At 30.3% G+C, this 71,214-nt stretch overlaps 7 protein-coding genes across 11 annotated transcripts; 3 read left to right on the top strand and 4 right to left on the bottom strand.

The window, feature by feature from the left end:
- Window positions 1-7,659: 7,659 nt before the first annotated feature.
- Window positions 7,660-8,574, bottom strand: LOC100170732 (peroxisomal small heat shock protein). The gene is made up of 2 exons (NM_001251515.1): window positions 8,433-8,574; window positions 7,660-7,952 (listed from the first exon to the last, which is right to left on the bottom strand). The coding sequence occupies exons 1-2, from the start codon at window positions 8,572-8,574 to the stop codon at window positions 7,660-7,662; spliced, it is 435 nt and encodes a 144-aa protein (NP_001238444.1).
- A 1,822-nt stretch (window positions 8,575-10,396) lies between these two features.
- LOC100800560 (plasmodesmata-located protein 7) lies at window positions 10,397-12,625 on the bottom strand. Its single transcript, XM_006575421.4, has 3 exons — window positions 11,732-12,625; window positions 10,867-10,980; window positions 10,397-10,727 (listed from the first exon to the last, which is right to left on the bottom strand). The coding sequence occupies exons 1-3, from the start codon at window positions 12,459-12,461 to the stop codon at window positions 10,720-10,722; spliced, it is 852 nt and encodes a 283-aa protein (XP_006575484.1). The 5' UTR covers window positions 12,462-12,625; the 3' UTR covers window positions 10,397-10,719.
- A 5,870-nt stretch (window positions 12,626-18,495) lies between these two features.
- On the bottom strand, window positions 18,496-20,366 carry LOC100305863 (nudix hydrolase 17-like). The gene is made up of 5 exons (NM_001250911.2): window positions 20,161-20,366; window positions 19,880-19,991; window positions 19,680-19,763; window positions 19,187-19,315; window positions 18,496-19,023 (listed from the first exon to the last, which is right to left on the bottom strand). The coding sequence occupies exons 1-5, from the start codon at window positions 20,256-20,258 to the stop codon at window positions 18,874-18,876; spliced, it is 573 nt and encodes a 190-aa protein (NP_001237840.2). The 5' UTR covers window positions 20,259-20,366; the 3' UTR covers window positions 18,496-18,873.
- An 18,173-nt stretch (window positions 20,367-38,539) lies between these two features.
- GS1GAMMA2 (glutamine synthetase cytosolic isozyme 2) lies at window positions 38,540-43,017 on the top strand. Of its 2 annotated transcripts, NM_001317458.2 has the most exons (12): window positions 38,708-38,878; window positions 39,317-39,356; window positions 39,950-40,053; window positions 40,242-40,290; window positions 40,401-40,507; window positions 40,615-40,702; window positions 40,986-41,114; window positions 41,271-41,345; window positions 41,464-41,517; window positions 41,757-41,794; window positions 41,890-42,049; window positions 42,569-43,017. In NM_001317458.2, the coding sequence occupies exons 1-12, from the start codon at window positions 38,805-38,807 to the stop codon at window positions 42,719-42,721; spliced, it is 1,071 nt and encodes a 356-aa protein (NP_001304387.2). In that variant the 5' UTR covers window positions 38,708-38,804; the 3' UTR covers window positions 42,722-43,017. The 2 variants fall into 2 exon arrangements, with proteins under 2 accessions (XP_025980149.1, NP_001304387.2); XM_026124364.2 differs by lacking the exon at window positions 41,890-42,049 and having other exon boundaries at window positions 38,540-38,878; window positions 42,629-42,689.
- A 2,403-nt stretch (window positions 43,018-45,420) lies between these two features.
- Window positions 45,421-48,866, top strand: LOC100800031 (glutamine synthetase nodule isozyme). Of its 2 annotated transcripts, XR_005888154.1 has the most exons (8): window positions 45,421-45,658; window positions 46,718-46,757; window positions 46,987-47,090; window positions 47,287-47,335; window positions 47,453-47,559; window positions 47,678-47,749; window positions 48,073-48,464; window positions 48,563-48,866. XR_005888154.1 is itself a non-coding variant. In XM_041008725.1 (7 exons), exons 1-7 carry the CDS (start codon window positions 45,585-45,587, stop codon window positions 48,188-48,190), a joined length of 564 nt encoding a protein of 187 aa, XP_040864659.1. In that variant the 5' UTR covers window positions 45,421-45,584; the 3' UTR covers window positions 48,191-48,866. The 2 variants fall into 2 exon arrangements, 1 of the variants encoding a protein (XP_040864659.1); XM_041008725.1 differs by having other exon boundaries at window positions 48,073-48,866.
- A 6,651-nt stretch (window positions 48,867-55,517) lies between these two features.
- Window positions 55,518-59,388, bottom strand: LOC100527920 (nucleolar protein dao-5). Of its 2 annotated transcripts, none has more exons than XM_006575418.4 (6): window positions 59,141-59,388; window positions 58,328-58,421; window positions 57,906-58,125; window positions 57,103-57,224; window positions 56,812-56,967; window positions 55,518-56,735 (listed from the first exon to the last, which is right to left on the bottom strand). In XM_006575418.4, the coding sequence occupies exons 1-6, from the start codon at window positions 59,227-59,229 to the stop codon at window positions 55,584-55,586; spliced, it is 1,833 nt and encodes a 610-aa protein (XP_006575481.1). In that variant the 5' UTR covers window positions 59,230-59,388; the 3' UTR covers window positions 55,518-55,583. The 2 variants fall into 2 exon arrangements, with proteins under 2 accessions (XP_006575481.1, XP_006575483.1); XM_006575420.4 differs by having other exon boundaries at window positions 56,836-56,967.
- A 106-nt stretch (window positions 59,389-59,494) lies between these two features.
- Window positions 59,495-67,069, top strand: LOC100798982 (tRNA threonylcarbamoyladenosine dehydratase). Of its 2 annotated transcripts, none has more exons than XM_014769560.3 (11): window positions 59,495-59,642; window positions 59,795-60,015; window positions 60,766-60,859; window positions 61,547-61,694; window positions 62,321-62,533; window positions 62,933-63,067; window positions 64,163-64,297; window positions 64,636-64,851; window positions 65,529-65,653; window positions 66,107-66,164; window positions 66,819-67,069. In XM_014769560.3, exons 2-11 carry the CDS (start codon window positions 59,946-59,948, stop codon window positions 66,927-66,929), a joined length of 1,305 nt encoding a protein of 434 aa, XP_014625046.1. In that variant the 5' UTR covers window positions 59,495-59,642; window positions 59,795-59,945; the 3' UTR covers window positions 66,930-67,069. The 2 variants fall into 2 exon arrangements, with proteins under 2 accessions (XP_014625046.1, XP_006575480.3); XM_006575417.4 differs by having other exon boundaries at window positions 59,512-59,642; window positions 59,969-60,015.
- The last annotated feature ends 4,145 nt before the right edge of the window (window positions 67,070-71,214 follow it).

Below are 71,214 nucleotides of genomic sequence, written 5' to 3'. Positions count from 1 at the left end.
TTGTCTTTAAGGATGCTCCAAATGCATATCAAGTAAGAGGTAAGTTATTTCTTTGAAAAGAATTAATAATAATGAGATAATATTTGACTATTCCCAAAAGCAACAAAAAAAGATGGCCAGAAATGGTCATGAAGGATATAAATAGACAGAGACTAAACTTTTTTTTCCTCTCAATCAAATCCCCCTATTCATGCAACTGTTGTCCAAGTCAGAAGACTTATAAATAGTTTAATAGGCTTATGTAACTCACAAAAAAAAAAATTATTATTAAATAGCAGATACTTCGTATTCTTATATATAAGAATCTATTACTCAATTTATTAAGATTTAAAAAAATAATTAATTTAATTGATAATAATAAATTTTTCTTTTTTAAATTATTCTTGTAATTAATGTTTTTTTTTAATTTTTTGTCAATATGTTATCTTTATCTTTATTTTTTAAATTAGAGATATTTTTAATATAAAAATTATTAATACAAAATTTTTATAAATTAAGTCTTATAAAAAATATCATTTTAAATTTGAGTCTTATAAATAATAAAAAAAATAATTCAGTTTTAGTTTAGTATTTAATATTTACATACAACAGTGATAATCCATACATTATCAAAAATTAAAAATAACAACAATTTCAATTGGTCAAATACTTATAATATCATGATGACAACACTTTTTTCCGGAGTAGGGTCGTATCAAGCCGGTGTGGTGTTAGGCGTTAGCAGTTAGCCACTAGCCGAAACTGGTTGCTATTGAGTGGGAAAATAGTTCGTCTTCCTAATTAGTGTTAGGAAAATTTAAAAAATTAACAGACAAAAAGTTTTATTAAAAATATACTAATGACAGTTATAATATTAAAAAAATTTAATTTTAATTTTAATAAGTGATTAATTTTGCAAAAAAGTTTTATATGTTAAGTATGTACCGAACCGAACTCATTAGTTATTACTATTATTAATATAAGTTATTTTTTGAGTCAGTACATAATATTTATATTTATTAATTTTATCAACGATCATCTTAAATGGATTTTCTTTCCTTAAAATTTAAATTTAAGACTTTACTTAAAATAGATATGAGTAAGTTTTACTTATTGTTTAATTTACTTCAAATAAAATTAAAAATCTCATTACATTTAATTAGCATAATTAATATCCACAACCAATCCTTTTATAATACATAAAAAAAAATTCACTGTTATGTGAACTTGTTTAACTTCATTTTTATTTGAAATAGATTAGACAACTCCTTTCAATATAATATGACTTCCTACTTTTTCGGTGCGACGGACCAATTAGGCATAATGCCTGTTACAAGTGATTGGGTGGTGAATTTGGAATTTGGAGAATAACACGTGTTGATAAAACATTGGTTAAGGCAAATAACAAAAAGGTAACATGTTGGCTCCATGTTCCTGTCGTTTTAACAACAGCCAACTGGGGCCATTTCATAGCATATCAGTGTTAGTACATAAGCCTTTCCCTAACTTAAACGTTATAACTTATAATACCTCTCCTCCTGCCAACACGTAAAAGTTTTTTTTTTTTTTTTTATGGATAAATTATCAAATTTATCTCCGGAGGCAGCACTATATGTATTTGAGGATGAGTAAATGTATTTTCTTATTTTAATAAAATTACATGTATTTATTTTTAAATTTTGTATTACTATTTTGCATCTCCTAATTTTATGGTCGAATCTCCTTAATTATTTTTTAGAAACGAGGATAAAAAATGTATGTCTTTATTTTAATAAAATTAGAAATATTAATCTTAAAAATTTATATTTACACCTCCTATTTTTATGTGTTTGAACTTATTATTTCTTTTTTCTCACTCTTTTATATTATTAGATTTTTTTTTATAAATAAATTGTCTCATTAGTCCCGAGTTTAAAATCTTTCATTGTTTATCTTTGAAAATATGATGTAGTAACAAATTAGTTTATAAAAAAAAATATAAATTTAATTTCTGAATATAAAAAAATATAATAAATTAATCCTACAAATAATTTAATAACAAATTAATCTTTAAATTTTACAACTTATCATCGAATTAATTCTTATCATTATAACTTAATGATAAAATAATTTTATAAATTTAACGATAAAACTAATTTAACATATTTTTTATATATTAAAAAATTAAATTTATATTTTTCATCTTTCAAGAATCAATTGATTACTATACATTTTTGGAGAAAAAATTAGATATTCACCCTTTTCTATTTTATCAATTATCATGTTGTACATAATATTTTTATATTAAACAATTATTATGAAAGTCAATAATTGTATCATAAAAAATAATATAATCAATTAATAATAATAAAAATTTTATATTATAAGACTTTATTTTAATTAAGTCTACAATGTTACTACCTCCTTACACAAATATATCTTGACTTTGCCTCGGTGGAGCCCACGAGGGACCTTTTAGTTGGATAGGAAAGGACATGCGCATTGAATTGCAAGGTTAATCTGCAATTCTGCACCCTGTTGGACGTTTATTTTATTGTTGGAGGAAAAGAATTGAATATGAAAGAGAAAGAAAATTAATTTCTTCTTTGGTTACAGAAATAAACTAATTTTGCTCATGTCTATTAATTAATACTTTTTGACATATGTGGATGCTGATTAGTGCTTTCTGTTTGTTCTTCATTTTGGACATTACATAAACATAACCCTTTATTTCTGTTTCCGTGTAAGCATTGCCTTGTCCTCTTATAAGCATGTACATGTTATAATCACAAGGTATAATGAAGAAAAATATAATGTATATGAACCACCCCATTCTTAATCACAATCTTTTGATTTTTGGCCTTTACATATACCGATTCTTATGGACCAAGAAATCTTAATTAGTTGTTTGATTTGATGAAGTTACTTCAAACAATATATAGTATATACTACTATTTCATTACACGCTTTATTTATTAACTCCGGGGAATAACTCTTTCCACATCGTTCCTTTTTATTCAGCCTGATACCCACTGCATGCATTGATTAGTTTTCTTAACCAGGTAATGACACCTTTAATATTGGCTAGAAATTACTCACCAGGACTCTACCATTAGGATTTCTTACATTCACAGATTCAGCTAATAAAAATTGTTGGCTGAATCAAATTAAACGGTTCATATATTTCATCTCAGCAATTTTAACTTAATTACTAATATATATTTGAAGTATATGAACTCTTTGATTTTCATCCAACAAATTTGATTTATGAATGCGTAAATATAGAAAATCTATTTTAACTGGATATATGGATTGTGGAGTTGGGTTACTATAGGAAAATCATTGTGATCGAGGAGACCAAACCATTTTCTGCAGTAGTTAACATAAAATAGAGATAAGAGTTAGTTTGCATAAACAACTTAATTAAGTATTTATTGAATAAGTATATTTATCATATACTTATCTATAAATTGTTTTCTCGTGTTGAAAAGAAAAAGTAGATTAAAACCATTTAATGTCATATAAGTTGTAGGCTTTGCATGTCAAATGATTATCCAATTTGGAATCAAAGGCAATAACCTTCAATTAGTATTTAATGGACATGACAACATGTATATATGTAGAATCACAACAATGATATAATCTCTTTATCCATACATAAATTTAAATCACGTTATCATTTAATTGATGATATTGATTCAACAAAATTTTTAATATTGAAATATAAAACAATAAAAATTTATTAAAGGCCTATAACAAAATTTAGTTATTTATAAGAAATCTTAAACAAATTTAAGTCATAAAACAACCAAAAGATATAAATACTATTTTCTCTTTGTCCATTTTTTTATTTGGATTAAGTAAATATTTAGGGTGAATTTTAACCAATTTGAAATCCTATTATTTGAATATTTTATTAGAATTTTTTGCATAAAAATTGCCCAAAAAATTATACAAGGAAGAAAAAATAGAGAAATATAAAATATGAAAAAATAAAAAACAATAATAGTGCTGAAAAAAGTGTTGAATGAAGAAAAATGTTAATAATACATATTAATATTTTATAATGCACTTTTATTATAACATTTTAAAAAAGTATTTATCAAACATGGATGATTCGAGTCACATAGGATTTTGGTGACATGGGTCAACTCTTCTCTACTTGACGTCACTCTACAAAATGTCACTAGTTTAGGTGACTTAGTGATTTGGTGGTATCACCCTATATGGCTTCACCTAGTCAAACATGTTTCTTTTTAAGATAGCACAACCTTTCTGAATTGGTGACACCACCCTACATAGTTTCACATAGGTGATGCTTGGCTTCATGTAGTTCTTATTTAATAATATTTCTATTAAATATTATTATAAAATTATTTTACCTATTAAATTTTTTAATTAAAACCATTTTCCCTACAAAACTAAAAAATGCCCAAAATAGTTTTCTATTAAACTTTATTCATCAACTATACTATTTTCTATTAAATTATTAAATAAAACATTTTTTATACAACATTAAATTTATATACTACTATATTTTTTTCTACAAATCACAACATTAAAATTGTATATAAATATATTTTTTCTACATAGTCCAAAAATGCCCAAAATATATTTCTATTAAACTTGTGTGAAGCCATGCAGGGTAACACCTCCAAGTTAGAAAGACTATACTATTTTGAAAAAATATGTCTGACTGGATGAAGCCACCTGAACAGGTAACACTTTGCAAAGTGACACCACCCATGTGTAACTAGGGTTATCGAAATCCTATGTAGCTTGAATCACCCACTCTATAAATACTACCTCATGTCCTATATATAAGCAACAAATTAACTTTTTCTTTGGTCCTAATTATAAGAAACACTAACTAGTTTTCAAACTTATCAAGGGTTAAATTTCTTTTATACCCTTAATTCATTGTTAACTCTATTTATTAGGCATTCACTCATTGGATTATGAGTATTAACATTAAATGAGATCATCACTTACAATATTTAAACTTAATGACACTTTTAGAACAAAATTTAAATTTATGATAGTATTAAATGTAACTACCACTTTTCTTAGTCTTGATGATTTGCCCTATGTTTCTTGTATATAGAACGAAAGGTAGTACATTAGAGACCAACTTAAAATGATATTTAGTTAGCAAAAATGACCCATTATGATAAAAAAAAAACCCACTAAAATTTATTAAACTTGAGCCTAGTTTCAAAGCAAATTTATTCTTGTAAAATTGAGTTGGATTTGGCTCTCTATTTGTTTTTTAGCCTTATGCTCTATTTGGTTGAACAAATAAAAAATACAAACAGAAATATTATTTATCAATAATGATTGACATAAGTGGTAGCAACTTGGATCTTTTAATCGAGTGATTCAAGATTTGAATCTTGATTGATCCCTTAGTATGAAATAAATCATATTGGAAAAGAAATATTCACCTAATATGTGCTTATAGTCCCCAACAAAAATTAATTATCACTTTTCACAAAATTATTTCGTATTAATATCATGATGAGGAAAAAATAAAACACAAATGTTGTCTCAAAATTTGGTGTGGATGATTTTATGCAGAAATAAGTTACTAGTTTGTAGGTGCAGAAAACATTAGGAGGTGTTTGGTTTGATTGTTTTCTGTTTTCATTTTCACTGAAATAGAAAATGGTGATGAAAATGCGTTTAGTTGGATTTTTGAAAACATTTTCAGTGAAAATATTTTCCCAAATGAATCAAAAACTGAAAACAATAAAATCTCATTTTCAGTATTTTCAGTTAAAATTAGAAACCTCATTTTGGGTAAAATGAAAATCCGGTGGCAAGGAATGCAATTTTAAGCAAATTTAAAAATACATTTTCTTTTGAAAACACATTTTTAGTGTTTTTAGTTCTTGAAAACAGAAAACAAGAAGTCAAACCAAATATGTTTTTAGAATTCATATTTTTTAAAAATGAAAACAGTTTTCAGAAAATAAAAATACAAACTAAACACACCCTGAAATTTTTTATTTTATCCATACAAAGTAACTTTACAAAAAAAAAAATTCTATTCTATTCACAAAAAAATTATTTCTATTCTATTTCTCACATATTTATTTTAAATCAAACAATAAACATATTACTTTATTTATATTCTATTTCTCTTTTTTCAAATTATTTCTTTTGTTTTCATTTATTATATTTCTCTTTTCTAAATCAAAGTCAGCTTTAAAGAAATCCACTAAATAAAAGATATCTCAAAAGACTATTAGTAACAATGTGACAAAAGCATGTAGGTGGCAACAGTGACATGCAATGATTAGAGGATGTTAATAACACTGATTGGAAGATGCTAGTGATAAGCCATCTTAGATACTTTTTCGTTTCACCGCAAACAATATTCATATTCATTTAATAAAAAGAATGTGGCCCATCGTCCATTTTAAAAAACCCAGCCAGAACAAGGCCCAAGGCGATTGATTGGGGTGATCATCTTGCTAATGGCATAGGTAACAACTCTATTTAATTATTTCTGCAACTCATTTTAGTTCAATAACTATACAATGTGAGTCCACTTTTTTCACTTAATAAGTCAGGAGGATTATATTTTTTTTAAAATCATAAATCATAGATGTTCAATCCACTCGTCTAAAGACTAATCTTATTTTTTATACTACTGTTTGTTCAAGAAAATTTTACATAATAAAAATTAAAGTTTTCTAACTAAATAAATCATTCTCACTTATATGAATATAAAATATAAAAAGAGTTATATAAAAAATTGTTGCTTACATATAAATTCCTAATAATAAATAATTTCTATTGATACAATTTGTTAAGGTATCGTTGTTTGACAGTAAAATAGTTTTTGTAATTGCCTTTAAAGTTACTCTTATAGGCAGTAACAAAAATGGCTTAACAGCTCTAAAATATGATCGATCGAAGCAATTGTATGTAAAAATAAAATGATCAATAAATATAAGATTTTTGAAAGTTCTAGAGTCTAAAATTAAGAAGTCAGAATAATATAACATAATTTTTAGTTTTGGTGCTACTTATGCTTGCAAATAGAAATTGATAAAAGATTTTTTAAAGGCCCAAATCAGTACTCCCCAGTCCCCCACAGTATCAGCTCAACTGATAATCAAATCTATAGGCCAGAGACTTAGTGCATGCTTGAATAATCAAAACATTCACAACCTTCCTTTTGCGTTCAATTTGTGATGGACTATTGAATTTTGATTCGAAATTTGTACACTACAAGTTGGACTGAAAATCAAACAGGCTCTTAAAACTAATTTTCTATCTACTATTATTCACACACCTCACGTTCCTCTGAAATCTAGTTGGTAACTTGCTACCAATTACACAGCTCCAATATAATATTCACACTATTGATGACTGATTAGATGGATAGTTGGATAGAGTATGCCTCATTTCTAATATCTGGTTTTTTTCCATACCAAATTATGTTTCCAGACGGATCAAGGTGGGAGGAATCGGATCTTTTAGACTAGTGCAAGCTCTTGGTTTATTTAGCAAGGTTTCAACAAAGTAACATGAAATTTACACAAGGTTCATATCAATCAAAGAGGGGACACTATACACACACACACATACAAAAGAACCGATATTGTCTTATTCCTTAGTACATCATTAACACATTTTTTTTTTCTTGTTCTCAATTATTATTCATAGAAACATATTCTAGATTTCAAAACCTTAAAGCCTGCTAGTGATGTTAATGTTTCTCACTTTAGGCGTTTTGGGTGTTGCATCTTTAGGCACAACTATAGTGAGGACTCCATTCTCCACCTGTGCCTTAATCTGATCCACCTTCACATTCTCTGGCAATTCAATTTCCCTTGAGAACCCTCCCTTCCCAGTGCCTCTCTCAGCCACATGCCAAACAGTATCCTTCTCCTTTGCTTGAGGCTCCTCTCTCCAAACTTCCCCTTTGATGTGAAGAATATTCCCATCCTCAATCTGCACCTTTATGTCTTCCTTGCTGAATCCTATCCACACAAATACCCATCATCCAAAACTCAATTATAATCATTCAACCACTCCACTAATCAAGTCAAACCCACAAAAAGATTTCATTTTCACCATCATACACAGAATCACCACTCAACATTCTAACGGGTCATCAAAAGTGAAGAAAGGGTGAAAGAGTGTGATAAATAAAGGACACATTTTAGATGTAATTCTAGGCAAAATTTTACTATTATTCTCCTTATTAGAATTGGAGTTTCACTTCTATAACATGTGTAACAAAAATTTACATTAAATATTAACATAGATTATCAAATCAAAGTAATTAAAACTTTGAAAAAAAAAATTCATAATTGAAGACCGGTACCAGATGATTTACAACAACAACTAATACTCTTTGTTCAATCAAATGAGCTACATCTTCTCTCAGATTAAAAAATAACATCAAAAGCACATAAATAACTCTTCAGTTCTTTTTTATACAAATATTAACATGTTACCTGGAACGTTAATTTTTAAGATGTGGGCAGTGGGTGATTCGAGCCAATCTAAGAGGGCTGTTGAGCCGGACCATTCTTTGAAAATTGGTGGGTGACCCCAGATGAAGTGTCTGAAAGGGTATCCAAAGATAGTGCCAGCCATTGATTAATGATATTACACTAGCTAGAGAAAAGAGATCTCTAGTAGAAAAACACGTTGTCTAATGATATGGTGCTTTCAATTTTTGTGATGAACAATGAAATTATAATATGTATTTTGTGTTAGTGGTCGCGGACACTCCAGAATGTTCTTTGATTGATCCTATGTTCGTCATCAATTAACAATTATCTGCTGTTATGGTTTTGGGTTCTTTTACTAAAAAGCGAAATAGGAAGTACGCTGCAACTGGGTTTTCCAATTGGAGCCCAATTATTTGGGCTTAGTAATGTAGTAAGAAGTTGCTACTGGCCCCATTCAAATTGCTTTTGGCCCCTGATCCCTTTTTTATTCCAAAAATGTCTTTTCCCCCAAATCATAATTCGTTGAATAAAATGTATAACAGAATCAAGATTCTATTGTTCAACCATTTCTCTCCCACCCCTCAAACATAACGAAATCACAAGTATATTTTTTATGTCAGCACAAACGTAACAATGAAATCACATTCCATTGTTATTTTTTTTAGCACTCCTTTAATACAATGAAATCATGATTCAGTTATTATATGTTTCCACAATACAATGAAATCACAATTTTTTTGAGTTAAAAAAAATTAAACAATAAAATTGTGATTCCGTTGTGATATTAAAAAAAACAAAATTGTGATTCCGTTGAATAAAAAAACTATAAAAAAAATATAACAAAACAAAGGGGAAGGTAAGGGTTCATTTGGGTTGGACTTGGGTAAGGAGAAGCAGAACTAGAAGGAGAAGGAAGAAAGGGGAAGGAGGAAGGATAAAGGATAAAGGAGAAGGGGAAGGGGTGCCAGGGACAGGGAGGGGGTAAAGAATTTGAAATGGGGACAGAAGGAACTTTTCAAGCTGGTGTAGGGGTCAATAACAAAACTTGAAAGGGCCAATAGGAACTCTCTGTGATATATGACTTAGAGTCTGGCGCTGGAAATATAGGACAAGTTATTGGGCTTGCAATTCGTAAAAAAGAAACACAAATACAAAAAAAAAATGGTTTTATTATTATACAGTATATATAAGATAAAATAATGTGGTTCATAATTCAAGTCTCCTTTTAATTTTCATTTTGACAATCACTTTTCAGTTCTTGACTGTGTTTTAGACTTTTAGTATATGCTTAACTTTCAGTTTCAAATCTTTTAAATATTAGATAAAAGCTAGATTATTCCATGTAACTTTAATCTAAATTATGATATGAAGATTTTCAATCCAAAACCGAAACACGGTATCCATGAAATAATATATAGCTCTTTCAAGTTATGGGAAGTTTCCATAATTCCATTCCCCATGTTACACTTTTGTTCCTTTCATTCACGGATAACAAACACAGGTACATTATTGATAGAGACAGTGTTCCGATATCTCAAAGTGAGGTACATGAGCTAATTGTGACTTGTGAGTTTTAAAAAAGAATATTGTCATTTTTTAAAAAAATTCTTAGGACTGGAATCATTTAAGATAGAGAGCTTTGCTGCAGTATATGAGGTCATTGACAAGCTAAACAAACACTAAAGATCTGCAAAATGATCCTTGGTTTGACTAGTATTGTAGTATTATTTTAGGTCAAAGAGGTAGAGTATAAACTTCTTCGTGGTAGAGTAAGTTTTCCTTAACTTAGTTGTGGTTCAAGTGTGTTTGTACAATAATCAAATCTTGTTAAATCATTCATGCAATGTTTTAATGTACCATTAAACCGATTAGTTAATCTTGTACAAATTTTAAGTAACCGTCCAAAAAGTTCGTGGGCGCACATAAGGTTGAAAAGCAAAGCAAAAATATTATACAACTTTAAAGAAACAAAAGAATAATATATTCACTTTTTTTCTTTACAAGAATGAGACATTAGACAGCACAAACTTTTATTCAAAATTTCAAATACAAATGTTCATTGTACATTCTTTTTTTTCATATGGTATCCTCCTCAAGGTTCAAAGTTCTCTTTCGAATTGAATTTTAAATTTGAAACAAAAAAAGAGTAAGTAAAATAAAGAAAGAAAAATAAAAGAAAAAAGTAAAAGAGGCACAAAAGCAAACCAATACAGGAGATTGGGAGGGCAACTAGTGAAAACTGATCGACATGTGCTCATGCCACTTTGAATCTCAAGCTTAATTTAATTTATTTACCTGCATGGGAAAGATACAATAAAAAAGAAGGAATCATGTTAGAATATTTGTTGAATCATTTTCTTTTCTTTTCTCAATACAATAAACCAAATTAAAATATATGAAAAACGGAAAAAAAAAGTACATATATACTACTTACCCTGTCGCCCACAAATCTTGCTCATGAAAGCAAAGAAAATAATAAGTATGGCCACTCCCGCTAATGATCCAATAATTATAGAAAATGTCTTTACACCTCCATGATTCGATTTGTCTGCAACACACGAGCCACCATTACAGAAAATTAAAACAAGTTATTTTCTTTCTTTTTGTAACAAAAATATATGTTTTCAAGTGACCCAAACAGCCAAACTCAAAGCAAAAGCAACGAACCATAGTCTTGTTTATACATGAAGGTCGACTACTATAAGTAAATAAACAAAGCTCTCAATTTACTTATCCAAAAGAAAACAACTTTTAAAAGTTTAATTACTCATTTATTTTCTATATTTGCACAATTTTTATATTTTAATCCTTACACCAAAAATTTATAATTTTAGTCTTTATGTATACATTATTTAATTTATTTTAGTTCCCATCATATAAAATTGAAAGGACTAAAATGAATTAAAGTATTATGTAAGAAAACTAAAATTAGTTAAAGTGATTATGTGAGAATTAAAATATAGAAGTAATTCATAGTTTTAAATTACAGTGCGCAAGATTAAATTATTTTGACACTCTACAATTACATGTTTTTTTTTTATTACATTAGTTGTATTCTTTCGTAATTGACTATAATGTGTGAAGATTTTTTTCTCACCGCAACCAAATTAAAATCATGAAGCAATTAAACCTTTATTAAAGCTTTAATTCTTACAATTTCACAAAGAAAATTACAATTTCCATTTTTTTACATCCTTTCCAATCTACAAGCTTATTATTGTTTGGAGTTTAAAACCTGAAACCCATGAGAGGTAGTAAGAGAAGAGGAAGCATGCGATGATCATGATGATGGGCCTTACCGTGGGCCTTGGACTCATCGTGGGCCCCACCAACGGAGTACCTCGCGTAACACTTCCCGAGAAACATGTCACCGTAATCCGCTGTGCCGCAATCGCTCTTCAGGCGCGAGATCGCCTCCGCCACGCAGTCCTGGCACTCCCCGTAGCTCAGGTCGCCGGTGCACTGCGCCACGCCGTGTACCCCACCGGACCCACCGACGCGAAAGTTCCCACCGGCGGCGGCGAGTCCGGCGAGCACGGCGTCGCGGCTCCCCATGGCGTCGGGGTTGTACCCGACCGACGGCCCGCACTTCTTCAGCACCACCGTCTTGTCCGCCGCGCCGAGGAACGTGGCGTTGTCGTACTTCACGAAGCAGCCGTCGAGCTGCACCGCGCCGCCGCACGTGCCGCGGCAGATGTCGCCGGCGCGCGTGACGGCTCGGGCCACGCAGGCGGCGCAGTCCGGCATGGCGAGGTCGCCGCGGCACTGGTAGAGCCCGTACACCGCGTCCTGCTGAGTGGACCCCACGACCGTGAAGTTGTTATAAGCAGAGTACGTCGCCGAGTTCACCAGCGAGGTGAGTAACGAGTTGATATTCCACTCGTAGGGCGAGTTGGGAGTGTACCGTTGCTGCGTGCACCCGCTGTAGAGGAACGTGCTTATGCTCGAACACTCCGAAAACCCAACCACGCACAAAAAAACATACATACTACTCAATAGTGTGTGTGAGATATTGCTCCTTTTCGCCATTTTTATTTTTCCCAGATGTTGACGTACGTAGGGTTTTGAGTGTCTAGGGCAGCACTTTTATATGCATGTGAAATTGTGAGTGTTTTTTTTTTTGGGTGCTATTATTTGCTTGAATTGAACGAAGGTTTTGAACTATGGAACGAGATCCACCACATTGAGTTGCTTTAAATAAGCAAAATCTACATAATAACGAAAAAAAAAAGCTTCTCTTCGATTATTTTAGAGTCGGTGTGAACTCTTTTTTTTAGCTTAGTTTGGTTGCTTTTCTTTTTGGTTGATATAATTCAAACAAAGTAGCAACTTTAGTTTCTTTCTTTAAAAAAATGAATTTAAAATTCTTGCAATTATAAACCACTGAGAAATTTATTGTTGATTATATTCTAATTTTAAATGTTGGAGAAGTTAACTTAATCGAAGGAATTGAAGATTGTTAGATCTTATCAGAGAGGGAAAAATTGCACGGTAAGCACTGAATATCTGATTAAGTTGGAGAGAGCGACAGTCTAAGCTACTCGTTAGTCAGTAATACACACTTGAAATGGTACAAAAGTATAAGAAATTTCTCTCTAATTGAATTGAGTTGTTTGAAACCTCTTCGAATTTGGAATCATACGTTAATTAACATCAATTCATATAGGTGCAAATAAATTTAGCACTGGTTTGAAGCACTGATTTTCAAATAAATTTTGCAGAAATATATATATTCTACTACTTTGTGGCAGCTCAATCGTGCAATCATTTAGCAACAGATCAATTCTTTGCATTTTATTTCGGGAATGGACTAGCTACTTTAAAGTGATCACTTTCCACGTAATAAAACAAGCCCATTTGTTTTTGAGATGGCATGACTCGTTCTAAGTTAAAACTTTAAACTATCTTAAAATGATGTTTAAATTTATTTTTATTGTTTCATATATATATATATATATATATATATATATATATATACACACTTGCTTCTATCATCTTCCTAAAGCATATATAGTCTATGCATGATGCATGTGTGGAAAGGCAACATTGGCCAAAGCCCACGGACTTAATTGTGTAATATTGGCGTTAGATATATATGTGCTCATTATCAAACTTGGTGAAAGTATACCAATGATTTCTGAATATATTATTATTCTATGCCTCTATGGATTAATTGCTAAGTAAAGTTCACGCTGATAAAGGAAAGGACTACGACACTTTCCTTTGACACACACACACACAACACCATCTCAAATTTTTCGATTGAAGACACTCAAGGACAACTGTGACATCGCACAACCGCCCTCAATTCTCATCCTAACTTTAGCAAAGCCTAGAATTAATAGTTCATCAATTACATGAATTATGTTGCATCGGTTAATAATATATCGTCTTTAATAGGTGTACAAGGATTATTAATATAGCTAGCAGAAAGTATGTATTTCACCATAGGATAGTAGTGGCGGAAAATTTTACAGTTCTGAGACTAAATCACAAGAGAATTTGACTATTTTTTTCGTCATGTTGCACTCTATAAATTACAATATTGCAAGTGGTGATCAACTATTTATCAAAGACAAATATAAATTAATAGGTACCCTACTCGAAGTATACTATATATCAAAGACAAATATATTATATATAATGTTGATCAGCTATTAATTAATTTGGTGTAATTTCAAAGACAAACAAAATTAATTATAAGAATCATAATAATTTGAATTTGAAGTTAATGCATGCAATTGATCTGTGGCTCTTGCTTTAACTAAAGAACAAAACCTATACTGATATTGACTTTATTTCCTTAATTTCTTTCTATTATATATATATGGTTTTTTATGCCAGCATTAGGAGTGAGGAGAGAGGAGCAAGGTGGGTGCTAACCCCAATTCTGGCACGCCGAAAGAGATGGGTTTCTAAATTAATGCATGTTATTATTAGTTTTGTCTTGGTTTATAATTCTAATCCCTACTTGCTATATATAGTCATCAGTCATGACCAGCCATATTATCTTTTAATTATTTTTAATGAAATTTTGATTTTTTTGGGAAAAAAACATGTCATTCTGACCCGAGCTTCAAAAGTTTAAAATTAACAGTTTTAGAAGAAGAAATTATGAAAATTAATGATAAAAGCTAAGAAAATAAAAAATATATATTTTTCAAGAATAAATCAACTTAAAAAAAGAAGATAATTACTTGAATTAATTAGAGATATTATTTGTTTGTAATTTTTTGTGATTATCTCCTTAATTAAACTTAACTACAATTATATAAATAGGAGACTAGACATTCAATGTAACAATATTGAAGTCCTAAACAATTCTTAAAATTATATTTTAGATCTCTACCTATTAAACGCCTACATTATTCTATTAGACACTTTAAGTTTTATTGTATTATTTTATGAGTACAATTCCTTCCACCTAGGAGATGAAAGGATAAACCTTGTTTTGTTTTAATTCTCAATTCAATACTTCATCTTGAGTTCTTTATTTGTTTTCATACTTAATGCTTTTATTTGATGGATCATCTTATAGATGAATTAAAAAATTGACTTGGGCTTTGGTGAGCTTTGTTGGAACTCGAATATGAGTCAAGTATTTAATTGTAATAATTTCAAGGAATAGAAAAATCTTGGTTAAGTCTCACTAATTCACGACCATTAATGTTAATTGCTTGTATCAGTATATCCAAGGAATTGGATATTGGAAAAGTAAGTTAGAATCTGTGACCAAGTGAGAGCTAAAGTAGAATACATCAGTGAATTGAGGATGAGCAGATAATTGTGAAGTTATAGTGGATCAAGCGAATTTAAAGTCTAAACCTAAACATTCATTCATCAAGATTGACATCAACATATAAATCTAGTATTTCTATCTTTACTTAATTATTTTATTATCATTTAATTTTTATTATAATTTTTTGCTATTTATTTCATGACAATCACAAAACAAAAATACAAAACCTAGTTCTTAGTTAAATAATCATATGAAATTCCTCCTTTATTCCTTTGAGAGACGATCTGGATGATAGTTTAGTTACTACATATGATTGGATTACACTTGACTTATAAGTTAAATCTAATATGAAATAAAATCCTAACACTGACCCCTTTAGTCTCAAAAATTTTCTTTGAAAAAGCCTTGAATTGAATCCCAATCGGAGCTCTCTTCTTTCTTCATTTATTTTTACAATAAAATAAACTAAAATTAGATGAAAAATCAAACCTTTAAACTATTCTAAAGCTATTCTAATTTATTCAAAACTTAATTATAAACAAGGTCAAACAAACTTAAATATAATGAAATATTGACATAATTCTCCACAAAGTGGTGATTAAAATAACGTTTTTAAGGATAATTATCAAATTTTAAAATTGAAACATAATAGGTGAAAGTAAAATAAAGAAAAAAAGGAGGGAAAAAGGAAGCAAGAGAGATAGAAAAGCAAACCAAACACGAGATTAGGAAGGCAACAAGTGAGAATTGTTAAGTGCTATTGGCCTATTGCCGTTCTGAGTTTCAAATCTAATTTAATTTATTTACCTGCACGAGAAAGATATAATAAAAAGGAGTTATGTTAGTATATTGCTATGAATCCATGTTTTCTTTTCTCAATATAATAAATCAAATTAAAATAGATAGGAACACAAATAGAAAAAATTGTACATATATAGTATACAACTTACCATGTCACCCACAAATCTTGCTCATGAAAGCAAGACAAATAATAAGTATAGCCACTCCAGCTAATGATCCAACAATTATAGCAAATGTCTTTACTCTTTACACCTCCATGACTCGATTTGCCTGCATCAAACGAACCACTATCGTAACAAAATACGTTTTTGTCTTTTCTTTTTCCAAAAAAAAATAAAAATAAAATGTTTTGACTATAAGATTTTACAAGTGACCCAAACTCAAAGAAAAAAAAAAAAACCCATAGTATTTGGTTTACCCATGAAAATAAATTTTAAGTAAATAAATAAAATCTTCAATTTACTTATAAAAAAAACTCGTGAAAAGTAAAAACACTTCTTAAAAAGTTTAATTATTCATTTGACCTTTTTATTTTTAAGTTCTTATACTTTTTTTTTATAATAATTGCACAAGATTCACACCTATGATCTCATATATATTATTACATTTTTTAGTCCATACACTTAGAAATTTGTTTGTTTTAATCTTCCTAGGTGCATTGTTCAAATCTAATTTAGTCTTCATTGTCTAAAATTATAAGGACTAAAATAAATTAAAATAGTATGTATAAGGACTAAAACGTGTTCCTTGTAAAAAACAAAAAAAAGGACTAAAACCTGTTAAAAGGTATATGTTAAAAGGTATATGCATAGGGACTAATTAACATGAGCAATTTCAAGAAATAAGAAATAAATTGTAAAGATTTTGCAAGTATAGAAACTAAAGGAGTAATTAAATTCTTTTTTTTTTAATAAAAAATCCTTCTTAAAACTTTGATTCTTACAATTTAGCAAAGAAAATTCCATTTTTCATTTTTTTACATCCAACCCGATCTGGGTACACGGGTTCTCTTGCGAGTTTAAAATTTGAAACCCGAAAGATAGTAAAACTAACTATAACCCATGAGTGGAAATAAGACATTCTAAGTTAGACTTCATTTTATGTAATTCTAATTGATTCCACTATAAGAAAATCAACTAGTGTGGAAGGAAGATTTTTAACGGGCATGTAGTTGCTGGTATAATTTGTTTGTTTCGACCACTAAAACAATTGATTTTTTTTATTTTCTATTTATTTAAATATAATTTATTTTATTTACTTTAACATAACATATATAATCTAAAGAAGTTTTTCATGATTATAATATATAATTATTATAAAACTTAAAAGAACAATTACCAACGACTTGGATATTGGTAAAGATCATTTTTAAAAAAAGTTTCAATCATTACTAACAATAGAGAGTGTTGGAAATAAATGTTGTGCGTCTGTTGCATTCAAAGCCCAATATGGTACTTTGACCAGTTTTCATATTTGAGAGGCTGCTCTGTTGTTTTCAGGTTAGGAACTTTCTCTGAAGCCCACACTTTGCTGGGTCCTTCTTTAATAAAATTACTATATAATTTCTCTCGTTAAAGACCATAATAAATAAATAAAGTTTCTTTTGTTGACCAAAAAATTGAAATAAAATTCTTCATCAACTTTTCAGTTCTCAATTTCGCCCAAGGAATTCTACGGTTGATGATAAGGACTTAGTCAACCAATTCCACACGTATTCCTCTATTCACCAATGGAGTATTTGTTCATACCTCAAAGTGATTGGAGTACCAAAAATACTACTTTTAATCTTAGCTTCAAGTTGATTGTACAAAAGAATATACATAAAAATATAAAAAAAGGAAGATGCTTATCTTCACTTTGCTCTTGATTAAAAGGTTTAAATTGTTATTAATCATTAATTAGAACAAAAAAGTCACATTTATAGGAGGCATCAGATGCAGAGCAAACTACTTTTCAAATGGTGATCGTTAGAACCCATTGGATCAATTCTTCAACTTTTCTTGGATTCAAGTGCTTCAGTATTATTCATGCTAGACAAAATGTCCTTTTTCCTTGAAAGGGCATTGAACATCAAACTTTTTGGTGGGCAGAGGCAAAACACGTTAAGCATATGATACAGTAACTAGTTGCAACATTGCACAGTCTCTGCTTAAAAAAGCTTTATCCCTACTTACCAACTATAGGCACATATATACAGAAATTGCTAGTGCAGTAATTTAATATAGATTTATATTATTCATACTTTTTTTTTTGTACAATATTTTTAATAATTCATTTTTTTTATTTCCTTCCATCAATCATTCACCGTAGGTTATATTTTTTTCCTTTTTTATTTTTGAGATATTTCCTTTCTTCTTCTAATCTCTCTCTTTTGTATAATAAGAAAAGTTAATATAAATTGAAAGTACACATATAATGTAGTTTAAATTCTATCCACTATCATCAAATAAAAAATCATCATTAATATAACTATAATTATTATGAAATCAACATACTTAATTATCATATGATAATTTATAATTATGTTAATAACATATGAACTTTATAATATTTACTCAATATTTTTTTTCATTAACATGGTAGTTCTCCCAAATTCTTCAGATGTTATCAACTGTTGCATACAAACAAAATCAAATATTTTATTGAACAATGGATTTTCAGAAGTCTCACTCTACACAGATGCAGTGAATTCTCACATCCATGTTCCATAATGTGGCCCAATCAGATATGAAGTACTGTATCTTAATGGGGGGAATTGACAACTTCTATGTAATTTACCATTCCTATTAATTTTTCTTTTTTCTTTTTCTAATTCAATCACTTGTTTGGACTGTACTATACTATTATATATTCCTGAGTTCATTCCGTCCAAGAAAAGCTAATTAAAAGGGGTAGAGCTGTTTACAAGTCAGAATTGCCATCTCCTATGCAATGTATAGAACCTACTATTTCTATTTGTCTCACACGACCAAGTTTCCGGTTTACTAGTCTCTCTAGAGCTTCCTTCATCCACCAGTGTTGACAAACTTCCCTTGCTTCAGAAATGCTCATCTACAATCTCAAAAATGAAATTTTCAAACACTATCTTAGTGATCATTAGAAGAATGAAAGAAAAAGAATAATTCAAACACTATCAAAGTGGCCATTTGGAAGAAGTAACAAAAAGAAAAATTCAAAGACTATGTTCAGTATTCCATGGTTTTTAGTTACCTACCCATATTCTTTGACGAACATTCTGTTCGGGCCACAACTCCAATTGCTCTTGAACAAGTAGAGGGAACATGTAGCCTTCATAAAATGTATCATGTGTCTTGCTCTTGAAACTCCACTTGCCCAATTTACCCTGCACCCACCAAATTTAATAAATATTCATGAACATTTCATTTCAACTTAAACAAGTTTTAGTGGCCAATGATTTATTATTATTTTTTTATCTATGATATTAGTGCGAAGTATTCAACTTCGCTGATTATTAGAAAATCTAATTAATCCCTTTAAGATTTTTCTTTCTTAACGAGACATTATTTATTAGTTAATAGTTTTGCTGATATTTATTCTTTGAATAAATAATATTAACACTAATAATTATTATTTATAATTGATTATTGACTTTTAAAAAAAGATCTTAATTAAAACTCATATAAAAAATAATTTCTTATTACTTAGTTAGTAATATGAAACATTTTATATAAATCAAGTGGCCTCACCTCAACAGTGCCTCGCACCCCTGCTTCCTCTATGGTTTCTCGCAAAGCTGCCTCCTTTTTGGATTCGTCCAATTCCCACCCTCCCTGTTGTTTGGTCAAACGGATAACACAAATGGGGTGAATAAAAATGTAAATAAATCAAAATAATATGTCATTTGGGGTGTTGAATTTCATTGACTAATGTTTTGGTGTGCGGTTACCTTAGGAAATAGCATCCCTTTGCCTTTCTGAGAAGTGATAACCAAAACTTCTAATTCTTCTTGTGCGTCCAAGGAAGTTTGATCACCAATTTTATATCTGTATGGTATGCATCTACACGTGTGTCCACCAAAAAAAAAAAGAAAACGTTCAGTCGCCATTGAAATGAAACTAAATAGAAGAACAAATTTAAAGGAATCAAACATGGTTTTAAAAATTTGAGAAAAATAAAAGAAAATACTATCGGCAATGATAGGAATAGGATTAAGAATAAGAGACAAACCCCACGACTTGGCGACGACCCTTTCTATAGCGTTGCAACTCCCTACCCGTACGAGAAACCAATGCAACAACGTTTTCTTGAGAAACCAAAGCCACCATGTTTTTGTGAGAATTTGAAAGAGGGAGAGAGAAGAAGAAAATATTAGAAATTGAGAGAGGAAGACAACATCCGTGAAAGCAAGTTGTGTTGTGTTTTTATTAGTGGATAGGATAACAAAGGGAGGGTCGACCTATTAATAATGGAATGGTAACGTTAGAGGCTAGAGAATGACAAGGGCAATGCCATTGGCTTTTTCCACAAAGTGGAAATTGCTTTATTTTTTGAAATAATAAAGAGGTGTGCCAAATTGAAAAAAATAAACGTACGAACGTTTATCTTTAAACTAAATTAAAGAATTGTACCGAAAGTTATATTAAAGTTATTCACATATTTTTAAAAATTAAAATGATATATTTTATTTTTAGTAACTTATTTATAATCTATAACAATAATAGAGGATATATCCTTATGCGGTCCACTCTTTTTTTAAGACTTTTTAATCCTTTAACAACAATTGCAAATTATTCTGCTGTTATATATCAATCTCCCACATTAGTTACATTAATAAAAAAATTACACCAATTATATATACAATAAATTTAATTTCAAAAATAAAAAAAAATGTAGACACGTAGACGCAATTCAGTAAAAAATATATTATTAAGACAAAATGAATGTACCTTTTTCGTTTTATTATTTTACACGGAATGATTTTAAACATTTTCATGATTTCTATTACATGCCAGGAAGTGACGTGGTGGGAGCACATTTGGTGGATTGGTGAGAACACAAGCGCTATCACATATGCGTGGGAATCATGTTATTTGTTTTGCTGCGGAGTGAGTTTAGATTGGTCTTTTGAAATTGAGGTTGTATTAGTTGAGTCAAATAAATTTGTTGTTAATTCAAATAAATTCAGGTTGTATTAGTCGAGTCATTGAGCTGTATACGTACAATATTTATATTAATATTTTTTAAAATATTACATGGAATTGTATATATTTTTAGTCCTCATACATTTGTGATAAGTGATTTTCCATTTACAAATATTTTGACATCACAATTTCGTAGATGTCAAAATTAAAAAAAAAAAAGAGAATAGAATTAAGCTTTTAATTAAGAGCATAAATTAAAGACTTCTGCCCATGTCTGTGTATTTAGTTACAATTACAAAGTAGTGAGTTAATATTAAAGATTTCAATGTATCAATATGACAAAAGATCGTGGAAAAATAGTGCTACCAGCCTACCACTCATGCGAGAAAAAGAATAGAAAATAGTATTATTTTTGGCTTTTTTTTATAAGATACAAATTTTAGTGAATTTTATACTAAAATTTTTTTCTTAACAATGATCGGGTGAAGTGATATATTTTCACAAATTAATTATGAGCAATTAATGTTTTAGCACTTAGGTCAACAAAAGTTATTTTTTTCCACATTGTTTCTTTCTCAACGTACGAACAGATTCCACTCTATTAATTGGTGAAGTGTTTGACGTGGGCTTCTGCCACCCATAACCTAACATCGGATCTATGATATGATTCATCATATTCAAGTGCCAAAACATTAGTAGAGTACTTTTCTATGCTTAACATCATACAGCACTTTATGCAATCCAACAAATAATCGCTGGTTTCAATATTGGTCTTTTTATATTTATTTTTCCTAAATCCTTAACATTTAGAAGTCATTTTAAATTTCAACTAATTTCAGTTCAGTTGAGTAGAATAGAGCCACTTGGAAATATAACTAGTTATTTAATTAAGATTCATTGGTCCTTGTTTTTAAATTTTTGTCCACCATAAAAGATTTTTTTTTTTAAACAGAGTTGACATGAGTAACACTTTATATTAAGGTTTGAACCCGATCTCACACTCTTGTAATCTTGCTAAACATCTTACAATTGTACGAATTACTTAGTTGGGGTGTCTCAAGGGACTTCAACTGTTTTTTTTTTTTTTTAATGCGGGAGAAGTTGCATCAAGAAATTTAACAGGAAAACTCAAAATAGATGCATTGCAAAGAAAGTACTATAAATGCAGTATAATATTTGAACTATAAATGGTATAGCCTATATAGATCAATCTTTTCACTCTATATATTAAGTGAACTTTTTTTTTTGGCTTGTTGTCTCAAGGTGTCAATTAACTCGGCCGATAAAGAGCTTTGCAGTTGATTATAATTAATTACTTAATAGTGATCACATAGCATTTTTATGTAGTTTATAAATGCTAGATGAAATTTGTGTTGTTAGATGAACTCAAGAAAAACAAGTGCTTTGAGTTCCGTATAAATCGTCCATTCCCTCAGCACCAAACTTTTACTGTTATAGCACTCCTTATGACTGAGATTTCGTGCATAAGTTGCAATTCGTACTGTTATAAGTCAGCCAATACTTATTTGCTTAATCATATATATCGGTGTTTTGTACGTAGATGGCTAGAGAAAATGTCATTGTCCATATATTTCATGATTCATTTATTCATTTAAATTATCATAACTAAGTTGAAGTCATTGGTCTACTTTGCTCATGAAATTGAACATATATTATAGCAAGCTAGCAACAACAGTCCTTTTTCTAGCTATAATACCAATACATAAATAAATCAAATAATTCTGACAGTTATGTCAAGGTACGAAATTTCGTTCATGCCATTATTTGAAGGTAACATAAATTTCTAACTTACACGCAAAGGATACTTTCATAATTAGTCATATCGCATCCCTTCTTCATATCCCTATATAATCGCTTAGTGGTTGGTTTCTTGTCTGCAACCTTTAGTTGCGGTTTTTGTTTAAATGATGATGTGACTGAACTCAACTTCGTATCATCTATTTTGTTTTATTGAATTTGTTAACGTGAAAACGAAAGGGCATAGCTGGGGAGATGACAACGATTTCAAGGCTAATTGCATTTAAAAAGACTGTGCTAGGTCAGTGCCCGTGTCCAAAATCAAACAATTTCATGATAATGTTTATTAAAAGACTAGACTTAAATGAGGTTGTACATGAGGACAACAAATTGTTTGAAAATGGAATTCGGGCCCTATAACTTGCATGATGTGTCCTCAAAGAAATTGGTGAGGCCGATGCTTTCCTCATTTTGGCGTTTGGATATTTTGTTGTGCTCTCAATGACATCCACCACTAACGAACTTTAGAGACAAAGTCTTTTGAGGATTAGTTGGCCAACTTCTACAACCTTGGAAAGGAATCTAAACTATTTGAGATTGTTCTCCTTTTCCCTTTTTGAGTGCTCAGGGACTATTTTCTGTTCCTGTGTTAATGAATTGTAGGAGGGGGTTGCACTATCTTGATTTAGTTATCAAAAGAAATTATTAAGTGGGATCAAGACTGTCACGGTTCTCCTTAATTTCTACATGATTAATGATACAAAATTAAGAGTTCTTTCTCATGAATTTAAAACTTGAATATACATGGAAAATAGATATGTCTAGACCATATATTTGTATTGATGCAAAACTATCAATTTCTTAGTTATGTGCAAATATTCTTGCTTCTCATGCTTCTTCTCTTTCTAATTTCTGCTGGTGGGATCATTCAACTTTTTTTGTTGCAGCGGAAATGAATAAAAATATAATAGATTTACCTAGCTATGGTTTCACATAGCTTCCTTCAGCATGAGTTTTGGTTCTTGTCCCCCAATCTGCTCTTATTTTTTGGATTCCTTTTGGATTAATTATTGTATCTATTTTTTTGGTCAGTGTCTTGGGATCAATTCTGGTGTCAATCTAGTTGAGATCTCTTGTGTTGTTGTGAAGTCACCATCAAGGTTTCTATTTTGTAAAAAATCAATTTCTTAGTCATTAGCTCATTGTTCTATTATAACAATTGACAAATAATAAAAATCACTCGTCATTATTTTTTCTCTCTCTCAATAAAAATGACATGTTGAAAAACTTCTGTTTTCAAAAGTAACATTCCATCTCTATCTTATTTTTTTTACTGACGTATTTATTTTCCTATTATGTGACAAGAATGGAAACACATAAAAAAGATAGGTGATTTATGTCCAACATTGATGACATTATTATATGGGACCGCAGAAGCAGATATATCATAGAGCATTCGGGTGCATCAATTCGGTCCTTTCACCAACGAGCTTGCATAAAATTAGAATTTTGGGTGCTAGTGGGGGTAGAAATGTTTCATACCTGGGTTCTATAAGCTGAACTAGTTCCATACTCTAGTTGGTTTTGGAATCATATATATGTCATAAGCAAATTATGCTTGCAAGGGACCTATATCTGTAAACTTTAGACAATAAAAACCTCCATCATTTTACCGATTGATACATTCACGACTTAAACACAAAAAAGGTAGCAAAACACTTTCTATATATGTTATCCATAACAAGAAAGGGTGTTAGAATTCAACCTAATTTGAAGCCAAGCAGTTCTCATAGCTAGTCAAACATTTTTTTTATTCTGCTCCACTTTAGAGCAATTCATATGTAAGCTTAAACTTTCCTTTCTTTCGTTTGGCTCTTACAAAGATTATCCACCTAAAACCATAACGGTTGTTTATTATTATTAGAATTAGAATTAGAATCTATCCGCAGATTATGTCTGAAAGTATAGAGGATTGAGTCAGTGGACTTTCAGTTTAAGTGACACTAATACTCCCAAACACTCTCTCAAGTCCAACTAGCTTAACTTAGGTGTGACCTGTCTTTAATCTTTAGCTTGAACCTTAGGGCTAAGTCGTAGCTAGGTTTTTGTTTTTATTTCTTGTTAAGACTTGTGTTTCTTCTCTTGAGTTTTAGAGTTCACAGGTTTATTTTCATTAACTAACCCTTTTGTTTTGTCTTTCTTTTTTTGTTTTTTTGGGTCTTTTATTCTTTTTATATATTTTTTTAAATATTTTATTCTTTAAAATATTTTAGATAATTCTCAACAATGAAAAAAATGTTTTTTAAAACACGTACGAACGAAAAATAAAATAAATTATAAAAACTAAAAAAATATTTTTAAAAAATTTATCAGCAAAGAAAAACTTCTATAGACAGAAGATATAGGATAAAAGGGTTCCCATACGCCCCTTAATAAGTTATAATTCGAGATATGCTTGCTCCAACAAGTAACTCCCTAGATAACATAAGAAATATATCCTCTCACCCATCAATTGCAATAACAACCCAGAATGAAGTAACCCACAAGTATGCCTCTCCATCTATACCTACCTAACTAACTCAGAGCAACTAAAAGCCAAAAAACTAAAAGACCAAAACTATATACATACCCTTGTAAAAAGCAAAATGAGATCATATGGCAACGTTAGTATATATACTACCCTTTATTGCCACACATCTTCAGACGATCAGTATAGCCAAGAGAAACAAAAACGAGTTAATATATCAGAAAATGCCACCGAATCGTATTCATATCTCTCATCTCCGATAGTACCCTTATCCCATGAGTCATGCCAAGGAGTAGATGCATACTCTCGGATTAGATACCCATGAATAGTTAAAAATATATAGGCATTCTGTTTTTCAACCCAAACCACACCATTAAAATAACCTCATCCAACAACTTCCTATTGACATAACTCCCTTCTCCAAAACAATGTTGTTCCTGCAGTTCCAAATGCACCATACTATTGAACACCATACAACCTTACATACTTCTGATCAACCTTACATAAAGGACACAAATAATTGTTATTATCCACTTGGATATTTCTCCTTTTTAAAATTTTTCCTAGCTAGCTAGTTGCTACTCTATCAATGCAGACCCTCCATAGAAAACCACTAACCTTTGGAGGGATCCTAAGTCTCCACAGTTGGAGAAGCAAATCACTTTCCTGGCTCCCACTTTCAGTTTATTTTAAATCTCCTTAATATTTGAATTGGAAGAAACTATGTTCTATTATAGTTTTAGAACTTTTTAATTATTGTTATAATCATTTAAACATAGATTTATTTTTCTCTTACTATCTCTTGACTTAAACTAATTTAACGGATATTTTTCTTTTATCTAATCAAATTTTAATTTTCTCTTATGTTTAATTAAATAATTAAATGACATACACCAAAATTTAATTCAAGAATTTGTTTCAATTTTTTTGCATAATATTTAAGATCTAAAAATTATAGATAAATCATTATTCTTTTCTTATTAAAGAATAAAGAAACTAAGTCGACACAATTATCTTCTCTGTGAAATCCTAAATGAAATCCTAAAGTATAGAATAACTTTTTTACTCAAATTATATATTATTTATTTTTTATTTAACATCTTTTTATTTAATTAAATTATTATTCATTTTTTATATATCATTTAAAATCATGGTCAATAACTCTATCAATGAGATTGTAGTTTTGAGATAGCAATGACATAGTCATCACTTATAGGATGGGATATGTTGGAAAGTAAACAAGGACTTTTTAAAATCTTTTATTTTTTATTGCATTTTAACATCTTAATTAATTAACAAAATTATTTCATAATTATGAGAAAAAACCTATCATTAACACTTCTTCTGAATCAATATCTTAAAGGAAACCCCACTGCCTTGTTGGTCTCGGAATATCCCTTTATGTTTTCGTTCTCGCATTCCCTCTTTCTCTCTCACTGTATGTATATGTGCCCTTTGATTCCCCTGAGTCCGTGTTGGTGTGACTGAAAAATTCTTCTCATTGTCAATCTTGTTGAACGTTGTTTTTGATAATTTATGCTGAGTTGAAATTATCCCTTGATCTGTTATGTTAAGATTCAAATGGAATGTAAAAAAAATGCAGTTTTGGAGTAGGTGAATTCGGCTGTGTTGTTGTTTCAAATTTTTGGTGAAGAATGCCTTTTTCTTATTACTTGAAGTCCATAATGTTTTTGAGTTGTCTTCCCTTCCCTTTACTTTCCATAGCGCCCAGATTTCTTACATTACCAAAACGACACCCAAAAGTATTGCGTTTCACAGCTGAAAAATCATTATTCTCCATACCGTCGATCCCAATTGCGTAGCAACACTTACCGTGCCCCCCTTCACCTCTTCTCTCACATTTCTGCTTACTCTTCAACTCAACCCCTCAACATTCCCGGTATATGTTTTTTCAACTTCAAAATCCTACCTTTTTATTTTATTTTTTTACCCAGTTTTTTTAAGTTTGACTCTCTAATCTTGACTTTCTTATTTTTAAAAGGTTAAATTAATAATTTGTTTTCTTTTAGTGTCTATAGTTTTAAAAATATTTTTTTATAATTTGTATTTTAGTTCTCTTTTAATCTAAAATGTAATTAAAATATAAAATATAAGGATTAAAAAAATCATTTTTTTAAACTATAGGGATTAAAAGAAAATTAAGATACAATTAAAAAAATTACTTTTAAAATGTAAATTATAAAGATTAAAAAAACCAGTTTTAAACTATAAGGATAAAAAAGATAAAAATAAGTGAAGGGACCAAATGATTATTTAAACTTATTAAAACAAGTTCCACATTTCCAATTTATTTGAGTTTTTGGTACACTAATTTCAAAAAGGTACTTTTTTTCGTCAAAATAAATTCTTTAAATTTTTTAAGTTCACATTTGGATTAGTAATTCAAGTTTGAAGGTTTTTAAGATTGTGTTGTGATTATGGATCAATCTGTTGGTAGTTTCAATTCAATTGTGCTCTTCTGATATTTTTTTTTTAAAAAAAGTTGTTTCAATTTTTGGTAAATTGAAATCAAAAGGGCACCTTTTTTTTTTTAAGTTTCCATTTGGGTTAGGAATTAGAGTTTAAGATCAGGTTTTTGGTTATGGTTCTATTTGCCGTTAGTTTCAATTCAATGTGTTCTTCTCATATTTATTTACCACTCTTAAAAAAAATGCTATTTTTCCCCGTTTGGCTGTGGTAGAATGGATCAAGAAAACCAGGAAAAGGAGCCTAAGTGCTCTGAAGTTGTTGATTCTGATTTTTTGGATCCCAAGGGTCCTATACGCCAGAAGGATATACATGAGGTCCAGGAAACCATTGAAGGGGGTTGGAGTCAAGGATATGGATTTTACTTCCAACAAAATGGTCCTAGATGATATAGAACATATGATGGGAATAGAGGACATGTTTACCCAAGCAAATGGTTTTGATAAGGAGCAGAAGCTAATGAATGAGTTCGAGCAGGTTATGAAAGGAACTGAGGATCTTATTTGTGATAGTGAATTAATCCCCTTGAACTTGGGATTGGATAAGGCACATAGTGATGGCGGTGAAGTTGGGTTGATGGATTAACAAGCAGAAATGGAAGAAGGAGAAATTTCTGGAGACCTGGGAATAGTAACAATTCATTTGATGTGCTTCTGCAGATGCTTTAATATTACAACAGATGGAAGTTGATGAGGTTCAGAAGCCTGAAAATGTAACTGGAAACATGATATATCTTTCTAAGATTGAGAATCAAGAAAAGGAAAAAGGCTACGACTCTAAATCCTCTATGGTAAATGCACTTCAAGATGCCAATAATAGTGAAAAAGTGGAGCCTAGAACTAGTGGCAAGAAAGGGATTGTATGCGGAGTTGAAGTAGCAATGTCTAAAGAAACTATTGAATGTCAGAAGGAAGATAAAACGAAGGTATTCTTCTAATGTTATTGTTAATTTTTTTTCTTGATGTTGTATTATTGTTCTTAACTTGTGAATTGTGATCACGTTAAGCTTCATTTTATTTTCATTACTTTCAATTTTCTTAGTATGTACCACCAATGATGAATTAAAGATTTTGATCCAATGATGATCCTTTTGATATATTTAGTTTAGTAAGTTCAAATATTTTAGGCTAGCATTGCAATGTTTTACACAGTTACCCACCCTTTCCCGTAACCAATAAAAAAAAGTGTGATCACATTGTTGTACTTGTGTATGTCTATATCCAAAGTCTTTATATGGACACCTTAATTATGTGGAGTTCCATATTGTGGAGTGACTGTGTAATGATTTTAAGACTAGTTACATTGGTTCTTTTGCTAAATTTTGATCATCTGCTGCAGTTGGATAATGCCAGTAAAAAGAATAAGTGTGGTGGGAATAAAGGAAAAAAGAAGGTATTCTTCTGATATTGTTTTGATTTTCTTTCTTGATGTTATATTACTGTTAACTTTTGATATGGATTTTGAAGCTTGTTAAGTCAACCTCTTTTGAAGCCATTTCAACATCAGTTAAATGATATTCTGTTATTTGTGAAGAATAATTTATAAATCTGTATGTGTAGAGCAGAGTTGTCTCCACTTCTGTCCGGAAATGCAAATTCCAGCACACACCACTTAACAACAATCATGTCTCTAGTTCTGTCAAGCAAAACCACTTGACTAAGTCTGCAGGAATTCATTCTTGCACCAGTGTTGAACATAAGGTGACAAACACTGTACAGAAACAGCCTATACCACCTAAAGGAATTAGTTTCATCAATCTTGCAAAATTATCACCCAGCTTTAGTTCACTGAAACAAGACACAGTAACAACCAAGGAAAGTCCTGTACAAATTGGGACCCGTGAAGATCAAAGTGCATTTCACAAAACTCAAAATAAGGTGGACATTCCTAAGAAATTACCGGCTGTGACACCTAAGGAATAAATTTTCTTTCTTTTGGCAAAGGCTCTGTCTGCAGTTTTAAAAGTGTGAATAGGGAAAATGGTATCAAGTTGCCTCAGATATTCAATTTTGGTTTTCCTGAGCAGGCAAAATCCTCTCAAAATAAAGTTGATTACAACAAAGCTAGTGGCAGAACAAACAAAATGCACCACAGACTGATATATTCATAACTGAGATTTTAAGAAAAAATCAATCTGCGGCAGAAGAAATGAAATCAATCTGTGTTAAAAATGCTTTAAAATTTACTCCATATGCTAACATTTTTTTTAAATAATATTTTTGTTCGTGAAAGTTTGTTGCGGTAGCAAATTTGTCCCTAAAAGATTAAAAAATAAAATTTAGTCTTAAAAAATATAAAAAGTAGGATAAAATTGTCCCACCATTAACTTTCATCCGTTAATGTTAGACAACTCGCCTAAGTTACATGCAAAGACAAAAATGTTACAAAATTAATGTTCACGTGGACATAAAAATTAAAGTTATTGATAAATACATCCTTAAATTTAACAACTTATTAATATTTTTGTCCTTAAAAAATATAAATTTCTAACACATATATTAACAAAATATATAAATCTAATAAGTTAACATCAATAACAAGATATATACACCAACAATACATTAGACATAAAAGTTTTTGATTTTGTTATTATAAATATTTATTATAATATATTATAATTATAATTATAATGTCAAATTATTAGAAAGAAATCAAAACTCAAGAAAAAAACAAAACAAAAGTAAGTTCTCAAATAAAAAATTAAATTATCAAATCTTAAATGCATCATCAGGCTATATTATTTTCTTTTGTAGTCCTAATAGCATTGCTCACTCGACCTTTTTAAATTTTGGGCTCGTTTATATTCCTTATTGAATATCTTATCAAACATATGCTTGGGCTGAGATTGTATTGCAACCTGAAAAATCATGGACCATGGAAGCTGAAATGTCTTCTAACATTTGTTGTTAGTCTAAATATTATGGGGCTTCTATTTGCACCCACCCTTTTGTATGCCCACTATTTTATTTTTGTGTAGAAAAATACCTTTTTTGTAGTTCGATCATAGTGAGGAAATGAAAGAAGTTTTACCTCTTCTCTAAGACTCTGACAGTCAGGTACATTTTTTTTTTAAATAACAAATAAGATAATGACTATTCGGTGTTTGATAGTATGATCAAAGAATGTGTGATCATGAAGATGCATGGTACGCTCGTGAATAGTTGAGGAACTACTTTAGGGTATGGAAGTATGTGTTTTGGGGTAAGAAGTTGAATACGAGATCTTCTTATGGGCAAGGCAAAGAATCGTATTTTCAAGCACCCATGAGGTATGTGTATAGGAGTAGTGACGTGAAAGTTTTATGAGTTATCGAGAGAAATAAAGGTTAGAACATCATGTGGAACTCATTGAGAACCACACAGATATATAGGCACTAATTAAAGTGGGTTATATACATATGAGAGGAAGAGGAAGAGGAAGACTAGCACATGATCTTTCTGTTTTTTCATTGTATTCTATTTTAGTTGTATCATATCCAACTATGTTGACTTAATATTCACTGATTAAATGGTCAGAATCGATTTAGAAAAAAAATCGATTTAATTTTAGAAAATATTCATAATTGCATCAAATGAACTAATATTCATATTGACATCAAAGAACTAATTCAATTAAATTTAGATTATCAATAAATTTTTTGACCTTATATTTAAATTTCATTAAAAAGTCACCCTTCATAAATAATATTCATTCACTCATTATTGATTATTAATTATATAAAAAAATAGGTGGTGCCAAAACTATAGAAGAGCACTGCTAGAGATATGAAAACTTTTTCTGTAAAGTATTCATCAATGCACGTTTAAATACTTTATTGGATAACCAATTAGTGTAGCCGAACGAAATTATGACACATAGTTTCCGTAAGTAAATTGGAGTAACCAATTCTTAACAAACATCGAATTTTATCATATAAAATAAAGGTAGGATAGAGAGCCATGCATCCTTGATCCTATTCTCTTTTTTCTTCAATAATACATTTACCATAGTGATATATATCGTCGCTATATATTCCCTTTATTAAAGGTAAAAAGATATTTTATGCTAAATACTGGAAAAAAAAATTTATCCTTCATAACGATTCTACTCGAATAAAATTATCTTCAATAAAATTTATTTGTAAATTATAAAAAAAGTCAAAAAGATATTTGCCCTGCATTGCATGCTCATAAAATAAAAAAGGAAAGTATCATAACAGGGGGAAAAAGTTGAACGTACACATTTCTCCGTAAATATGAACATCAAAAAGCGATCTCAATCTAGGAGAATTTATAATGGTGGTTAAGATGAACTTAACTCGAAAACGAAAAAAAAATAAAAAAAAATCAATGGTCCAGGATCTGGACATAGACAGTAGGAACATTTTCAGCAGGAGAATAAGTTCCATATTTTTACAACATCAGTACATTAGGGGAAAACATGACAGCGTTTGTAAACCGTTCAATGAAGAAAATTCGGTGAATTATGAAATAGTAACCATCAAGTTACATCCATTGTAACAACTGTAGATAAAGACTAGGAACTAAAGCCTGCCATTATTGGCATGCACTAGCCAGATGCCACATATTATGGGCCTCTTAATGGAGGAGCTAGAGATGCTACTAGGAAACATGTGTCATGTGTTCAATTTTTGCTCTCTTCATTGCCTCTAATTTTGGCATCGGCAAGGCTGAAAAGTGCAAAGTTGTTTGTTGCTTTCAATAAATTCTATGAGATAAGTGCCAGAGATATATATGTGTTGAACATTGCTATTCGACTCATCCTAGCACCATGTATGTATCTAAATCATGAAATCAAGCTTGGTGTTTCTTTTTCGTCCACCAAAAAAGTTGGTTTGGATGTTTATTATAAGTGGTCAATTAATGAGTAGACAAGTGATACTGAACAATGGCCATGCTGCTTCTATGTATATGTTCTTGGATTTATACTGTTTGTGTTGACTTTAAAACCAAGAGCTGATCGAAACAAACAATTAAAAGATTAGACATTTACACATGTGAGAATCAACCAAATCCCACAATTCACCACGCTATTCTTCTGTACAAAATGGGAAACTAATTAGTATGAAGGGTCATTTTCGAGAGAAAAATGTAAGAAGCCAAATATATATATATATATATATATATATATATATATATATATGTATGTATGTATATGTAAGGTATTTGTTTGGATAGAAAACTAATTACCATTTGGGATACTATGGAAGCATTTCATTTTAGACTAAAATATGTTTTTAATTTCTGTATTTTCGTAAAAATTGGTATTAATTTCCATACCTAGCTTAATGCTGATAAAATAATCCTAAACTTTTGAAAAAATAATTTGGTTCCTCATCACAGATTTTTACTTTGAGAAAAGACGAAAATCATTATTTTTTTTCTAAAATTTCATGATTAAATTGAAGTATGAAAACTAAAATTAAGCTTTACTGAAAATTTTAAAATTAAAAATATATTTTATCCTTTATTTTATAATGAGAAGGGTCAAGGGTAGTTTATTTTACTGATACTTTTGGTTTGGAGAAGAAAGGAAAGAATGAGATAATTCTATAAGTTGTTTGAAAAAAAGAAAGCTAAAAACTTTGCAAAAGGACATTACTATTATTATTAACATCGATAAAAAACATATAATGTTGTTTGGAAATCAATTAATTAATTTTATAGATAAAATGGTAAAATAACTAAAAGAAAGAATAAAAATGACAGATTTTCCATATAAACAAAAGCAAATCAATATATGACTCGACAATGAATGAGCAAAACAACAGATTCCCTTGAAGGCAGCCAAATGACACTAGACATGGAAACAGCACGGTGCGGGACGGGTATAAAATTCCCTCATTCATGTACTTGCTTTCCAAAATCCAGTTTTTTATTTGGTGGGTATGAATTGTTTTCCTCTATCCCCGTTGGGTACAGGATATATTCATCCCAGTCCAATAATTTTTTTAAATAAATTGAAAGAAAAAACATAAAAAATTATTTTTAAAAAAATCAACAATGAGACAATCAATTTATCATAATTAAATATAAAATTCTATTTCAGTCAAAATTTTCCTATAAAAATCATATCCTCTTAACCTAAAAACTAATCCTAAGACTTGAGATTTGAGAGAGAGCATAATCTTTTATAACTTATATTTGTCCTTAGAGATTTAGTTTCAATCTTCAAAATAATAAAAAGAATAGAAAATAAATAGTAAGTATAAAAATTTAACAAAAGTAGTTAAGTAATATACATAACATAAAATATGAATAATTTAGTAATTATATATGTCACATAGGTATGGATGATAAGTATATATATATATATATATATATATATTCTTTTCATTTAAAAAAAAATAGATATTATCCATACTTATATCCATCCCTAGTCAAAATAAGTTAAAGTTAAAGTTGAAATGTGTACACGCTGACACGAATTTGTTTACCATGTTTAAATCGAATTTCATGAAAGAAGCCTTAAATTTTATCTTTATAAAGAAGATTTAATTTTGAATAATATTATTTGTAAACTAAAAGATAAAAATAATGTTAAAAACTTGAAAGATAAAATTTAAAAAATAAGTTGAAAGTACTGTTTTCACCTTTTATTACGTTATAGCATTTGCCTTTTGATATTAAACAAAGTTATATACATTAAAAAATATAAAAAGAATTTCTGCAACAAAGGCATATATATTGACCAGCATGTATTTTGTATATTGCATGAACGTTTTTAAAATTAGGTAAATATAAAATGTTTAACAAATTAAATATATGAAATTATATATATATATATATATATATATATATATATAAGTGAACCCCATTCAAAATAAATCTAACAATAGGTTGAAAATATTTAATTTTAAAACAATATGTATTAGTAATTTGAAATAATTTTAACATTAATTTGAAAAGGGATATTAATTGCGAGTTGTGTTATTCTTTAAGAGAATAAACTTTCAATGTATACAAATGAATCGTAATAATGAATAATAAATCATTTATTATTTTTACCTATATTTAGGTTCGAGACAGATAAAAGTATTGAAGATGACAAAGCTTTCTCAATTTATATTTACAAATAATAATAAAATTATTTATATATTTAAAATTTCTCACTTCTCCTTCACTTCCTTTTTATTTAGGGGACAAATAAGTTGGCAATATAAGACGAGCTTAATAATTTATTCTCCATATGATATAAATTTTCATTTTATTCTTCACAAAAAAATTGTTACGTTTTTATTTTTGTATGAAAGAAATTTATAAAATCAGTTTCTACCGTTTGTTAAAGTTAGTATAATGTTGGATTTTAACGAATTATCCTTTATGTAAGGATCAAAACGTGGAATTATTTTTTATATAAAGACCAAAATGAAGTATACATATTATAATGTCAGATTTTAATGAATTGTCTTTTATGTAAGGATAAAATTATAGAGTTATTTTTTATATAAAAGACCAAAATGAAGTCTACACTTTTTTTTGTATGTGTATGAACTAAAAACAACAAGAATATCAAATAGACGATTTTTTTTTTAATTTAACATAATCGGCTCAGTAAATACTAAATACTAACATTGTTGTAATTTTGTCAAACGATATGGGATGATTCATAAACATTTTTTCATATAAGAATTAATATGTAGAGATTAAAAATAAAAAAGTAAGGACTAAAACATTAATTTAACTTAAAAAAATTATGGAAAGAATATATTGAAAAACGAATACGATCCTTTATTATGATGGGATGTAAATGAGGTATAAGATTATATGATTGTTTATTGGATGGAGCAAAATATCTGAAATTTAGAGGGCAGAATCGGGTAGCCACATAAAATAACTTTTTCAATCTACTAGTTTTCTTTTAAAATGACCTTTGGGAACTTGAGATTGATAAAAAAAAAAAAAGTATTAAATCGTATATGAAAATGGAAATTGCGTCTATGTAAGATTGAAAATGGAATGTGTTTGTTAGTCTCTTATGTACATATCTTTTTTATATATTTAAATAATACTTCAGGGTAAGTGATGTTGCATTTATTTCTTCTGCTGGAGCTTCGTCATCAATTGTTCTTAATGAGCTCTTTTACATTAGTTGCTCATTGCATTTGATTTTTTCTTCTCCCCAATAAGTATATGCTCTGTTAGCAGTATGACGTGTCTCAAAATAAGCTATACACATCATAAATTTATGCAGTTTAGTGAATTTTGAGCAAAGTTGACAAAAGACTATTTTCCACACACATTTTATTATTAATTAAAATTTATATGAAACTTACTTGGTGAATTTACATAAATTTTGTGAATCTGACATGATTTTTAGTCAATAACAAAAAATGTACTATCTGAGAAAACATTGATAATATTTTTTTTCTTTCAAAATCTTAAATAGAATAACGTGAGTAATCAATTTTGTATATTAAAAAAATATGGGAATCAAATGTTTTAGTTCCAAAAAAAGAATTGTCCTTGATACTTTACTCCATCTTCACTCCTTTCTTTTTTTTTTTTTTTATGGACCATCATTCATGCTAGTTCTTATGTTAATTAGCATTAGTAAAGCACGACGGAAGTTTATATATACCATATGGAATGTGCATTTAGCACAATAATTTAGTTTTTGAAAGCAAAAGTGTTGGTGGCCAGGTTTCATTCGGGTCTGATTTGAGGTAAAAATAACATGAAATTCAAATTAAATAAATTCAATCTTGTGTTATTTGATTGGATTAGTTAACTAATACATCTTCAAGTTTTCCTTCTCCGTATCTTTTTTAATTTCCATTTACCACCATGAAAAAGTACAAATGTTACTTGGATAAACAAAACACATAAATTAAAAATGAGGTATCAGGGAAGGGACATACCTGCAATATGCCATATGTTAAACTACAGAGAGGGCACAACTAATTTCACCAACGAGAGAGAGAGGGCACAGCTAAATTAGAAGCAATATAAATGAGAATGTCAGAAGCATCAATGGATAAAAAAGCATAACATAATAAACCCTAAATCAAATAAAGGAAACATTACACACTGTATAAAAAGAATATAGGAATCGCAAGCAGCATGTTCAAAATAATATACCAAACTAACCAAAATATTATGAACTCTTTAGAGAAAAAGTCAAAACCTTTCCTAAACCTGACTCATATAGAGATGACTTAGGATATGGACATAAGGCCAACAAGGACTTGATCAATTTGGAGCGTCTTTACAACCTTCTCCTTTGAGTTGATTGCATGTAATATGTATGTATGTGTGTCTGATTTGTTAGACATATAATCTACAAATCAAGTCGTTTCTCATATAGTATTCATTTAAGGACTCTAATTGTTTGTGCCAAATGTGCATAATTTCATATTGTAATCATTCAAAGACTGAATTATTATGCCAAATATGTATCCTATTTGGTTCTTAATATGCTACTTCAGAACTTCTCGCGGGGAGAGTAATTTGCATTTCTAATTTTAAATTTTTAGAATGTTGTTTAGATAAAGATAGATAAAGATACTGTTTTTATCGTTTAGATTTAGGGTGTTATCAATTTGTGTTTACAAGATTAGGATGCAAGTGAGTTTTTGTGAAGAAAGAAGGCATCACCCAAGTTTTTGACAAACATTCATGACAATGAGAGTTGAAAGTCTTAATTGAGAAAAAAAATGGTTAAGAACAATTCAAATTTTAAATCTTTAAGATGTTACGTTGATAAAAATAAGGATATTAATATTTATCATTTTAGATTTAGGATGTTATCAATTTGATTTCAAGATAAGGATATATAAGAGGGGTCCAGGGGTCCTTGTTAAGAGAAAAAGTGAGTAGTGTCATCTAATAGGAGAATTTTCTCATATTTGTTCAAAAAAAATGTAATTTTGTGTGAAATAGTTAATGAATAACGATATATCTCCTTGTAGGTAGGCATAAGTTGTCAAACCATGTTAAACTTGTGTGTATGCTTTTAATCATTTGATTCTCAATTAGGCTTGAAGGAATTTTCGCATAACACTTTTACTGTTATTAATTAATGCCACTTAATGTAGGAAAAAATGAATGACGGAGTAAAGTTTCATAAACATTTATTTAAAAATCTAATCTTTCTTTCAAAGACTAAAGTGATTGACTCAATCTTTCACTTTGAAACTAAATTGGTTATCCACTCTTCTCACACTAATTTTTTTTTACGGCAAAAAAAATGATTATTCACTCAATTATAATATGATTTAAGTTTTACGCATATAGTGTAGGTAGAAAACAATATAAAGTCATAAAAAGTGTTCTCCCGACACATCAAACATGATCCCCAACCTCTCTCTCTATATAGACACATTATTTATAATATTTAGTTCTTGTTTATGATTTTTTTTTATTCTTCCTTAGGGTTATCAAAGTATAGTCTATCATTACTTAGAATGTTTATCGGAGAGATAAAAAAGGAAATATTTCGTAATTACCGAAGTTGAAAAGGCAAAATTTACAACCAAATAAATTAAATTAAAAAAAATCTATGAAATGACCTTTGAGGTTTAAATAGCATGTTAATTACAAGTACATGGCAATGCATGCTTGCAAGAGCTAGCTTAAATAATATGCAACAAATAAATAATCACAATTGAGTTATAAAACAGATTATTGCTATCCCAAAATCACCTATAAAATTTCAACCAAATTATAGTCAAAATAAACTGAACAGTATTATCTGTATATCACCCCCAAAAAATAAGATTAAATGTACCACACTCTCTCAGGGGAAACTCTTTTATCTTTTAAAACTCATCTTTTTTTTTTTAAAAAAAAAGAAAACTTATCTTAAATATCTGTTATTTTTGTTTTCGTAATTCAGAGATAACACTATAAATCCCACGCAACAACAACCTTATATCGAAGCAGTGGAACAAAGCAAGGAAGAGAAAGAAATTTGTTTCTCTCTAAAGAGTCTCCGCTGAACTTTTTGGTTTCTTGAAGATGTCGTTACTCTCCGATCTTATCAACCTTAACCTCTCCGACATCACCGATAAGGTGATCGCCGAGTACATATGGTTAGTGTCTCTGTCCCCCTTCGTTTTTTCCTCTGTTTCCCCTGCACGTGAAAACAAGCATTGCAAATGTGGCATGCATCTATCTGTTCCAATGTGCATGGATATATGTAATATGTGAGATGGAGCGATTCTATCAATGGGTCTGTTTTATTTTTGTTCATCTTCTGTTTGATCGATCGCAGTGCTCTCTTTATCTTATAGTCTCTGTACTACTCTGTTTCCCCTGTTTTTCTGTTTTTAGCTTGTGTTGTGTTTGTTTGTTTTTCATTCACTGAAGAGTCCAATGTGCATTTTGATTTTTGACTCCACGTTAGCATTAACTCCTTGCTCTGCTTCATGTCTAATTCAACTACATGATGACCTATTTGCTAACTTATTTTTCAATTGTTTTCTCCACACTTAATCAGCACTTACATATTTTTATTTTCATTATGATAGGGTTGGTGGATCTGGCATGGATATGAGGAGCAAAGCAAGGGTAATTTACTTCACCTTTTTGTAACCAAAAGTAAATCATGAAAATTGCATTTATTTTTTTGGAATTTTTAAACAGTTTGATTGTTTTATTATTGAAAATATCTGTTTAGTTTCAAGAAATTTTTCAATGGTGTAACCGAGCCAGCTTCATTCAGACTAGGTCTCTATAGAATTCTAAAAAAAACAATATTTTTTTATGAAATGATTCTCGCATAAAACACGCTAATATCTGTTTTTCCTCAAATTTCGTTTTATATTTCCCCAAATTTTTAATTAACATTAGTGCTTTTTGTGCGTTTTACATTAAGTTCTATACAACAGCAAAATTTTCAAGTTATTTTAAACTGTAGAACTTAGTTATGATTTACAAATCATAAGAAAACTATTTGCAAATATACCAAAAAAAAAAAAGATATGAGATTGATTTAGGTGTGATAGAAAAAGAAAAGGGAAATATGTTGCAAGTTTAAATTGTTAACAAAAATTGACTATATTAACAATTAATATTGGTCGATACAAAAATATACTATATTTATTTCAGCTTCATTTATTTGGCTGGTAACTAATGCAAATATAAAATGATTTTGGATATAGACTCTCTCGGGACTGGTTAATGACCCTTCCAAGCTTCCCAAGTGGAACTATGATGGTTCCAGCACTGGTCAAGCTCCTGGACAAGATAGTGAAGTGATCTTATAGTAAGCTTCTTTTTCTTTTTTCCTTTTATTTTCTTTTGGTACAATAAGCCTCTTTTTCTAATCCCATTTGATAATTTCTTCTTAATATACACTTTTAAGTCATGTTTCATTTTCGGGTAAATTTGTACAGTTACATATTTTTCCAAAATTTTCTTATTAATGTTGTGTATCTTAATCAAATACAACAGTCCACAAGCAATTTTTCGGGATCCATTCAGGAGGGGTAACAATATCCTGGTATGTTTCCTCTTGTTTACTATTTTATTTGTAATTAGTACATCTTTATTCAGTTAAACTTGTTTCCATGGTGTAGTCATTTCATATCTTTCAATTGTAATTTATTTCAGGTTATGTGTGATGCTTACACTCCTGCTGGGGAACCCATTCCTACCAACAAGAGAAATAAAGCTGCAAAGATATTCAGTAATCCGGATGTTGCTGCTGAAGAACCCTGGTATGGTTTCTATAGTTGCTTGCTTGCAATTTCTTATGACCTTTTTCTTATGCTATGGTTTTCTTCCTTTTTCCTCAACTAAAAGTTACTGTGTGATTTTCAAACAGGTATGGTCTTGAGCAGGAATATACATTATTGCAGAAAGATGTCCAATGGCCTCTTGGATGGCCTCTTGGTGGGTTTCCTGGGCCCCAGGTGATTTTTTTCTCCTTCAATCTTTTTCTTCTTTTTATATATATTTCTTCAAATTTTAAATTATTAAGCCTTTAATTAATAATGTATACATTTTATTGACGACATATATATTTCTTTTTATGAAAGGTTATTAACTTTTCCAACTAGTTAAAACTTATTAGTCTTTTTATTTTTATGGCTGACTCGTAAGTGTTGTGACTTATATGCAATTCAATTTTTTGTGTTTTATAATTGACTTATTGTTTTACATGTATTGTATATTTTTTTTGTCCATGCTCAACAGGGACCATACTATTGTGGAACTGGTGCTAACAAGGCTTTTGGGCGTGATATTGTTGACTCACATTACAAAGCATGTATTTATGCGGGAATTAACATAAGTGGAATCAATGGAGAAGTGATGCCCGGTCAGGTAACTTGAAAGTTGAAATATGTGTCATAAACTCATAATCTTCGTATTCATCATTCTCTACCCTTATATTTTATATATTTTTTTTCTTCCCTATAATATATTGCTGTTTTTAATTTTAACTCTTTTTTATTTCAATCCATTCTACATGATGTGTAGTGGGAATTCCAAGTTGGTCCATCGGTTGGCATCTCTGCTGCTGACGAGTTGTGGGTTGCTCGTTACATTTTGGAGGTACTTAGCACATTCACTCACCATCAATTTTTTCTTTTTCTTTTTAGAGGACTAGGTTTTTCTTTTTTTCTTCTCTTTTTGAAACCATTGCAGCTAATATCTTTGTTTGTGTTAACAGAGGATCACCGAGATTGCTGGAGTGGTGCTTTCCTTTGACCCTAAACCAATTCAGGTGAATAATCTCATACTCATCCCGTTTTAAAAAAAAATCTCCTAACTTTTATCCCTTTGTGGCACGCAAGAATTAAGGATATGTTGATTCTATATATTATAATATAATAAAAAAATGGTTAAAATTAAATTTAAGTAAATTAACATTGCGTTATACTGTTTTTATGTGTATGATTCAATTATTGAATTTGGTGTGATGAAATTGACTGGTGTCATTTTGGTTATGTTCTTACAAATCAGGGTGATTGGAATGGTGCTGGTGCTCACACAAATTACAGGTAATTGTGATTACTTAAATAATGGGTTAGTTAGTAATTAACAATTTAACATAACATAATGTCACTTTGCTTTGATGCTTGACTTAATGTTGCAGTACCAAGTTGATGAGAAACGATGGTGGCTATGAAATCATCAAAAAAGCAATTGCTAAGTTGGAAAAGAGGCACAAAGAGCACATTGCTGCTTACGGAGAAGGCAATGAACGTCGTTTGACCGGACGACACGAGACGGCTGACATGAACACCTTTTTATGGGTAAGTAACAAAATAATACTATCTCCGCTATTTTTTTTTATAAAAAATAAGTTATAATATATTTTATATTATAACTCCTTTCTTATAAATAATAACAAAAGTAAAAGTAATATCAAGGAAACATATTTATTAAATTTATAAAAGTAATATATGATTTTTTTATAAGTTTTTAAGCTAATGAATAAAGTTTTATTTTATAGTAATTTATTTAATAGGTGTTAAATTAATCTTTTACTAAAATAGGCATAAAAACAAAATATTGATCTTGAAAAGATAAGAAATGTATTGATAATGTAAGATTTTTTTTTAATGATAAGGATAAGATGTTTATATATCATCATTTAATCACATACAATTGTACATGATAAGTTTGTTACCTTAAATATCATATTAAAATTGATTTTTAATTGATTAATAATGTAAAAAAATAAATATTGTGATAGTATGTATCGATTAAACTCTTAATTTTATGGTTGTGAATAAGCTTAGTTGATATTATTGATATATGTGTGCGTGCAGGGTGTTGCAAACCGTGGTGCTTCTATTAGGGTAGGGAGAGACACTGAAAAGGCAGGGAAGGGATACTTTGAAGATAGGAGGCCTGCCTCTAACATGGACCCTTATGTGGTCACTTCCATGATTGCTGAGACAACTATTCTTTGGAAACCATAAGCAACGTCAAAACAATCACATGGTGCCTTCCGCATAGCATTGTTGTTTAGATGGTCAATTTGTTTTTCTATGTTTTTGTGTGCATTCTAGTTGTGACTACCTCGCCTGTTGTTAGGTATTGTTTGTTGGTGGTACTCATGATTACCAAGCGAGGAATTGTTGTTTCATTTTCTTAATGTACGTTTTAAGTGTTCCAATAATGTGTAATGGCCCTCAAGTATTGTTATTTGCTGCGAATTTATATTGTGAAGCATCTCATGATTTCTCTTTGAGCAATCAAGTTCTTATTAACTGTACATGCCTTATGGGTATGGGAACGGTTTGTCCAGACCGCAAATAAATAGTTCGTACACTTTAATACCCAATTTTGGGTAGATTGGGAGAGGGAGGAATGAGATAATAAGAAGAATAAAATAAAAAAGTAAATGAGTATTTCAAATAAAACTGCACGTCCATGCAATTCAAATTCATCAACTTATAAGCTTTTACACATAAATTATTTTTGTTATAGTTGAATGGTCCAAAACCCAAATGATAAGAAATTGAAATTTAGATGACAAGAGAAAAAAAAATTAACATAATAACATTTTCATTTCAAAATGAACATCCCATAATAACATAAGAGTTAATAACATTTTCATTTCAAATTAGTTAAAAACAAATTATATTTAGGCATAAGGTAGTTGACTAACAAAACACTTAGACACTACATAAACCGATAAACTCTAACATATATAGTAGTCATGAGAGGATTAAGAAAACACCGAAAAACTAAATAAACTGATAAACTCTAACATATATAGTAGTCAAAATAAAACACACTACAGTACTAATTGTTATGCTGGTGAACAACTACAATCATGTAGTAATGACACCCAAAAACCCCGTTATACACAATCTCGGACTCAAATACTCCAAACAGCATGAAGATAATGACACTAAGTCGAAAAATTTTGATGGTGGCAGAAGTGGGTGGGATGGCAGCATGGGGGGAATGATCCATGCTCCATCAGCATCATGAAGAACACCTCACATCCTGCATTACATCCCCATTTTTTATGGTGCCATCTACATTGAATTAAACACATTCACCCCATCTTGCATTACATCCTGCATTATATTTGAAATGTTGACACTAGAAGATTGTCCTCCATTGAACTTCCGTCTAAAGGCCTCCACCACCACAGACGGTGTTTTTTATGTTAAAAGATAAATTAAATGTTTTTTATGATTTTATATATTGATAGTAAAAGTTTAAAAGCACTTAATTATATAAATTTAAATAGTAATTTTGTAATCGGTAAAAAATAAGATTTGAAAAATTATATTAAATTATTAATCTTTAAATATACTAGCCTAAGAGCTTGAAACGTTTAGCTATGGTTCTTCTGATGCTATCTTATTTTCAATTAATGTCATATTTTAAAAATTTGTACAGAAAATACAGATTTGTTTCCCTCTATTTAATATACAATTTTTTTTAAAAACAAAAATAAATTAAAATAAGATAAAAAATTTATAATTCAAAAAAAATTATTTCCATATTTACAAATTCTTCAAAATGAACTTTTATTTCATATAAGAAAGGCACGCTATATATGTTGCGTAGGTGCCTGTAATCCTATCGAGCACCGAATAAAAAAGGGATGACACATAATCCCGTAACTCCCAACCAAAGTCATACCCTTCTAACTTTCCTCTCAAATGAAATCTTTCTCCAAAACTTCACCCTCAACTCAAGTCACTACACTGTTGCATTCAGACCGCGGGTAGCAGTTCGTGTACTGCTGCAAAAGCAAGAAAAGTTTTCATTAATTTCTTGATTTTGTAAGTTGAGTGTCACTTTTTTTTTATCCGTAAATATTACTCGTTAATAATTAATTTTTGTTAGTTGAGTTTCATTTGTGATAACTACATTTGTGGTGATAAGTGATAACATAGCTTGCATAAATATTGTTTTCTAGCCTTGCTCCTTGTTTATGGTTGTTTAATTTGTCTTATGTGCAATAAATTATTACACTCATGCATGCAGTGATTAGCATCTTGTCTGGGTTAATTTAATTATTAATTCTTGGATCACTTGATTTTTTTGCTGTGTTAACTACTGAACTGTGAAGAGCTGTGTGACATTTTCTTTTTGAAAGACGGAAACTACAATAGGGCTAGTGTGTTGGACTCAAAAGTCTGGACCTTAATTACGTGAAAACAAGAATAAATATATGGTACCTTTGTAGAGATAAAAATCATTTCCTATTTTTGTCATGTAAACATTGCACGTTATTATCCTGATTAATTATATTATTCGGGTGTTACACCTTCTGTGTTATTTATTCGCATCTTCATTAAGAAAATAATTTTGTTATTAAAAGGAAACAACCTTGTCAAGGTAAAAATATAATAAATAAAAATTCATAAAACTTCCTTTGTTTAAAAAATAATAAATCTTGTTTTAAATGATAAAATATTAAAAAATGAAAATAAAAAGATGTGTAAAAATACTTTTTTTAGAAAAATACTTTATATTTATGAACAAATTCTATTAAAATCAAACATAAATTTTCTCATTTCCTGAGAATAAACATGCACGTGTAAACACTTCTCAAAAGTCATGTATGATTCCTGGTATAGCTGAAAAATTGCTCCCCTGCCAAAGCCTCACTCACAGCGACAAGTCACTTATATAATTCTATTATTTTTCAAAATTGTGGTAATATTTGTAAATTTTCTTCTAGTAATCCAGAGATTTTACTATAAAACCCACACAACAACCTTGCATGGAATCAGTGGAACCAAAGAAAGAAAGGAAGAGAAAGAGAAAATCTCACTCTGAAGTGTCTCCACTAAAAGTTTTGATTTCTTGAAGATGTCGTTACTCTCCGATCTTATCAGCCTTAATCTCTCCGACACCACCGAGAAGGTGATTGCCGAGTACATATGGTTAGTGTCTCCCTTTCATTTTTTCACCACTCACTCAGATCACATCCTCTATATATTTCCCATGCACCTATAAACATGCATTCTAATATGACATGCTTATATCAATTCCTATGTTTTTTTTTTTTTTTTGTCATGAGCCATATAACATAGGTATCTTCTAACTCATTAAATTAAATACTAATTCAATTTCTGATACATGATTGCTGTTGACTCAAATTTTTTTTTTACAATGAGAATCAAACACACACATATGAATGCAACAAAATTTTACACTAATGTGTCAATGCTTTGGATTTTTTTTTCTTTTTATTTTAAGTGAAAGTGAAAGTGAAAGTGTTTGCCTCCTTATTGTATTTTATTTTGTTTGTTTTCTCAATGAATGTACTTGAATAATATTGTTTTAGTTTTATTTGTATGTTAACCATAAATCTAACAGTGTTTCCTACTTTCCTCTGCTAGAATGCAAGTCAGTTTTATGTTCATATATGTGAAAAAAGTCTCTATGAGTAAATGCTATTATGAATGAGATTTAATTTTTTTCTGAAATGTTTGGGAAAATATTAGTTTTTCCATGGTTTAAATGGTTGGCCATTATTTTTAATATACTCGAAGAGGCTTTCTTTGCTTGTTTGTTTGCATTCGGGTCTCACATGTTGCAGTTAGACGCAACTTTAGTCCAGAATAGTTTTATGTTTTTAGCTTGTGTATGGTTTTTTTACAAAATTTTCCGTGACTGCGATTTTGATAGCAAATTCACGGTTTTTTTTGCTGTGTTCGCAACTGTAATACTACCATGATCGTGGTTGTTTTTACCACATTTTCCTGCAGTTTTCCCCGATATTAAGCAACGCGATGAAGTCGCAACTGCAATTTCAAATCTTGCTTAGTACAAACACTAATGCAGATATTGACCTCACATTAACATTTACTACTTGTCATTGTCATGCTTCTCTTTCTCATCTAATTCAACTACCTTGCTTATTTTCTAACTTGTTCTAGCTTCCATTGCTTTCCGTAGGCTTAATCAACACTCACTCCCTTTTATTTTCATTATGATAGGGTCGGGGGATCTGGCATAGACATGAGGAGTAAAGCAAGGGTAATTTACTTCTTTTTGTAACCAAAAGTAAAAGAAGAAAATAACATTTTCTTTTAAAATTTATAAACAACTTCACTGTTTAGAAATTATTAAAAGATCTATATAATTTGAAGAAGTTTTCAATTGAGTACCTGATCCAACTTAGAAAAGTGCAAGAAAAGTATGCATTAATTTCAACTTTTTTATTTGGCTGGTAACTAATGCAAATAGAAAATGATTTTGGATATAGACTCTCTCAGGACCGGTTAATGACCCTTCCAAGCTTCCCAAATGGAACTATGATGGTTCCAGCACTGGTCAATCTCCTGGAGTTGACAGTGAAGTGATCTTATTGTAAGCCTCTTTTTCATTTATTTTTTTGGGTACAGAAAGCCTCTTTTCCTAATCCCATCTGACCATATATCTTCTTAGTACACACTTCTAAATCTTGTATCATTTTCTGGTAAATTTGGCCCATCACATATTTAGGATTGGTTCTTTTCCAAACTTCTCTTATTAAAATGTAGTGAATCTTAATCAAATACAACAGTCCACAAGCAGCTTTCAAGGATCCATTCAGGAGGGGTAAAAATATGCTGGTATGTTTCTTTCTTCTTTACTATTTTTATTTTATATGTGATCAATACACCTTTCTTCAGTTAAACTTGTTTCAAAGGTGTAAAAATCTCATGTCTTATAATAGCAATTGGTTGCAGGTTATGTGTGATGCTTACACTGCTGCTGGGGAACCCATTCCTACCAACAAGAGACATAATGCTGCAAAGATATTCAGTTATCCTGATGTTGTTGCTGAAGAACCCTGGTATGGTATCTATTGTTGCTTCCTTGTAGTTTCTAATGACCTTTTGCTATGATTTTCTACTTTTTCCTCAAGTAAAAATGTCACTTTATGACCTCCAAATAAGTATGGCATTGAGCAGGAATACACCTTGTTGCAGAAAGATGTGCAATGGCCACTTGGATGGCCTATTGGTGGTTTTCCTGGGCCCCAGGTGAAAATTCGTTATCTTCAATCATTAAAATGGAACATTTGGTGTCTAATGTAAATCACCCTAGTGTTTAATTTTTTTTGGTATGGCATTCATTAAATAATTCAGTTCACTTACAAATTATTGTGTTCTCAATCATGTAGACATTTTAGTGACGATGTAATTTCTCTTACGAAAGGTTACTAACTTTTTGAACCAATTGAACTTATTAGTCTTTTTGTGGCTGACTCGTCGGTCTTGTGACATACTATGCTAATTCACTTTGTTATGTTTTGTTATTGACTTATTGTTACATGTGTTGTATATTTTTTTCCCTTGCTCAACAGGGTCCATACTATTGTGGTATTGATGCTAACAAGGATTTCGGACGTGACATTGTTGACTCTCATTTCAAAGCCTGTCTTCATGCGGACATTAACATTACTGGAATTAATGCAGAAGTGATGCCTGGTCAGGTAATTTGAAAAATAATTTTCATATTCATCATTCTTCAGCCTTATGGTATCAAGACAATGTTGAGTACTAGACACAAGGTCAGTCATAAAACTTAATGCTGATATATTATTGTATCCTGCCATTACTCAATATGTTTTTACTTTAATTCTGACTCCTTTTAATTCAATCCATTCTTGATAATGTGTTGTGGGAGTTCCAAGTTGGTCCATCGGTTGGCATCTCTGCGTGTGACGACTTGTGGGTTGCTCGCAACATTTTGGAGGTTGTTAGGACATGACTACTCTCACTGTCAACCTCAGTCTCACCATCAAATTCTTTCTTTTATAAATATTCAGCTAATATCTCTATTTATGTTAACAGAGGATTACTGAGATTGCCGGGGTAGTGCTTTCCGTTGATCCTCAACCGATTAAGGTGGATAATTCCACTCATCCGGTTTCAATTTTTTTTTCACCTGACTTTGTTCCTGATTGGCATTCAAAAATTGAGGGCACATTTGATTCTTTATATATACACACTCCAAACACATGGTTAAAATTAAATTTAAGTAAAATAATCTTGGAACGTTTATGAATTTGGTGTGATGATATTGATTCATGTCATTTTGGTTGATTTGTTACACTAGGTTGATTGGAATTGTCACTCTAATCTTCCTCTATTATAGTTTTGGTCCCTATACTCATAAAGTTTAGTTTTTAGTGTCGTAACTTTATTTATTTTAAACAGTTGTTACTAAATTGAAATTATACAGGTTTAAAACATGATATAATTTGGCTTTAGTCCTATTTGGAAAACAAAGTGAACATTAAAAAAATCCTTTCTAAGATAATTTTTTTCAAAACCGTCTTAAAAACTCTACTTTCTAAGATAGTTTTCTAAAAATCGTCTTCAAATTCTCAATTTTTTATATTTTTAAATAAAAATATATATTCTAAGATGCTTGTTAAGAAAATTGATTTGAATCTAAAATTCTAAAACGGTTTAAAAACCATCGTGGAAAGTGTTGACTTTCCATGACAGTGATTTTAAAGATGGTTCAAAATCATGAAAAGGATAAAAAAAATCATTTTTGAAAGTTTTTTTTTAGTAATGTTATCACGTCCTTTGTCATCGGTTTATTAAAAACTGATGCAATGAAAAAGATAATATGTAGCATAGTTATAATTTTGTTTTTTAGGGTTTCTACATCGACAAGAGTTGATAATGTGTCTTTTTAAAATTTTCTTCTTGAAAATATTGTAAAATATAAAAAGAAAAACTAGAGAAAAAATTTAATAAAAATTATAAAGATTTTTTTACCCTAGACCCTTTGCTACAAAAATCACGTAGAAAACACTTTTCTACTAAGTTGTTCACCATCACCATTAATGAGTTATTTGATCCTTTTCACACATGAAAATTTGTTCTAATATATAATTAAAAAGCATTATCCTTCAAAAAATTGAATGCAAACAAAAAATTGAATGCAAGGTTTGAAATCGGGACAAAACCATGCATTTATGTGATATCTTTGTCAAAGTGAGAAATAAGGAGAGCACACAAATATTTGAAGTGATGGAAAGAGCAATGTAGAGAAGAATAATGTAAGCATATATGTGCTTTACAAAAATAGAATTTTATTAATAACTTCAGGTGCTACATGTTCATGACCTAGTTGTATATTGGTTTTAAACGGGTAGTTGAATGTGTACAAAAGTACATATGACTATACTAATATTAGGAGGATCAAAGTGGCATTAAGAACCCCAGCACCATCTCATCAAATAAAGCAAGAGGAGGGAAAATCCAATGACACAACTGACAACAATAAATATAATTAATAATATATTTTTATCTCCCTTTGTCTCTTCCAAACATGCGACATAGGTTGGTGTCAATGCTGCTATTGACAACAAAATTATACTGGAGATATTGATAGACATTCTCTTTGTCATTCAAGTGTATGTATGTTCATGCAAGGAAACTGGATCGTGGTTGGAGAGAGTGCTAGTTTAATTTTATATATAATGAGAGGAGGAAGGCATGCAATTGCATAAAGATGATCATAAATGAAGAAATATCTGAGAGTTGTGGGGCGTGCAATTTCAATAAATAAAAGGGAGAGTAGATTGTTGATAAAATTATATTAGAAATTATGATAAAAAGCAAATTAAATATTTTGTATATAATTATAGGAATTAAGGTTATTACAATGATTATATTATGATTAAATCGATTAATTAAATCATTAAATCTTATATAATATTTTATTTTATTTAATATGATAATCAATTATCATGTGATCAAAATAATGAATAAAATAATTTAATTATAATGTATTTAATTTTATTAGAATAATCAATCATATTTAAATATTTTGATTGATAATACAATCACATATTAATATTGTTATTCAAGTTAATTGATAACATTAATTTATATTTTGATTCAAATTTATAGAAAATTTAACTAAAGAAATCTCTCAACATTTATTTAGATTTCATAACATAAATATTTATTTAGAAATCTCATTGATGTTGGATTCCTAGTAATTGAGTCTCTCTCTAACAACGATGTTTGTCATTGTTCCTCCTTGCCAAGGAGACACCTCTCTATGTCGCTGATCTTCACCACCCCCATGTCACCCTCCACCGCTATCCCTCTGCACCTACTCCATTGCTAATTAGTTTCCTATTATTATAGAGAATAAGGATAAGTTAATTATTATCCTCATTGTCGTGTTGATTGGGATTATTGCAGCTAGACTTGCGTGTAATAGGGTTGTGACAGTTTATTGTGTACTAGAAGTCATATGTGTTTCTTAGGCTAGTAGTTAATGTTTTATTGTGTAATATCCTCAAGGTAATAATAGGATCGTGTCTAAGTATTTGGGGGTCTAAGGCTATGTTTTTAAAGAAATTTAAAATAATAGTAAATTGACACCTTTATATTAATTTTCTAGATTTCTAAGTTAAAAAATTATTTATTAAAAGACATTTATGTCTTAAAGACAAATCATGGCTCCTAATTATTTTAATTATATGCAAATAAATACAAATGATAAAAGTTGTGTTTGATGTGCTATCAAATCACGATCTGTATCGATGTGTGTGAAGATTTCAAAGGATACACTCATAAGACGATTTGATCAAAGTCTTATGAAGAATTCAACATGAACTTTGCATGAAGAAGAGGCGTGCATTTAATGCAAACATTAAATTCTCCAATAGAGTCAAGACTTCATACGAAAATTAGAGTGAAGAATCCAACCAATGTGAAACAACGAATACTTGGATATGAAGACTATATATAAAAGAATCTTTGAAGAAATAAGACACGAATCATCTACGCAAATCATTCTTTCTTGTAAAGTTTTTTGTATATTGTTGTAAAGATACTAGGCTCTCAAAACATGTTGTATACCTTGAGAGAAAAAACTAAAAGTGTTGAGTGATATATTCATCTAGTAGACGATCATACATTAGTCAATGAGCAAACTTCTAACAAATCTTGTTGATTTGTTTAGAGCCAACAGTGGTGGCTTGATAGGATAAAAAATATTGGGGTTTAAGTCAAGCTAGGAGTAGAGCTTCCAAGTGTAAGAGTTAGAAGTGACAACAAACAATACATATAACTTTGATAAGTTAGTTATAAATTCTTTGTGTGTTTTCTTGTTGTTTAACTAACAAAGTATTTGAATTTGATTTTAGATCTTATATCTTTTTTTTCTTCAAAGAAAACTATTTTTCTCATCGTCTAGTAAAGTCTAAATCAAAATCTATATTGTTTTTATGTTTATCTTCATTAGACGATAAAACATGACTTCAATCTTTAAAAAGTTTTAAAATTTCTAAAAACACAATTTAATTCTCATTCTTGTGTTATTTGGTTCTACAACTTTGTAATGTTGTTTGAATATTTGCATATGTGTGCATGTGTTTTTTGCTTACATCTCCCAATTTTATTTTCAATTATTTATTTCTCTAACCAATTAATTATTAAAATATGACACAATTATTTTATTGTGATCCACAATTATGCGCTCGCAATCTCAATAAGACTAAGAACAATTTCTATTATCTACACGACAATGGGTAGTAGTTTAATCCTGTGATGACCATGTCTTTGTTATTGTTATTCTCCTTTATTAAACTATAGTTTTATTGCAGGTGGATTTTACTTTTTGGTGTAATATTTTTGCTCTTATATGTAATTTGACTACTTTCATGTGCTATTTTTTTCTTTCTAAAATGATATATTAGAGAGAAATTGGTTGTTTTTCTATAAAAAAATATCAATTAATTGACTTAAGAAATGAAAGTGACACATATTTAATTATTCTTAAATTTCACTATCATAAAATAATTTATTTATTTTTATTAAAATAAATATTCTTTTTAAAAAAGAATTGATATTGATAATCATTCTGAATGTGATAATATTGTTCCTAAAAATGTAAGAACATTCTTTGAAACAAACGCCCCCTTAGATTGAAATATTAGAATTTGGGAGTAAATTATGTGTAAAAAAGTATTAATAATAATGTATGACATTCACCATAAAATAATTACTTCTAATTTTCATCCATTAGTTTTCTATAGGGGTGGATATACGGTCTGATCCAATTTGTTTAAGGCTTATGAAGCCTTTTATATGGGGCGAATAATTTTAGATGACATAATAAATGTTTTATTTTTTGTATCTGGCCAACAAACCCGCAGATAAATGGATTATCCATAGATAAACAGACCGGTCCATAAACTCAAATAATAGTTTGAAACAAAAAACTTTAAAAAATAAAAATCTATTAAATTTGAAGAAATTTTTATTTTTCATTCATTTTTTAAGCTTAAACTTCATTTCACCTCTATATTTTCTTCTCTTATTAAAAAAAATAGCGAGAAAAAGTAAATAAAGAAAGAGTCCCAATAAATGAAAAAAGAGCAAAGAAAAGCATAAACTTCAAAGTCTTGGACTAGCAACCCACAAATTAAGCTTGCGAAGTCTCTGCGAGTTAAATGAGTTGGGCATAAAATCATTTATGGCTATGCGAATTTCAAAAAATAAAAGATCTATTAGCCACCTAGTTTGTTGTGACATTACTGGCTGCCGTAGATCTTAGCCTTTATACCCTCTCCTAATTCTATAATGAAAGCTTATAAATGATAGTAAAAACTTGAAAGAACATAAACTAAACACACATGAATTAAACACGAAAGAGTAATTATAACTACCAATTGTTCAAAAGGAAATTAAAAAGGAAAGGATGCTTTAAATTTGTCCCATCACATTTGCATCATTGTTTGGTCATTTGTATCTTACACCTCTCAATCTAAATCCTACACCTCCCAAACCTTGAAGCAACTCCGCTTTGACATGGAGCACTACTCTGTTTCGTTGCTCCTGACGTGTCATGACCTCCTCCAAACCTACTACAAATCCTTCTACCTAAGGGAGATGAGTTTCCCTATCTCCTCGACGTCAACGACTTCAAGCCCAAGCAAAAGGCCTCACAATAGAGCATCTAACTTGAGAAAGCCTCCATGCTCTTTAATTTGGGTGTCATTTATAGCTAGATTAGTTTGTCCTATGACCCGAACATCGTCAATGGTCGCTGCTAAGCCTCCCATGCATTCATTGTTGTGGCTGGATCCTTCACCTTCATTCCCGACAACACCTCCATGAAGGCCTCTATTGGGACTTGGGTGTTCCACCATTGTGGAGTGCGCTGGGATGCTAGAGAAGCTCATGCTGGCATTGGCGCATGAATGCATCTTTGAGAACACCATTGCCAAAGGGAGCACTCCCGATGGAGGTTTGAATTTGAAGAAAGGAAGGAGAGTCATGCCGCCTATTCTAGAATAAGATACATTTTCGGAATACGAAAACATACATTCTAGAATACAAAAAACTATATTCTGAAATAGAGTACTCTTCCAGAATAGTTATCCTTGAATATTGTTTTTCATATTCCATAATAGAATAAGCACCTTGGAATCGTACTCCGGAACATACATTCTAGAATACAAAAAATTATATTTTTGAATACTTATGTTGGAAGAGTATCATATTTCAGAATAGTTGTTTCAAAATGAGAGTGTATGATAAAAGAGTATTTTTTTCCGCTGGAGTCTTTTAGGAGGTAGATGATATAAATGCTCATTGTCTACTTCAAGTTTCTCCCCAAGGGTTTTTCCTTCGGCCTTAATCTTTGCAAGATAAAAAAAAAATAGGTTTTTAGCCTGAGCCCATAGTTGACCAAATAGAAAAAGTTTGATGAGCACATAAAATACTACTATCATTCTTTAATGTCTCCCTTTGTTTCTCACCTTTCTTAACAGTCAACTAAAAGGTCTCCCTCTCTTCCTTTATTATTTGAAAAATCTTATTATTTTAAAATAAGATAGGATTTATGAAATTATATTTTTTATTAAATAAAAAAAATCTATTTTTATTTTACTAAACAGAATTAATTTCTTAATTTATGATATTTGAAAGGAAAAAATTATATTTAAAAAATGACTTCAAATAAAATAGAAGAAAAAAAATAATTAGAACCTCTAATATCTATTCTAGACCTACCCTAGATCTAACTTGGTCCAATAGTCCCAAAGTGCATAAACCAATAAACCAAACAAGATAAGTGTGAAGAACCTATTACCTATAATCTTGTCTTAATAACTACAACTCTCCTTTGTCGTTCTATCTAAGGATAATTTTTTTTATAATAAGAGGTAATCTTCATCTCTTCCTATCAAAATCATTAGAAGAGATCTATAATAATGACTCAACAATAAAAATACAAGTATGACTACTTCACCTAAACTATTTTTATGTGATTTCTATTAGTAAAAAAAAAATGGTCTCATAACAAAATATAGTAATTGTGTTAGAAATTTGTATTGAGTAACTAATAATTTGAAACGCTAGTAAATGTGATATATGAAACAACTGATAATTAGAAATTAGATTTAATTAATATTTTATCTAATTAATGCTTAATAGTATTGCCATTTATAGAAAAAATAATAAATAGTGATATTACATTTTTAAAAGTAATATAATGGACACAAAAGAAGAGACATAATAATATGTTGAAATCGTGAAGTAATATCACATGATCAAAGTCTACCGTGACGAGTAAAACACTATTGGCGTGACATTGCACTATTTTGCAGTTGAGAAATTATATATTACAAGCAGATAGTATACTTGCAAAACCATTATGAAATTGTTAAACTTTCATCCATTAATTTTCTAATCGAATGTTATAATTCTACACTTAACCAGGTCTAAATCCTTAAATTGATTTGAAGGAGCATAAACTAAACATACATGAACTAAACCACACATGAATTGAACATAACAGTGTAATTACAACTATCAATTGTTCAAATGGAAATTAAAAAGGAAAGGACGCTTTAAATTGGTCATATGCATCATTGTCGGCTTCAAGTTGCTGTCCAAGGATTTTTTCTTTGGCCTCAATCTCTGCAAGATCAAAAACCAGGTCCTTAGTCTGATGAGCCCATAAGATGCTATCATTCTTCAATGTCTCCCTTTGTTTCTCCCGTTCCTTAATAGCCAACTGAAAGGTCTCCCTCTCTTCCTTCAGTTTGTATAACTGTTCTTCAAGTTGTTCAATACAAGAAGATATTTCATTGACCCTGTTGTCGGCATTTGAAATGGACATTGTGATTTGTTCCTGTGTATGTTTAACTTCTTGCAGTTTGCGAAGGATATCTTCTTTAGCTCGGTTCAAGTCGACTTTCTTTATTCTAGCCATATCACATTCTTTGCGGTGAGTAACAGCATTGTTGAAGAAGAGTCTGAAGGCCTTTATGAATGTTTGCTGTTCATGAGAAAGAAACTTCTCATTCTTCTGCAACTCTTCAAGAATAAGTAGGACCTTTGACATTTGTTCATAGTCAGTAACAAAATCACCTAAGCTAAAGGTCTGCATTAAGTCTTTTAGCTCTTTAGACAGAACATCTGCAGGGGAGCCTTGAACTTTTGGTTGTTCTGCCTGAGTGATAGATTGTGGAGTCTTGGAAGAAATGGAAACCTTCCCTGTCAGAATATTTTCAATAGCACTCAAAGGGTCATCTTCAATCATTTTGTTAATGGCTTCTAGATCGAGTGGGGTGTTCCCAGTAGAGACTTCATCAGCCTTTGAGTCAACTTGATCTGGAGATTCTTGACCCTTGCTGGAAGCAATTTGTTCTTGAGCATTGGCTGGAGCAGGGTTCACTTTCCCGACCTCTTCGACAAGGCTTTTACTCAATACTGGCTCAGCAGTGTTTGTATTTTCAATATGAGAAGCATCAGCATTGGCTGGAGCAGCTGCAGGAGGATCTTGATGAGGAGGTGATGCAGTAGTAGAGCTTGAAATTGCAGCAGTTGGAGGCTCTGTAGGAACAGTTTTCTTTGGGGACTTGCCTATTTGACCAGAAGACCTCCTTCGAGGTAGTCTTTTTCTTTTGTAGATTACTAAGGCATCGATATCTGAAGAGACTTCTTTGCCATCTACTTGTGAATTTTCAGCTGTACGTCCCTGTTATGATCAAAAGGAATGTTAAAGTGAATAACAAGTAGAGGTACTTGACAAGTAGTGATGTAAGTAATTTTACCTTCAGTAATGTAATTAATTTTACCTTCAATAATTCCTCGGATGAAGATACTTCGGGAACATTGTTGGCAGTTTTATCTGCCACATGCTTTATTCTTTTAGATCTTCGGGGTGTTGATGGGGTATTGGATTTCTGGTTAATTATGAACTTGGTAGGCTGTGAGGAAGAAGAAATTCAACAAAAGACAATGCAGCGAGTTTGATGGAATTCAAAGATGTCAAAGACAATGTAGTGAGTTTTATGTAATTCAAAGATGTCAAAGACAATGCAGTGAATTTGGATGGGAGTTACCTTTGTTTTTCGTGACCTTCCACGTTTCGAAGATGTCAAAGCTTCATCTGTGGAAGGTGAAACTATGGATTCCTGGTGTTCTTGTTCTTTAGGAGGATCCGTCATTTCGGTTACTTTTGAAACTAGAAAGAAAATCACTTAGGAAAAATATATGATAAAATGTTGAAATGAAATGCATGAATTATATTGGATGTGCCAAAGGGAGAAAGTTTCAGCATTTGGATATTTTATGAAAAATGCCATAAAAATTATTTAGCTAGTAATTGGGAAAAGTTATTCAATTCTTCTTGTAAACACCTAAAGCTCCACTTAGTGGGTCTGGAGACATATCAGGTTTGATAAAGGGAGTATTACGTAGTGTAAGAAACTTAGGAAAAGGTTTTACGAACTTCTTGTATTTAAACCATGACTTTGAAACCAAGGTCACGATGAAAGAGCAGTACTGTTTCTGTTTAAAACAGTTAAGTACCTCAGTAAATAAAAGCATATGCCTTAAAGAGAGTATTGGACTTACAGACAGGGATTCAAAGATGGAAGGAATTTCTAGATAACAAATGAGTTAGAAATTGGAATAAGGACTTGCGAGAAAACACAACAGAAGGGTATTCCCTATCATTTAAGTAACAAAAGAAGAGGAAGTTCCAAGAAAAAAATTAAGAAATTATACCTGTAATCGTGTAAATGAACAAGCTAGATATTATATATCTACATCACAATCAGTGCCTGTGACATGCAACTGCAACCTAGTATGATTTAATGTACAAGATACAAACACATCTTCATTTGGTAAACCAAATTCTTACCAGATCTTGTCCTTATTTTACCACTGTCATCACAAAAATCTCGTGGAAGAGCAGATGGTGACTGCTGTTTTGGCACATCTTGTGAAAATTCAGGCAGTTGGCTTGCTGTGTCTTGAGGTTGTTCTGGATTAGCCTTGGGAGAGTTGTTGGTAACAGTAACTGGCTTTGCATCCTTATCTTCAGTTGATCCAGCAGCATTAGCTTTCAGTTTTTCCATTACCTGCCCAAAATAATCATTCCATAAGGTAAGCTCATTTTGGGCAGGGTGGGGTTAAGGGAGGTCAAGAAACAAATGCCAAGGGAGAAAACCATACAACAAGGCACTCCCCAAAAATACCATGACAAGACCATCTAAACACAAGCCAAGAGTTTTGAGTTTATATACGCAAACATAACCCGAACAAGATCCTAAATATCATTACCTCGTGATGCTCAGGAGAAGCTAGGTGTGCACGTATAGACTCCAACATAACTACATTACAAGCCTGGCAAACAGGCTGCCGGAATTCATTATACCTGTAAGTACACGCCAGCAGGAACAGTCAAAATCATATCAGGTATAATATTATGCAAATAAGATGGGCATTGGATAAACACTAAACAGTAAACTTCCTCATAAGCACTAATAGAAGAAGAGGATAAGAAGGAGAAATGAATGGAGCTTCTCACGTAAGCTAAAATCAACATATGCACTTAACTTCATAGAAGCTCTCATAATTTAACTTCTCCAAAAGCTAAGATGCATAACATGATTTTAGCTTATGAAAAAGCTAACTATATTTCACTTTCTTATTTTCTACTCCTATGAGTGCTTACAAAGAAACTTATCCAAACAAGGCCATAGTAGACAAAATGAAAGACATCTTGAGAAAGCAGAGTTTTAAGTTGAGGCATGTCTAAACAAGCGCAACAGTAGCTATAATCAAATGTAACACACTGTTGCAGACTCAAACATAGTTGCAAACACACACATTACCAGAAAAATTAACCAAATCCATAAAATGGGCACAACTCAATGCATAAGCAGAAGGTGTTTAAGGACTATAGCGTCATTCTCAAATAAAGAACATAAAAGGTAAAAAAAAAAATACCATTATGACGGGCGTGTTTGCAACTAGAGAAGTAAAAGGAAACAAATAAACACTTCCATAACCGAAATTGTGAACAGAAGAAGAAAAAAAAGAGAATTGAAGTTAAGAGATATATGCATGAAAGAAGTGCACCAAAGTACCTACCTCACAAGGGGAAAAACTATGCACTTGTCTTTCTTCTGAGGACTCAAGCTAGGACGAGACAATGCCTTTTTCTTAACCGGAGCATCCATGTTCCTTTTCCTCGGAAGAAGAAGAATGTGGCCTGAGGGAAAAACGATTGAAAAAAAAAAGAAGGAACAAACTTTAAGATGAACCCTGGCTCGACACACCCAGAAAAATTGTTAAACCCTTGATTTTTTTACTATTGTGTTGTTGTTCAAATTGTGACTCTCTAGTTTACCTCGAAAAAATAGACCAGGGCCCGAATTGAAACAGGGTCATTTTAATACCGACCCGACCCGGTTAATATGACCCCCAAAAAAAAACATTTGAAAACAGTTGTCATTGTGATGTGTTGTGTTTTTTTTTTTTTGGTAAAGAAAGAGAAAATGGAGAGAGGGAAATATTTGGCATTGGTGGGAGGAGGGGCTCTTTTGGGCTCTGTCTCTACCTTCTTTCTTCTTAGGCTTCTTCAATCTCAGAAGTATGTAACTTCTTACTGAACTAATTTTTTTTTTGTCCTATGTATATACAATGACACTGAACTAGTACTGTGCTCGTTGGAACCCCCCAAAAGAAGGGATGGTGCTAAAACAATGTTTATTGATTAAAAATTGAATCTTTGCGTTAATTCAGTCTCACAGAGCGTGATGGATTGGTTGGATCAAGTTATTCAACTTTTGGGTCACTGAGGCAAAGGGATATTTTCATTTTATACGGTGTTCGGTGGATTTTTATTTTTTGTTTGGGCCTGAGTTTTTTTTTATTGTACTTTGGATGGTACTGAATGTTTGTTGTGATGTTTTGCAGAAGAGGTGTATCGCAGTGCAGTAAGAATGTTACTGCTGACTTCAATGGTAAGTAGTCCGGAAATATATGGAATTTATTAGGGAAGTGAATAGATGTAACTAATTTGTCTCCATTTCTCTGTTAAGACTCTATGTGTTCCTGCTTCTGAATGATTCCCTTTCACATTTGTCTAATGAAAGTCTTTGTTTATAAAAATTGTACATTCACTCACATACTCATCAGTCATCAGTATTGATGATGTTGAGTTGAAGTTGCAAGTAGTCACCACCTGTCAATGCTTAATTTCTAATCCATGTTTTGTAAATAGAGCGGAAGGAAATGGAGAAATGGGGAGATAGAATGTAAATACCAAATTTGCTCTAAATGTTAATCTTTTTTACTAGGGGTGTAGTATTGCTGGCTGAATCTGAACATGTGATATAGGGAACATTTCTGATGTGTTCCCTTCCATGTATTAATTATACCAAATAAAAAAAAAATTGCATGCATAAGATATTTCCTTAAATTTTAGTGCTTGTAGAGCAGGTATTCCTTGTAATAATTAGTTTATGAGGTCATCAGAGGATTGAATGCAGAGCTGTTATAAGCTTATAGGCTTATATAGCTCACATCCTACCCTTTTAGCACAGAATCATGCACATATGTTAAAGATGACTATCAATATGTCTTCAATTATAAACAAGTCTTGATACGTGACTAATGCTCCTATCTTCCTAAATCCTACTTTCACATCACAAAATTAATAAGACTGCTGTTCTGTGTGTCCTTCTAAGTGTTGGACTTTGGGTCTCATACAGGTGTTGACGGATGCACTATTGCCAGAATGAAAATTGATAGGGTGGTTAATGAAGATCTTCTGAAAGATGAGATTGTTTCAGAACAGCTGACTAGGTATTGCAAGTTGTTAATTAATTTAATTTAGCATTTTCTCTGAAGTTATTTCTGACCATAATTCTGTTTTACATTGTTGAGTTAAATGGTAAAACATGCTCTAAGCACCTGCAATCTTATTTCAATTAGACTATGAGCTCTTTTATCTGTCTAGGACAATTTTAGCATTCTTGCATCAACTACCAAAATAGTGCCCTTTATGCTTGGTGCTAATCTTTTACAGTTTGTGTTAAATGTTTAATTCAGGTCGGACATGGCATGAAAGATTTTTTTCCTTTCATAGAAATACATGTCCACATTTTGCATGTTGTCCCACGAATCCCTCCATCTTGGATAGCCAATGAAATGTTATTATTCTGATTCAATTTTAGAAGAAATGACTTTTTGCTTTGAGGACCCATTGTTCATAGCTTGATGTGAGAGAGCTGAGAGGAGAGAAACCATAAAAATTTAGGTTTTTGTATGTTGGTTAGGTTGGCTGGGGGGAAGTTTTCTTCTCTTTGATTTTTTGGACTACCAACACATCTCCTGCAATGCTTAAATGCCTTTTTAATTTTCTCTTATTACATTTTTTTTTCACTCTTATCTACATTGGGTGTACGTGGATGGCACTTTCTTGTTATATATCTTTTCTAGGATTTCTATTAATCCAACTGTTTTTGGGTGGAATGTTAATGCTGTAACTAGGAACATTCAGTTTTTTGGCTTTGAGTCTCAGCAGAAAGTGACTGCATCATATGTAGTGGTCATTGGTCTTGGAGGTGTTGGTAGTCATGCTGCTTCTATGCTCTTGAGATCAGGGATTGGCAAGCTTCTTCTTGTAGACTTTGACCAGGTTTTTTTTCTCAGACTGACTCTCTCCTTGATAGATGTTTAATTGCCATGATAGAAGATTTTGTTATCACCAACAAACAGGAAAATTTTAACTGTCTACATTGCGAAATGAAAATGTTACATCTCTTAATATTATCCAGAGCTTCCTTTTGCTTGGAAAATTTTAACTATTATAGTTTAAGTAAGAAAATTTTAACTGTCTACATTGGGAAATATAATAGATATAAGTGCTGGAATATATTACTTTGAAGATAAAAAATGCAAATTTATCAAGTATCAACTATTATAGTTTAAGTAAGAAACTGATGTTTTGATTGGAAAAAAAATTGTTACTTGGTTCTTTTGCTTTTTAGTTATCATGAATAGTATTTTACTAGTTATTCTAATCACATTAAATGTCATTCTATACAACTATACAAGCCTTTATTGTTAATTACTGTAGTGCATGGCTTAAGAACCTCAAGCTAAAATCTTGTTAACAATATTATTAAGCTTCATTTGGTAAAACAAAGTAATAAAAGATAAAGTAGTTATATCTTCTAGTGTCATATTTGCCCAGCTCTAGAATTTTTATAGGCTTTCGCCTTCCATACAATATCTGTACTTATTTATTTGTTAAATGAAAAGGTTTCTCTTTCATCACTAAATCGACATGCTGTTGCAACAAGAGCAGATGTTGGCATCTCGAAAGCTCAGTGCCTTGAGGAGCATTTTTCATCTATCTTTCCAGAGTGCCAAATAGTTGCCAAAGTGCTATTATATGATTCATCCACTGAAGAAGAAATTCTCTCAGGCCACCCCGACTTTGTTTTGGATTGTATTGATAACATTGATACGAAGGTATCCTCTAATGATTACTCCCTAGTTGACTATATTGTTATAAGTTCATGCTGCTGTTCTATCATATCACATAGACATACCTCACTCCCGTATTGTGATTGTGAGAGATTTTCTGATCAGGCACTAATGGCTCTTTTATATTCATAGTCTTTTACTTTTCTTTCTTTCAAGTATTTAGCTTCTAAATTGCAAAAATGCAAAACTTTGAGATTCATATATGAATGTGGTGTGCTGGATAGTTTATATTGGTACACATGCCAATATGACATGGCTGACCTTGGAAAATTGATAAAAACTGTTCTGTTATGCTCCTTACCATTAACAATCATTCCTTTCATATTCAAATATCTGGTTGTCATAAGCTTGAGCTTTCAATGCATGGCTTGTCATATGTAATAGGTGGCACTTCTTGCTGCATGTGTACGTAGGGGTTTGAAGGTTCTATCTGCCACGGGGGCTGGTGCCAGAGCTGATCCAACAAGAATACGCATTGCCGATCTAAGAGAGTCAACTAATGATCCATTATCTCGAGCTGTAATGTTCCTTTGCATGCCTTTTTTTATTTGTATTCTCTAGAGCTTAAACCATATATATTAATTGGTATGGCACTTCAACACTAATTCTCACTCCCTCCTGTAGATGTACATCCAAATATCCTAATTATCCCAATAGCATACTGATGTATTGCTTTTCCACACCACGTGCTAATTACAATTTACAGACTTAAGTGCAAATACTTATATAAAGGTGCACTCGTGTGCACCAAAATAGACTAATAATTTTTAAAGACTACTGTATTTTTGGGCCCCTCTTCATGATTTTTTGAACAATAGTAGTTTGACATTTCACAGTAGTGGAAAGCTTTTTCAGATGATGTTTCTCTTTTGGTTTTATTTCTTTCATTTGAGGATGTCTCGTTTTCCATGTTGTCATTTGTCTTTTCAATTAACTAGAACTATGCTTTATGTTTTCTTTTTTTTTAGAGGAACTATGCTTCATGTTAAAATACCATTTTAATTCTTTATGCTTGTGGATGGCTAATGCCAGGACTTTTGAGTTACAAAAGTTGAACATAGTGTTCACTTTCATGTAATGGTTTTGTGATTTAAGCATGATATGCAAGGACCTCCTTCCTTTTACTATCTGATTATAGGGCAACTTTTTCCAAAATGTTGTTAAAGCTTCATCTTTCCTGATGATCTACTATAATAGCTGCCATGCATTATCTGGATATCCGTTACTTTCATCTGTTATTTCAATTATATGATTGTTAATCACTTTTACGCATGTTCAACTTAAATTATGTTGCTGGATTCTTTTTTCTTTTCTTCCTTTTATAAGAAAAACTTGTGTATAGGTTCAATCTTTGGCATTGATCATTGTTAATAAATTATTGCCAGTGAAAAAAAGGCTTTATTACATTTGATCACTTTAATTTGGACTCTGATCTTTGTCTACTAATTTGTTTTCAAGCCAATTAAATTTCATTATTTTTAAATTTAAGCAAATTTGCTCCAGTCTTTTCTTCTGCTTATCGACGAATCATCTTTCAACTATGATTTTGTTTGTTCTCAATTTCTTATTAATAATATTAGCTACATAACTCATACTGCGATCATAGCAATGCAGGTAAGACACCGTTTGAGGAAAGATTATGGCATTGAAGGTGGTATCCCGGTTGTGTTTTCTTTAGAAAAACCCAAAGCTAAGCTGCTTCCATTTAAGGGTACAAGTGGAGAAGAGGAAAACCCTTCAGATTACCAGGTGAGCTCATTGGTTTCATGAGTTTAATCACCCACCAATTGTACCACTATCTATTTTGTGATCATTCAGTATCAGTAGTGTAGCTAATAGAGATATATTTTCTATTTTTTCTTGTCATTGTCGGATTCTCCCTGTGGGTTCTTTGTAGGCTTGCTTTACTAAGATGCTCAGTGGGACCTTGTAATAAACTGTATCATTTACCTATAAAATATATATCGGTTTAATTATCATAAACATTAATCCTACAATATTTCTTTCTTGTCAAACCATTGCTCATTCATCATCATGAGATTTTGTGGTACTGACTACACATTATGACTTCTTGGTTCTCTTGCCAGATAGTACCAGGTTTTAGGGTCCGTATCATCCCTGTGCTAGGCACCATCCCTGCAATATTTGGACAATTCATGGCATCCTTTGTTGTGACAGAGTTAGCAGGAGTGCATGTTCAAACAGAACCTGTAGTCAATTTTGACATGGATCATTACCATACTCTTCATCAACGCCTTATCGAGCATGAGGAGTCATTGTATGGAACATCCATGGAAGTGCAGGTATGAAGTTTTCCCCATTTGATTTTTGTTTCATTACAAATTGTTTAGTAAATGTGATATCTTGACCTCTTTTTAAAAATTTAGGATCAGTTGCGTTATGCTGTCTCTATTCATTAAATTGCGCATTACCCCATAATTTATACAATCAAGTGAACTCATAATTTAATCCTCTTTTCAGATTTAATGATTAACTAACAATTACTAGTAATATTTTGACAAAAGAAAAGTAGTATAGATCAATTTCACCCTTTCAATCATCAAAAAGTCATTATAGGAGACACAAACTACTTACTTTCAGCATAGAAGGTCTTTTCAAGTAATTTTTCCATCAAAAACTTACTGCTTACTTGCTTCTCAATTGTGAGAATTAAGCAGTTATTTTAAAATATATATATCGTACTGGTGTTAGATATGTATATGATATCAACATCAATACCATACTGTCCAATACTTGATCAATGTTACTTTTATTGTATTTGCAATGAAAAAGAACAAAAAAACTTTATTCTTAAAATCTAAGAGGTCTTATTCTGATTTTGCCTAAAGAAGCTCCAAGGTGGCCTCTGTATATAAACTGCAGATTGAATTTTATATGAATCTTTTCATAGCGTTTGACAAACTAAAAATAATGAGATTGAATCTTCTTTTATGTATCATTTTGTTTTTCTGTTTTATAGGTAGATGTTGAAGAAGTGATGTATATTGTTAAAGAATTATGGCATGGAAGAAGTGCTAGAGAGCAGCATGTGAAAGATGTTGGACGAGGAATGTGGCGATCAGTTAACGAATTAATGCTTGTAAGGTATGGGGTGGTTTTTGACTTTATTTTCAGATTAGCTATTTGTCATTTTCATGCTACTTCATTTGGTTGCATTCTTTCTTTGAGCTGTAAATGTGTGTCTTCCAATGCATCTATATTTGTTGCTTCAGTTTAAAATATGCATGCCTCCTTGAGGTATTTACTGTTTTCCTCATACTCCTTGTAAAATTGTACATTTCAGAATATTACTTTTCTCATAATATAGATTATTTGTGCTTAGATGAGTAGGTAACGTTTTATAAACTACAGTTCTAAGGCAGTTGAATTTTAATTTTGTGTGTAATATTTTTGCTCTTATATGTAATATGACTACTTTCTTGTGCTATTTTTTCTAAACTGATATTACCTATATTAGCATGTGTCAACACAACAATATCTTTCTCTTACCGTTTGAAATTTTCACTTAATTGTTCTGCAAATTTATTTTTTATTTAGGTGGGACCGCACAAAACCGGCATCTATTTCAAATTTGATTCTTTTGAAATTCAAAGAGGTAATTCAGTAACTCTATCATATTGATTATTGAGAAAAAGCTTTATTTTATTTTAAGAATCCCATTCGTGGTATGGAACTGTCTATGGGTATGTGTACATTGCTGGATAGAAAAAACCACTAGAGGGCATATCCTGACACAGGGTGAATAAAAAAGAAACATCCGAATAATATTACTTTCCTTTTCTTATCAGTATCAATTTTTTGCTTGTGCCTTTTGCCTGTAATAATGTGACAATGACAGTTCACTTTCACAATTATATGTTTCCAATTATTTCAATTGCACCAGATTGAAAGATTTCTCTTCTAGTCATGTTAACTTCCCACTCTTTAGGAATTTTATTAATATCTACTCAAATTCAGCAATATGTGGCATAATATTGTTATAAAATTGCATTTGGTGTCAACTTGTCAAAGCTTCTTATACCAAAAACAAAATGGTAGCAGAAGGGTTTATCATTTTCTTGAATCATGTATTTTCTGGCATATGCACATTTAACTATGATATGGTAATTGATTGATTGTCATTCCTTTCCTCTGATTTTGAATATAATTCTTTATAGATTACGTTTTAACTTTTTTGTAATCAACAGCCACAAACTATTTAACTAGATAACTTTAAGTTATAAGCTAATGTAATTCTTTGTGTACTCAGGTGGATGAGCATGAATCTCGAACATTGGAAGATATAAAGGAAAATGAACCAGAATTTCACAGTAGAGTTAGTGCTGTGTTAAAACGAGCTGAACTTGACTTTGGTTTGTGACTCTTTCCTTGGTGCAGAGTTGTGTCCAACACAGGCTACTCTTCTTTTTTGGTTGAATTTTACGGAGAGGAATTTTATTACATCATGCTCTACAATGTTTCAGGACCAACAATGATTAAGTTATATATATATATATATATATATATATATATATATATATATATATATATATATATATATATATATATATATATATATATATATTACATCAAGTTTATATTCCTCACAGTAACTGTTCAATTTTTTTTGGAATTCTTAGGTCTCTCCACCTTTTTGAATCTTATTATAATATTTGTATTCAATTGCATGTAACAAATTACTCTTGTGAAATTTATGTGGTTTATGTTGTTCTCTAAGGGAGATGGTGAGCAAGCCTAGACTGAAACACAGGATAAGATTGAAAAAGTCACTATCGAGGAAGAAGAAAAAGGTCTTAATTGAATAAGATGGAATATAATAATATACTAGTATTTAATTGTATTATATTCCATCTTATTCAATTAATACCACAAATAATTTAACTAGTATTTAATTGTATGAGAAGCTTTTAAGCAGGGTTGATATATTTATATTTTAACATACCATGTTTGTAATTTATCAACATTATTAAGCTCTTATGGTACGAATAAAGATCAAATTAGACACTAGTTTGCCAACCCACACAATTCTTAGACTTGAAACAAGTCCAAGCGACCGATTAGAGGTGTGAGGGTGTATCCTTTGAACAAATCCAAATTGCATCTTTATTGAAATTCATTTGTCATCAATGGATGGTGCAAGTAGGTTTGAGGAGTGCAGAGGTGTGAGGGACAACGAATAGCCAACAGATGAAGTTTGAATGATTCTGTGGGGCTAAATTAAAGTAATTCATTTATATTTTAGTCATCATAAACCTCTTGATAATTTAGAATTTGAGTGTGATGATGTTATTATTCGGCTTGGTTCGTCTAATGGGACATTTTCTTTGAAGTCTGCTTATTTGGAATGAAACTCCAATTGTTGCTTCATGCACCTCCAAATTGCTTTCTGAACCTCTTTTTTGGTATTTGGAATGAAAAATTATATTCTGAAATGATTATAGATTATAGATTTTGGAATGATCAATTTAGAAGGTAAACAAAAAAAATCCTACAAAGGGTGCAGGAAGCAACATGCTAAAACTCCTCTTAGGGATTTGTTTAAGTTGATCTGGAAAATGAGAGTTTCTAAAACAGTTAAACTCATTTATAATAGAAGTTCTTGGAAATCGATATAAATTGCTAATATAAAAAGCATCTTAAATTTTGTGTTAATGGGTGAAAGTGTCTTACTTTTTACTTTTCTACTTAAGCAATTATTGGAACATAACCTTGTTGGGGTCTTGAGCTTAAGTTGCTTCGATAACCTACGGGTTACAGAAAATTAAAACAAAATAAATACAAATATAAAATTTTGAGATAATTTAAAATAAAATATTTTTTTAAAAGAATCATACCATTAAGACGATGAAGAGTTGTATAAATTATAACCAAAAATAATTGAAGAATTAATATGTCATATATATGATGGGGCTCATTCAACAATTATTAAATAATTACTGAGTTAAGAAACTTTGATTAATTTATTGGATATACTCTTAAATCGATATCACAGGTAAGGATGCTAGTTACTTTCAGGGTAAGAATCATTCATTAAAACTAACATTTTAACAACTAATATTTTTTGGAATAATTTTTTTTATAGTAATCCGTATAGTTATTTATTATTTAAATTAAATATTAATACACTTTTTAATTTGACGCAACTATAACTATATTACACGCTTATCAATATTTATTTATTTTAATTTATTAAAATAAGCCAAAGTTAAATACAAAAGGCATTTGTTTGGACCAAAGTTTCCCTCTAGAATTTTCTAGTCTAATCATAATAAGTCTTGAACATGCTTTCTCTAGGGAATGTTTGGTATGCCAATTGCTAATTGTCTTCCTGAACATTATTTTCTAGGAATTGTATTCTCTTATATTGTTATAAATGCATTTGGTATACTATATGAGATTTTTTTTCAGAGAAAAAAGTTATACATTAAAGGTGTAAAAAATTTTATATTTTATACTGTTAGTTCATAGATATTAAATTTACCTTCATAGGAATCTTATATGAGAAAATAAGTTACACATTAATAATATAAAATAAATTATTGTGTACGATAATTGTGTTAATTTTTATAACAATTATATTAAAAATAATATCATATCAACAGTACTTTTTTATTAGTTGATAATGTATTATACAAATAATGTATAGTCATCTTGTATTACTTGCTCTGATGAAAATGTTATTTTTAAAACATATGATTTATTAATTTTTTAGAATGTTGATTTCCTAAATAAAAATTAAAAAAAACTCCATGTCAAAAATGGTAAGGTTACATTTATAATTTAAATTTTTAGGAAACTTAAAATATGTTCCTACCAACCACTTCTTTAAAGTAATCAAGCAATTGTTTGATCCAACTCTCTGATGTGTTTTTCTTAAAGCATCAATGCACGCACGAGTCCCATGCACATAAGCAAAAAGAGGGGAAATTGTACTTGCATCAAAAACCAAAATGAATAACATGTTTATTAATTTTTCCTTATATGATAGACAAAGCAAAAAAGATAGTACTATATGTCACTGTTAACATATGTATTGTTTTGACTGTCAAAAAAATATATGTATTGTTTTACACATCTCGTGATTAATTTATCACTTTATACCGTTATCAATCCGCGAACTATCACACGAATTTAACTTTATCACGTTCTTTATCTTGAATCTGTCTCCTTTTTTATTTCTTTTGTTTGCTCTAATTATCCCGATATTTTTAGTTTTGTCCTAGAAAGGATTTTTATTTAAAGAAAAAATGTTTATAATAGACTATATAAAAGTGAAACGGTTCAACTTCAAAACATCTTCCAATTAACTAGTATGGTTGAACCGGTAAAAAAAAAAAAAAAACTAGTATGGTTGAATTGTGTTGACAACAACTCTCGTTCATGGCCATTTTATCAACGAGTAATTTAAAATTTAAATTTTTACTTAAAAAGTACATTTTGTATGATTAAGTCATGTCTAATCAGCTAGCTTCTCCCCTAGTCATTTCTAATCGATTTATAAAAACTACAATCTCCAATCACTTTATGAATTTTTTTTAGAACACCTCTATCTCAATAGTACACTAGATATCCAATTAATTCAGCTGCGAAAGGTAAGATGATTATAAATGGTGAAGATTTTCTTTTAATTTTAATACGTTTGCATTTTTAAGAATTTGTGTTCGATTTTGTCAGAAAAAAAATTTGAGTTCGATACTCCTAATTAAATTAAAGCAATTCCCTAGAAGTGATCTATGTGTCTGTGGCTTTATGATTTTTGAAGAAAATTGTGCAAATGTTTTAGAAGTATATTATTATTAGCTACCAAGTCTTCATTATTTAACAATATAATTTTTTTTATATTATTAGATAAAAATAAATTAAATGAATGCTACACACTTTCGAAATTAAAAAATATTTTAAAAAGTCACTTGAATTAAGGCACATAACCTTTATTTATATTAATTTGATAAAATATGCTACATTTAAACAATATTATTTAAGAGTAACAAAAATGAAAAATAAAATGTGTGATATTTAACGCAAAGAAATCAGGCAAATTATTAAAAATGAAATAAAAAAAATCCTCTCGTTCAATAATAAATGGTCAAATTTTTAATTCCAATGCATATGTCAACAAGTATAAAAAAATCACTCGTTTTCTTTTTAATTAAAAGGGGTCACACTTAGCTAACTAGTATCTCATCCGTCGTTTGGGTTTTAAAATATAAGTGTAATATAAATGTAAAATATTTAATAAAAAAATATTTTATTAATGATAAAAAAATATAAATTTAGATATTTTATTTTGGAAAAATATTTAAAAAATATTTAATCAATAATTATTGATTTTATGTTGATTTGCAAAAATCTCATTATACTTAATTTTGAATGAAAGTTTCAAGCATTAATTAAAATATTTAAAGAAGTTGTTTGATTAAATAAATAAATAATTGGAGAGAGAGAAAGAGAAAGAAAAAAATAAACTTAATTTTAGTGAACTTATACTTTCACAAGTGTGAAGTTGTTGATTAATTTAATATTAACTCCACACGAGATATTTAATTAAAGACTTTTTCTGGTATAAACATATGCAGAACCTGCACAGTTAAGTTTGAGTAATACCATTAATTATCAACAAAATAATGAAATATATGTAGTAAACA

The sequence above is a fragment of the Glycine max genome, chromosome 2 (genome assembly GCF_000004515.6).
Source record: "Glycine max cultivar Williams 82 chromosome 2, Glycine_max_v4.0, whole genome shotgun sequence".
Lineage (NCBI taxonomy): Eukaryota > Viridiplantae > Streptophyta > Magnoliopsida > Fabales > Fabaceae > Glycine > Glycine max.
Note: the sequence above shows the minus strand (reverse complement) of the source record. Positions and strands in the feature narration are given on the sequence as shown.

Excerpts from the sequence above, each read along its gene's own strand:
- LOC100305863 (NM_001250911.2), bottom strand. The coding sequence starts at position 20,258 with ATGGTGGCTTTGGTTTCTCAAGAAAACGTTGTTGCATTGGTTTCTCGT. Across the intron at positions 19,992-20,160 it reads GGTCGTCGCCAAGTCGTGGG|ATGCATACCATACAGATATA; the intron begins GTTTGTCTCTTA and ends ACACACGTGTAG. Across the intron at positions 19,316-19,679 it reads GGGTGCGAGGCACTGTTGAG|GGTAAATTGGGCAAGTGGAG; the intron begins GTGAGGCCACTT and ends TGGTGGGTGCAG.
- GS1GAMMA2 (NM_001317458.2), top strand. The coding sequence starts at position 38,805 with ATGTCGTTACTCTCCGATCTTATCAACCTTAACCTCTCCGACATCACC. Across the intron at positions 40,508-40,614 it reads GTTGCTGCTGAAGAACCCTG|GTATGGTCTTGAGCAGGAAT; the intron begins GTATGGTTTCTA and ends ATTTTCAAACAG. Across the intron at positions 40,703-40,985 it reads GTGGGTTTCCTGGGCCCCAG|GGACCATACTATTGTGGAAC; the intron begins GTGATTTTTTTC and ends CATGCTCAACAG.
- LOC100800560 (XM_006575421.4), bottom strand. The coding sequence starts at position 12,461 with ATGGCGAAAAGGAGCAATATCTCACACACACTATTGAGTAGTATGTAT. Across the intron at positions 10,981-11,731 it reads CGATGAGTCCAAGGCCCACG|ACAAATCGAATCATGGAGGT; the intron begins GTAAGGCCCATC and ends CGTGTGTTGCAG.
- LOC100170732 (NM_001251515.1), bottom strand. The coding sequence starts at position 8,574 with ATGGCTGGCACTATCTTTGGATACCCTTTCAGACACTTCATCTGGGGT. Across the intron at positions 7,953-8,432 it reads CTTAAAAATTAACGTTCCAG|GATTCAGCAAGGAAGACATA; the intron begins GTAACATGTTAA and ends TTGTGTGGATAG.
- LOC100800031 (XM_041008725.1), top strand. The coding sequence starts at position 45,585 with ATGTCGTTACTCTCCGATCTTATCAGCCTTAATCTCTCCGACACCACC. Across the intron at positions 46,758-46,986 it reads ACATGAGGAGTAAAGCAAGG|ACTCTCTCAGGACCGGTTAA; the intron begins GTAATTTACTTC and ends TTTTGGATATAG. Across the intron at positions 47,750-48,072 it reads GTGGTTTTCCTGGGCCCCAG|GGTCCATACTATTGTGGTAT; the intron begins GTGAAAATTCGT and ends CTTGCTCAACAG.
- LOC100527920 (XM_006575418.4), bottom strand. The coding sequence starts at position 59,229 with ATGGATGCTCCGGTTAAGAAAAAGGCATTGTCTCGTCCTAGCTTGAGT. Across the intron at positions 57,225-57,905 it reads TAAAATAAGGACAAGATCTG|TTTCAAAAGTAACCGAAATG; the intron begins GTAAGAATTTGG and ends TTTTCTTTCTAG. Across the intron at positions 56,736-56,811 it reads AATTAATTACATTACTGAAG|GGACGTACAGCTGAAAATTC; the intron begins GTAAAATTACTT and ends TGATCATAACAG.
- LOC100798982 (XM_006575417.4), top strand. The coding sequence starts at position 59,548 with ATGGAGAGAGGGAAATATTTGGCATTGGTGGGAGGAGGGGCTCTTTTG. Across the intron at positions 59,643-59,968 it reads AGGCTTCTTCAATCTCAGAA|AAGAGGTGTATCGCAGTGCA; the intron begins GTATGTAACTTC and ends GATGTTTTGCAG. Across the intron at positions 64,852-65,528 it reads GAACATCCATGGAAGTGCAG|GTAGATGTTGAAGAAGTGAT; the intron begins GTATGAAGTTTT and ends TCTGTTTTATAG.